Raw genomic sequence first — 72089 nt, forward strand, 5'->3', positions numbered from 1 at the left:
CTCAGTGGTCGCTAATTCACTTGAATTCTTATAAATTGGACGGTTCTCTTACAGCTGGCATCAGAGCAAGATTAAGCATATAACCATCATAGATGTATTTGAAAACAAATGAATTTGGTTTTCTCAAACTAATTTGGCAAATTGGGTTATAAATGGGGTTGTTTTAAAAAGGTTTTGATAACTTATACCATGCCAGTGGTCATGCCCTTTATGCCCATATAAGGACTTCTAGGTGGCTTAATATTACTAACATGGGGGTTTTTCCTTTCGTCGTCCATATGGCGTGTAATTATATGGATACCGCTTACTTAAGTGGTAACGAATGGATCACATACCTCTACGCCATGGTAAGCATTGTTTGTTTTCTTTCGTCGTCCATACGGCGTGAAATTGTATGGATGCCACTTGCTTGAGTGGTAATGTATGGATCTATATGCCTCTACGCTACGGTAAGTGTGAGCTGTGAGAGCATGACTGTCCAACCGTCGGTCTAGGGGAGTGTTAGCTGTGGTTACTGGAATATTTACATGTTTCACACATGTATATATGAAGGTACTTAATTGTGGGTAGTAGGTGCAGCCAGGTATACATATTTGATGTATAGGTGGATGTATCCAAAATGGGTAGCGTGCTGCGGTATATGTTCGGGAATATATATCGGAGTACCTAGCTTGATTGTTGATAATTGGTTTTACATTTCTGCAATTATACTACTGTGGGGCTGGGCTGAAATGAAATCTTCTGCAGGTACACTAACAACGAAACGTGTAGACCGAGTAGTTGCGTATAAAGAGTGCATGTATGTATGCCACCGACTATACCGTTAGAACTTTCTTCTAAGTTTGGAAAGGGCGTATGGAACGTGCATGCATCATGAATCATTCATACATCCTATATGCAATACTTGGGTATTAAATTCTGAAAATACGATTCTTTATCTCTCCTTGTAATTAATCTCCCTTACTCAAAATGTGGTCTTTCTACAGATGGCAGCCCCGCACGTGAGTGAGACTTTCCTGGACATGTTTGGCACTCCTACTTTGTTGTGGAGGGTGCTAAGTTCAGTTGGATATGAGGAACCACCTAAGTACACTTGGACCGAGGCTGAGCATGCAGGGGCCTTACCTTGGGTAGATGTCCAAATTACAGTTCCCCCTTGTCCAAATAACCCACAGTGGCTAGGTTCGTTAGTTGACTGTGATGGCCAAACTCCTTGGGAGGGTGCCCAAGTAGCAGCACTGGAGGTTTTGCTAGAGATTTGCCAAGAGCATGGTGATGAGCTAGTGAATGGCCCAGCGGGATCCGTTCCCAGAGTGAGTGTGACTGACACATTTGTGTCCCAGGTTGGGAATGAGTCTTTAGAAATGAGAGAAACCTTGCTAGGGTATAGTTCTAGCCCTGCCATGAGTGCCATGCTAGCGGTACTTAAGCTGTACTATGTACGCCAGGACACCTACATAGATGCCATGCTAGCGCTTCAACAAGCACAAGTTGGGCAGCGCAAATTGCGCAAGCGCGTGCGCAAGCACCGCAAGGCTTTTATGGATGCACAAGCTGAAATCCAAAACTATCACACCGCCTTGCAAGCCCGCCGCAATCAAGTTGCAAACGCAGTTAGAGAGCACAATGAAGCACAAGCCCGCATGATGCAAATGACTAGAGAGAGAGATGAGGCTATGCGCTTAGCTGAAAATAGAGAAGCTGCTAGAGTTAGAGCCTTGTTCCATGCTGAAATGAGAGAGGAAGAGCTGATTACTAGGATTACTGAGCTGCAGTTGGATGTCCATCGCTTAAATAATATTATAAATCCTATCCCACAACCAGCCCCTTTTAATCATGAAGAAGCTCCTAGTGAGGAAGATCAGGATGATGGCATCATTTCTAATGGAGAATCTGACGAAGATATGTAGCCTAGCAATGATTTTACGATCATGTATCGGTTTCCATCTCTTTATGTAATGGACATGTAATCTGAATTTTAGTTGAGACTCTATGTATTTGGCCAGGGTGCCCCTCCTGTAAACCCTTAAGTTGTGACAATGACTCTATGTAACCCTATGCACTTTTTGTGATGCTCCATGTTTTATGTTGAGCCTAAATAATTCTCTGCAATGTCTTTAATCTTTGTGAAATTGTGGCTGTGATTGACCGCGAGAATAACCAAGTGTCATGGCAGATATTTTCTTATTGTACATGGATTATTGCGGCTTGATTTATGTGAATTTACATCATTAAATTCCGTATGGCAGCAATTGAAGTTCATGACAATTATATCTGTCGCCTGAAACAATCGCTTGGTATGCCTTGTGCAGATGGCTCGCAACACTCGCTCCGGTCACAACGAGGTGCCACCGCCACCACCTCCTCCCCCGCCTACGCCTACTGAGCTATTGGCAGCTCTTGTTGAGGGCCAGCGTATGCTCAATGAGGCTATGCAGACTATGGCGCAGCAGAACCGGGGTGGTCGCCATGTCCGCCAAGGTGGAGAGGCAAATCAGTACAGCAGTTTCAAGGATTTCCAAGACACAAAACCACCGCTGTTCAAAGAGGCTGTTGAACCTCTAGAAGCTGATGAGTGGCTTAACACTCTTGAACAGAAATTCCGTTTGCTAAGGTTAACCGAAGAGCTGAAAGCGGAATATGCAGCCCACCAGTTGGAGGGCAAAGCAGGTGTCTGGTGGAGTCATTACAGGACCAGCTTACCTGCCAATGCTGTTGTGACCTGGGATCAGTTCACAACTGCTTTCAGGAACACTTATATTCCATAAGGCTTAATGACTATCAAGCACATCGAGTTCATGAACTTGACGCAAGGCACTAAAAGCTTGACTGAGTATCTTCATGCTTTTAATAATTTGTCTCGCTATGCTCCTGAGATGGTTGACACCGAAGTCAAGAAGCTCGCTAGTTTCAAGAGAGGGTTGGGACCCAAGTTGTCCAAGAACATGGCTGGTAACAAGAGTACCACCTTTAATGAGTTTGTGAGTGATGCGTTGACTCAAGAGAACTCCAATGCCGTGTATGCCGCATCCAAGAACCGCAAGAGGGCCTATGAGGCAGGCGCTTCGCAGTCCAAGGCTCCAGTGGCAAGCAAGCCGGCCTATCGCCCACCTAATGCTGTGACAAGGTATAGGCCGCCGCAGAAAAAGTCAAATGTGAAGATGGGAGTTCGCAAGTCCTTCACAGTTGCTCTCCCAAGAGGTGCCACGGGTCAAGGAAGTCCCAAGAATCCTCCTGATAACCGTCCCTGCTTCAATTGCAAGCAAGTTGGTCACTGGGCGAGAGATTGCCCTTATCCTAAGAGAAATGCTGCGTCTGGAGGCAATAACCGTATAGGTCGTGTGCACTACACCACTGTTGAAGAAATCCCTGAGGGTGAAGCTGTCACCGCTGGTATGTTCCTTGTAAATCAACACCCTGCAGTTGTCTTATTTGATTCTGGAGCTTCACATTCATTTATGAGTCAAGCATTCGCATCTAAGCATGGGCAACATGTCATTAACCTTGATAGTGGAAAGTTTTGCATTAGTGCTACTGGTAATCAAATTGCTACGAATCAAGTAGTGAGGGAGGTACATATTGCCATAGAAGGGCGTAATTATGCAGCAGATTTAGTAGTATTGCCAGGCTTGGGGATAGATATTATTCTTGGAATGAATTGGATGAGCAAGCATGGGGTGTTAATAGATACCTCCACGAGAGTAGTCATGTTGCGAGAGCCTGATAGCAAGGAAGCCTTCTTAGTCCAGCTTCCCAAGAATGATGACATCCGTCACGTTGCCAATGCCATTCGGCCACTCACTTTAGCAGAGATTCCGGTAGTGTGTGAATTTCCGGACGTATTTCCAGAGAACCTGCCTGGGTTGCCGCCAGACAGAGACATTGAGTTTAAAATTGATCTAATTCCGGGTACCGCACCTATCTCTAGAAGGCCATATCGAATGCCACCCAACGAGTTGGCAGAGTTGAAAAAGCAATTGCAAGAACTGCTTGAGAAAGGCCTTATTCGGCCTAGTTCTTCTCCATGGGGTTGTCCGGCTCTCTTTGTCAAGAAGAAGGACAAGTCTCTACGTATGTGTGTAGACTATCGTCCGCTGAATGCCGTGACTATTAAAAACAAGTACCCATTGCCTCGCATTGATATCCTGTTTGATCAATTAGCCAAGGCTAAAGTATTCTCCAAGATTGATCTGAGATCTGGGTATCATCAAATCAAGATCCGACTTGAAGACATTCCTAAAACGGCTTTCTCTACTAGGTATGGGTTGTATGAGTATTTAGTCATGTCCTTTGGTCTGACTAATGCCCCTGCTCATTTCATGTACCTGATGAATTCGGTGTTCATGCCTGAACTGGATAAGTTTGTGGTGGTGTTCATTGATGATATATTGGTGTATTCTGAAAATGCACAAGAACATGAGAAGCACCTTCGGATTGTACTCACTAGATTGCGAGAACATCAGCTCTATGCCAAGTTCAGCAAGTGTGAGTTTTGGCTGAAGAAAGTGCCTTTCTTAGGCCATATTTTATCCGAAGAGGGTATTTCTGTTGACCCGTCAAAGGTGCAAGAGGTTCTCGACTGGAAGGCCCCGACTTCAGTGCACGAGGTTCGGAGTTTTCTCGGTCTAGCTAGTTATTATCGGCGCTTCATTCCAGACTTTTCCAAAATAGCTAAGCCTATGACCAAGCTACTGCAAAAAGATGTGAAGTTTGTGTGGTCCGAGGAGTGTGAAGTTGCTTTCACCACTCTACGCCATTTGCTGACCACCGCTCCTGTTTTGCCACAACCTGACATTGAAAAGCCATTTGATGTCTTTTGTGGATGCATCTGGCACTGGCCTAGGTTGTGTACTTATGCAAGAAGGCCGAGTTATTGCCTATGCTTCTTGGAAACTGAGGAAACACGAAGCCAACTACCCTACTCATGATCTAGAGTTAGCAGCAGTTGTACATGCATTGAAGCTCTGGAGACATTATCTGTTGGGTAATCTTTGTCACATTTACACTGACCATAAGAGCCTCAAATATGTCTTTACACAACCCGAGCTGAATATGAGACAAAGAAGATGGCTAGAATTGATAAAAGACTACAATTTAGAAGTACACTATCATCCAGGCAAAGCCAATGTTGTAGCCGATGCTCTCAGCCGGAAACAACATGTTAGACCTCTCCTAGAGGAAGGCTTCAATTTATTACATCCTGTGGTCTTACACAACATCATAGTCAGCTGCTCGTTAGAAAGTCAAATCATAGAGCTCCAAAAATCTGATCCTGGTATTTATCATATCAGGAGAAAAATGCAAGAGCAAGACACCAAGCATTTCAGGGTAGATGAGAAAGGTGTACTGTGGTTTGACGATCGACTAGTTGTACCCAAAGACCGTGACCTACGCAACAAGATCTTAGAAGAAGCTCATTCTTCCAAGTTGTCCATTCATACGGGGAGTAGCAAAATGTACCAAGACTTGAGACCTCGTTTCTGGTGGACCAAAATGAAGAAGGAGATAGCAGCTTATGTTGCTAGGTGTGATACGTGCTGCAGGGTAAAGGCAGTTCACCTCAAACCTGCAGGTTTATTGCAACCCTTGTCAATTCCAGGTTGGAAGTGGGAAGAAATCAGCATCGATTTCATTGTTGGACTTCCCCTTACTCAAAAAGGACACAACTCTATATGGGTGATTGTTGACCGTTTAACCAAGTCAGCTCATTTTATTCCTGTACACTCTACATACCGGCCATCCGACTATGCTGAGTTGTACTTCTCTCAGATAATTAAATTGCACGGAGTGCCTCGCACTATTATTTCCGATAGAGGTCCTCAGTTCACTGCTCGCTTTTGGGAGCATCTACATTCACTCCTTGGCACAAAGTTGGTTCGTAGTTCAGCCTATCATCCTCAAACCTCCGGTCAAACCGAGCGTGTGAATCAAATTTTAGAGGATATGTTGAGGGCATGTGTCATATCTTCCAAGGGTGCATGGGGGAAATGGCTACCGTTAGCTGAATTCTCTTACAATAATAGTTATCAAGAGAGTATCCAAATGGCCCCTTTCGAAGCTTTGTATGGCCGTAAATGTAGAACTCCTCTAAATTGGGTCGAACCAGGTGAAAGGAGGTACTACGGAATTGACTTTGTCAAGGAAGCCGAGAAACAAGTTCTCATTATTCAGCAACATATGAGAGCCGCCCAAGCTAGGCAGAAAAGCTATGCTGACCGAAGAAGAAAGCCAATTGAATTCGAAATAGGCGACTTTGTGTACATAAAGGTATCACCCATGAAAGGAGTAAATCGCTTCGGCGTTAAAAGAAAGCTTGCCCCTAGGTATGTGGGTCCCTACCGAATCATTGAGAAGAGTGGCAAGGTAGCTTACAAAGTACAACTACCTCCTGAAATGAGAGCTATTTTCCCTGTATTCCACGTGTCCCAACTCAAGAAGTGTCTTCGTGTGCCCGAAGAGAGAGTTGAAACAAGAGATGTAAGGTTGCAGTCAGACCTATCTTATGAGGAAAAGCCTGTACAAGTTCTTGATGTCAAAGAACGGGTTACACGTGGGAATGTGATCAAACTTTTTAGGGTATTGTGGAACCGTCAAAATGAGAGAGATGCCACTTGGGAAAGGGAAGACTATTTACAAGTAACTTATCCCACATTCTACGAAAAATGGTACGTCTTCCAAATCTCGGGACGAGATTTTTGTAAGGGGGGAGGGCTGTAACACTCCTAGTGTTAGCTTGCATGTTAACCATGAGCATTGCATCAACACAAGCATCATCATGCTCATTCATAAGCATCTATCATGATCACATGTCATCTTATGTATACCATGTATGATTGAATTGCTTGTGTGACTTGAATTGAGTGACTATAAGGGTAACCAATGCAAACAAGTGTACATTGTCTTCTAAAATACTTCAATAATGTTTAGAATATCATTGGGAACAAAGTTCATGTTGAAGGTTTTGGCCAAAAATGCCCCTAGGTTAGGGTTAAACCTAGAATGGCTTATTTTGACTCCTAGACCTCTTTTCAAAGATGTTTTATGAAACTGGTGTTAGAGACCTTGCATGTCTGTGACACCTGAAACAAAGTTGTAGCGAATTTCATAAGCTACAAAAGTTATGTTGATGACTTTTTATGAAAAAGCTTAGAACATATCAAAAAATTGCTCACAAGCTAAAAATCAGGGCTGATTTTATACTTAGCCGAATTTGGCTAAGTGTTGGATCACGCAGTTTCGACCAAGGATTGTTGGGAGCCTTGTAGTTTGAAATCCAGACCGAGTTAGGCTTCGATCTTGTAATCAAAGTTGTAGAACTCGTGTAGCTCTGTCCAAAGGAACAAGTTTGAGCCAAAACCACCGATTGAGCTGAGAGTAAAACGTTGACAAAGTTCGAGTTTCACTCACTGTTGGCGGCGACTGAATCACGCGATTCAGTTTCGTCAGAAACCGCCCGCCGCCGTGTGTCCGGCCAGGTGTCGGCCGTACGCCGTCGACGACCCCGCCTGTCAGCTCCCACGGTGTCTCCAAGTCGCCACGCACCGAGTGGACGCCCCAGAAGCGCTCTCCACTCGCTCATCGCAGCACATTTCGCTCCGCCGTCGCCTCCGTGAGCTCCGCCGCGCTTCGGCGAGCTTCTCCGGTCGTTCCACCGCGTCTCCGGCCGAGCCAGTCCGTCCAGAGCTCCGCCTTGACGTCCTCTACCTCGACGTCCACCCCATTCCCTTAGCCGAGCACCGGTGAGGTCACATTGCCATCTCCGTCGCGAGCTTCACCTCGCCGGAGTTCCCAGAGATCACCGGCAACGTGGCCAGACCTCTCTGGTTCACCTCTGGCCGTGATTCTTCTTCCTATAGCTTCGCCTTGAGCTGCTCTTGCTCGTCCGCAAGCTCTACCGCGTCGCCATTGCCTAGATCCGCCGGCGTATCGCCGCGCAGCGCCGCCGCTCCGCCATTCCCGACGGCGAGCACCCTAGAGTCTAGTAGAGCGCGCGTAATGTAGGTCAACAGAGTCGCCTTGATGAGAGGAACACGTAGGTGCCCTTAGATCCGGCCGAGACCTCGTCGTCGTCGAGCTTCGCCGGCGACGAGCATCTCCCCTGTCCCCGTTTCACTGACGCGTGGGTCCCGGATGTCGGTCTCTCTGTGTCACCCCCTCTGGTTCACTGTTGTGCAGAGCCAAAGCTGTTTTTATAAAATTCATATCTGGAGTTTTAGAGATCCAAATGTGGTGATTCCAATTTTGCTAGGTTCCAGCAGAATTCTAGTTTTTAATAAAAATATGAAACATGCCATGTTTTTGCAAAAATAAATAGATATAAATTAATCTTGGATTTTAAGTGGGTAATTTCATCTTGAGATCTATTGATCTGCTGGCCATGCAAATTTGGGGAGTTGTTACTTATGTTATGAATAGGCTCTGATAAAATTTTCATGATTTTTGGAAGCCTAGTTAAGAAGTTAAAAATAATTCTTGCTTAAATGGGAGTTTCTTATGATATTTTTAGTAATTAAGTTATAACTCCTTTTGTGATGAAACTTGATGAGTGTTGTACTTATGTGTGAACAAATCTAGGAAAAATCTGAAATCTGTTGTTTGGCACTTTTTGATAGGGTTTCACATTTATGCCTTGCATGCTTTTACTAGTTTGTTATTTTTATACCTCACAATGTGTATGTGCAAAGGTTCTGAAAATTTTACAGTGATCTTATGTTAGCATAAGTAACTTGCTGTAATTTTCTTAGGATTTTTGGAACACTTTAAGTATATGTTCATTAAATCACCTTAATAATTAAATAAATGGAAAAGGTGATGATAGAAATAGTTTTAGACCTTGCCATGATGTTTTCTGGTGTTTCTTAGATATGTTCTATCTACTAGTGCAATTGAATTGTTCCTTTGATACATTCTCAATTTGTGCAAAATATTATTTTTGGCTATTTATGCCTTTCCAGAAAGTGCTTACTTGCTTAGTTTGATTAACAGGTGCTTGAGTTATGGCTGAAACTTGTGACTGGTTGGTTTGTCTACTAAACCAGTGGCTGAGTAGGAATAACTAGAATTTGTTTAACTTGTCCAATTAGTCTCTCTACCAGAGAAGAAGTATGCACTGGCTTGTTATTCCATGATTCACTTAATCTTAGAAGTTTGCACTCATGTTATACCTTGTTTTATGTCTATTTGGCTCCTCATCATGACATCATGCATCATATGTGCATTCCCTATATTCATCTCCTTGTCATGCATCCCTAGGTGTACCCAAGGGTGTGACGGTGCTGGAGTTCGAGCTGCCGCAGCCGGAAGGACAGCAAGGGGAGCTACCTCAAGGAGCTGAGGAGGAGGAGGACTTACCGGAGTGCCCTGACCACCGTCCCTCTACTTACGTTGAAGGCAAGCCCCGGAGCATTATAAGCCTCCTACTATTTTATTATCATGTCCGGCTATCAAATGACTATGGTTATATATTGTTGCATTAAGTGGTAGGCGTTGATATGACACCCTTGCTGCATAATGACTACCTTGTCCACCTTAAAACATTACCAAAGTAGGTCCAGGATCGAAGTAATGCTTAGCCATGCTTAGCTCGGTAGAAGCCGGGTGATTTCCTGTCACCTGCGAGAGTTAGGTGGATGATGATTACGGTTGGCTATATTTGCTATCGTGGAAATAACCATGTGCTAATAATGAACTTGAGACCGGGCGGGATGACGATAGTGCAGCAACAAGGCATGGAGGTCTTGGGTGTGAATCTATCCCCGTCTGAGTCGTTTAAGGACCGAATCGCTGTACGTCCCCGTGTCATGTTGAACGCATGCCTATCACTTAGTTGGCCGGATAAGTCGTTCCGACCGCGAAGCCTATGAGTGCAACTCCGGCCGGATACCCCGATCTGGTTCAAGTGCGCACCCCGGTTGGTAGTAAGGATGTGCGGGGAGTCAATGGCGTAAGACCGAGGTGTCAGGTTAGAGTCCTGACCCTGGCAGATTGGCGGTCCCTGGGGCTGCGGCGCCATACGGACCCGCGAATTGGTCCGGAGTTGTGCTAAAGGTGATCGAGCTGCCGTCATGAAGTATGCTTGGGTGAGTGTTAGGAATACCCCTCCAGCTGGATAGGAACCGATTCGAATCGCCGTCTCTCCCGGATAGTGAGAACTTGACTTGGGCAGCGGCAACGTAGAACTCACTAAGCAAACATAATGGTTATGATGAGAATGTTGATAGCAAAGTGATAATCCTGATATGGTTATTATTGAACTGATTAATTACTCAAGTGTATGCTTAGAGCAGGTGCTAATCTAGTGGATAGCTGCTAAGTAATGAACTTGCTGCTGAAATATGAATAAATAAATTACTTATAACAAAGGCTTTTTATGCAAAAAGTGTGTCAAACCAGTCCACTAAGATCAGCCTTGCATACTCCTTGGTGTCACTTTATTTCTGGTTTATGACGGGTAAGTCTAGCTGAGTACATTCTCGTACTCAGGGTTTTATTTACCCCTATTGCAGATGATGTCGTCTATCACGGCTATTGCGCTAACTGTCATCACCCAGCTGCGGATGATGAATAGATCATGGGCGTGATCACTCTTCTACCTTCAGTTATGCTTTTGTGGGGATTGACCATGGAACTGGCATGTATTATGAACTGAGTTGGAGTTGTTTCAAAACTACTTTGTTTCCGCTACTGCTATGGTTTGTAATAACCTCTTTTAAACTCTGATGTGATGTAAAACTATGTTCTGTGTTGAATGTTGTAATCTGTGATGGTGATGCTTGATCATGTACGATCTTGGTTGTATGTTGGTTGAATCGAGGTCTTTTGAGATTTCGTCGGACTACCGGGTTTATATGGGTTCAAGTCCATTGGCTTGACTGCCTCAGTGGTCGCTAATTCACTTGAATTCTTATAAATTGGACGGTTCTGTTACATTTCCTGTCCCAAACCGACCTACAAACTCGAATCCACTATTTTGACCATCAAAAGTTCGATTTGATCCATAGATATTGAACAGACTGGTATACTCTCTCACCTCTTACTTTTTGACGCATTGATTTGACCTATATTAAGTGTATTTTGTAGACTTAGATACACCATTACTAGGTTATTGAAGAGATTAATAATACCTGTATTATGCAATCGTAGGATGCCACGATGTGGAAAAGGTAGCAAACCAAGGTAACCTTTCCACATGTTTCACTAATTTTCATTAATTATTGTTCATCAATTGTTAAACCCTAGTTTTTGGTTGAAACGTTAATTGTGGCATTATTAGAATTAAAATGTTTGAAATGTAGGTACGGCTGGACGACCAGAAGTTCGCACACCCTAAAGCCTCTGCCTAGCGGTGTTGTAGTACCTATATGCTTTTGTGGTGATCCTTGCAAGGTAGATATTTCTGAAGATGAGGAAACCTATCGTTAGAGGTATTAGATGTGTTCCAATTTTGCATGGGAGCCTACACCGCAACAACGTCGTAGTAACTTTATTGTGAGAACATGTGGGCCTTCCCGTTCGTTCCCGTGGCTTCTGGAGTCTTCTAGATGGTAGAAAATTGCGTGGTGCATTAATATCTCTATGTAATCCCGACATGTGGGCCTTTCTTCCTTATTTCCTGATAACCCCCTGCAAAAATAGATAAACAACAAAACTCGTGGAATCCTGTCAGATCAAACCCTAATTCTAGGTGTTGTTTGTATATTGGTCCTTTCCCTTGTTTATTTAATAATTAAAATTCATACTTAAGAACCGTCAACAAATACCCCCATACTTAGGCTTTTACTCGTCCTCGAGAAAAGGATGGTTAAGAAAAATATCTGGGGTTAAAACATTGTAAAACATTCTCTTCATACCTGCAGGGTGTAAAAATCCACTGTGTACCGTAGTCAGGGAAATATATGGTCAAGAGTAAAGGTCCTTTCTTCTCAATCCTGTTACTTGGAGTTTTTGTATACTTTTGAAAAGAAATTTAGCATACCTTTATCCTCATAGGTTCTCTCAGGTCACTCATTATCTTTTGCATATCTCACCGAGGCTGTTTTAATTTGCAAAAATTCTCAAGCATACTTACCTTGTATTTATTGCCTGATCAAAACGGGATCCGAGGAGAGGAATGCCATACTCTTAGATCAAAGACTTTGGAAATTAAAAACTTGTCAACTCTTATTGGCATATTGCTTATTAGAGGGACCATGGGCTATCATTTTCTTCTTTCTCTCTCTTTCTTTTTTTTTGTTTTCAAGTGGATACCGAGGTATCCCTAATTCTACTGCCGGACACTTGTCCATTTTTTTTCTGCGAGGTTGTCGAGCACTTGCTCCTTTTTATTTCCTCAAAATATCCTTATTTTTGCATAGCCCATGCCTCTAACGCAATAATACTTCGGAAGAGTGAATCTTTCTGAATAAATGTCTTGATCTTAGAAGTATGATAAATCTCTCAACAAGGGTCTAACTCATTTTGAACAAACTCAACACATAGTAGATAGCTTTTATAATTATCAATATTTTCAGGTTTAGCAGGCATATAAAACACTAAGGATGGTAGCTAGAATTTTTGAAGATTTAAAATAAATTCTCCGAGCAACAATGATATCAAGAATAAGATACTCATACTCTACCATCTCACATTCCACAATGACCTAAGCAACACAGGGTTTTAAAATGATTTTCAATAGTTGCAAGTTTTCAGGAAATATCACAGAGTGAGATTAATCATGATTAGAGACATTTTAATCTTTTTAATTTATCATGTCAGAGACAAAATTCTACATAATCCAAGATGTATGTGTAAAATGTGCAGAGTATGTACCTGAATCGTGGAGTGGTGTAGTCGAAGTGTGTTTGGCAAGTCGAGGGATCTCCCCCATACTTGTTTTTTGATTTCTTGCATAATAAAGTAGAGACACACACGATATAATAATAATAATAATCTTTATTAATCTTGAGGCATTTATTACAAATGACTAGTAATGAACTGAAGCTAATAATAGATCTAAACCGAATTTAAAGATAAATAATTAAGATGCATTGCCTCAAGATCTAATTTAGATAACTTAGCGGCGCTCTAACTCCCTGATCTTCTTATTGGCACTAGCAAGATTATGCCTAAGGCCTAGTATAATGGTGTTTTGGTTAGAGAGCTGCCTAGTGATAGAGTTAACCAAGGACTGGAGCTCTATGATGACCTTGTCTAGCCTACGAACGTCCTCATCAATATCTACTATAGTCTTGCGACGCTTAGGAGGTGTCTCAAGAGCATTGAGAGTGTGCTTTGGGGCTGCCTTAGGAGGGATGAAACGAACTTTGGCTGCTCTAATCCCCTCAAAGTAAGGCCTCTCCTCCTCCGTAGTGTAGCGGATGCTGCTGATCTCGCCGCTCCGGTTGGTATTGACTCCAACGACCCTCTCATTGGGTCTGGGTGGCAGGATCCTTGTGCCGGTTGGCACCTTGACGGTGGCCTCCTTCTTGGCTAACGGTCCCTTGAGAAGTAGGGGCTGTGGCGGTGCGGTGAGAACTGGTTGAGCATGGTAGGATTGGGCGGAGCTGCGCTGGCATAATGGCATGGCTTCTAGCTATCGCTCTGTGTTGGCCGGGACGAGAGCGTGGGCGTCGGGGTCTTCCTTGGGCTTCTTGTTGAGGTCGTAGGGGACAACTTCCCAATCTTCGTGGAACTCTTCGGCCATTGGAGCAGCGAGGAACTAAGCAAGCTCTAATAGAAGAAGGAGAGAAGGCTTGAATAGATTGGTGTTTGAAAACTGATGTCAGGGGTCTGTTTATATAGGGGTCAAAAAGTGCCTCTAGGGTTTGCTCGGGCTACTCCCGCCGCCGTGCGTGCGAAGCTTTCCATCTGTATGATTATTTGGTTTACCATAAATGTGTTTATCACGATGGAGGAAATCAGGACTGAGAGGGGGCAGGGGCTGGGCGCTCGCCCTCTTCATCAGGGCGCCCGCCCTGTGCCTGGCCCCTCTGTGGGCCCACTTCCTCGAGCGTGCTTCTAGATGCAGACTTTATTCGAAAAATATATAGTGGCCCAAAAACGTCAGATTAAAAAGGTTGGGCTCTAATTCTCCATGGGAAGGTAGAAATGGATCACGTCTATCTCTTCTAATTCTTTTTTGGGCTCTAAAAATAATTTAAGACGTTGACCATTTACCTTGAATAACGTACCTTCGTCATTTTGAAGTGTGATAGCTCCGTGGGATGATGAATTGATTACCTTGAATGGTCCTTACCATTTACTCTAGAGTTTTCCATGCCCGAAAAGCTTCACCCTGGAATTAAAAAGTAATACCTTATCTCCGGGTGCGAACTCCTTCTTCTTGATCCTCTTGTCATGCCACCTTTTTACTCTTTCTTTATAGATATTTGAGTTGTGATATGCTTTCTCTCGCCTTTCTTCCAATTCTAATAGTTGCATTCTTCTATGATCTCCAGCAACATCTAGGTCCATATTCCATCTCCTTATGGCCCAGTGTGCTTTGAATTCTAGTTCAACAGGTAGGTGGCAAGTCTTCTCGTACACCAATTGGTATGGGGACATTCCGATTGGGGTCTTGTATGCTGTCCAGTATGCTCAGAGTGCATTAGGTAACTTGTCCTTCCATGCTGTTCCCATCTCATTAACTATTTTCTGAAGAATATTCTTGATTTGTTTGTTGGAAGTCTCTGCTTGGCCACTTGTCTGAGGATGGTAGGGGGTAGCGACGTTGTGACGGATTCCATATTTTGATAGATATTGCTTGAAGCGTTTGTCGATGAAGTGTGCTCCTCCATCACTTATCACTACTCTGGGAACTCCAAATCTTGGAAATATAACTTCTTCAAACATCCTCTTTGAACTGATGGTGTCGGCATGTTTGCAAGGTAGTGCCTCTACCCACTTGAAGACATAGTCAACTACCACCAAGATGAACTCACACTTCTTTGATGGGGGAAATGGACCCATGTAATCTATTCCCCAGACATCAAAGAGCTCAATCTGAAGGTTGTTGGTGAGTGGCATGACATCTCTTGTGTTTATGTTTCCGTGCCTTTGACATGGCCCATATCTTCTGATATATTACTTCGTGTCTTCATACATTGTAGGCTAGTAGAATCCACACTACTAGATCTTTGAATGTGTACGGAATGCTCCATAATGATCTCCATATGGTGATGAATGACACCTGTCGATGATCTTCCATCCTTCCTCGGTGGTCACATATCTCCTGAGTAAGCCATCAGAGCATACTCGCAAGAGGTATGGCTCGTCCCATATATGTGACCGACTTTCTTGAATAAGCTTCTTCTTGTTTGCTCCTACTGGTACATACCTTGAAACCATAAAATTAACAATATCTGCATACCAGGGGTCAGACCTGTTAATCCCGTAGAGCATGTCGTCCCGGAGTGAATCATTGATGGGGGTTTCCTGTGGATTCTTAAAATACATTCTAGATAAGTGATCACCTATAGAATTTTCTACTCCCTTTTTATCTTTTATTTCTAAGTCAAATTCTTGAAGTAATAATATCCATCTAATCAGGCGAGGTTTAGCATCTTTTTTAGTGAGCAGGTATTTTAGTGCAGCATGATCAGTGTAAACAATTATTTTAGCTCCAACTAAATAAGATCTAAATTTATCAATGGCAAAGACAACAGCCAGAAGCACTTTTTCAGTGGTTGCATAATTAAGTTGAGCTCCTATCAAAGTTTTACTGGCATAAGCAATTGCATGATGCTTCTTATTTTTAGTTTGTCCTAAAACTGCCCCCACAGCATAATCACTAGCATCACACATAATTTCAAAAGGCAACGACCAATCCGGGGGTTGAATGATTGGTGCAGAGATGAGTGCATTCTTTAATAAATTAAAAGATGTTAGGCATGCATCATCAAATTCGAAAGGAGCATCCTTGGCTAGCAAAAGAGTAAGTGGTCTAGCAATAAATGAAAAATCTTTTATGAATCTGCGATAAAAACCAGCATGGCCAAGAAAGCTTTGAAATCCTTTTATATTCACAGGTGGAGGTAGTTGTTCAATTACTTCAATTTTAGCTTTGTCTACCTCAATACCTCTTTCAGACACTAGGTGTCCCAGCACTATTCCTTCCCTAACCATAAAATGACATTTTTCCCAATTAAGGACTAAGTGCTTTTCTTCACATCTTTGCAAAACTTTGTCTAAGTTTTCAAGACAACTATCAAAAGTTTTTCCATATACAGAGAAATCATCCATGAAAACTTCCATAATCTTTTCAATCATATCAGAAAATATCATGCATCTTTGAAAAGAAGCTGGTGCATTACATAACCCAAAAGACATTCTACGGTAAGCATAAGTTCTGTATGGGCATGTAAAAGTGGTTTTGCTTTGATCATCGGGATGGATCGAGATCTGGTGATACCCTGAATATCCATCTAAGAAAAAGAAGATGAAAGGTAAAGGAAAATGATCCTTTCTCGTGGCTTTGTTTAGTTTTCTATAGTCTATGCACATCCGCCACCCTGTGATGGTGCGTTGCGGAATTAGCTCGTTCTTTTCATTCATAACAACGGTCATGCCTCCCTTTTTAGGCACAACTTGAATTGGGCTCACCCACTCACTATGCGGCACATGATATATAATCCCTGCATGCAGCAACTTTATAACTTTCTTTTTAACTACCTCTCTCATCGCGTTGTTAAGTCTACGTTGAGGCTCTCGAGAAGGTGAAATAGAAGGATCTGTCGGAATACGATGGGTACAAATCATAGGACTGATTTCTATAAGATCTTGGAGTGAGTAGCCGAAAACTGAGTGATGTTTCTCAAGAATGGTCATCAATCGCAGAGTTTGCTCCTGAGTGAGTTTATCACTAATGATCACAGGGAACTCTGGATTATTATTTAGGAAAGCATATATAAGACCGGGTGGTAAAGTTTTAAGCTCTATGGGAGGTCTAGGCGTTTCTGCAAACTCATCTAAGGGTTTAGGTTCAGAAGGTTCGGCCTCTTCTTCTGTGAAGAAAGGAGCTTCATCTTCTAAGTCTGGTTCAATTGAAAGCTCTAGAGATGCAGCCTTTACCTCCTCCATAGGATCAGGCAAAAGATATGACTCGGCCTTATTATTTAAGGAGTGTGAAATTGTTATGGGAAATTTAAAAGTTTTCCAAAATAAATGTGTAGCTTTCCAGTATGACCTTCATAAAGGAGTCTTCTAAAAGGTTGTCCTATCAACAGGTCGAAGTCCCATGTATCAAAGATATAGAAGTTCAAATGAACCATGGAGCCTTCTACCAATAAGGGTAGGACATTAATAATTCCAAGACTGGGGACTAATCGTCCTGAAGATTCCTTTATGACCTTTGTTGTGGGGGTTAAGACCAAATTTTTAAATAATTTAAGTGCAAAAGATTCAGACATGATGTTGATCCCCACAACAGGATTATAGAGAGCATCAAAGTGATCAGAATCATAAGCACAGCGTATAGTTATAGGAGGTGTGTCCAAACGGATCACATCAAAGGAAAGCTCTGACTCCTCCAACCATTCGCTACTCATGACCGTGATAAGCTCTCTCAATTGATGTTCAGTTGGCAAAGAAATGCTAAAATGGCCGTTTTGGGGTCTGTCAATAGAATAGTAGTTTGAAATGTTTCCAAAATCGGCAAAAAGATCAGATTCTATATCCAGCATGAAATCAGGTGGTGGAATTTCTTCCTTTTGTGGCTCAGAACTTGGGATAGCTAAAGTAGATAGAGAATTTGGTAGAGTGTCTACTTCGGCTTCGTGGGTTTCATCATGAAGGGTATTATCCATCTCAGCTTGTAGGATTCTATCTAGGATCACTCTAGCATCATCAGTAGAGATACGAAAGAAAGAACCTCTAGACATTGTATGTAGCATTTGTTTATGATCTTTCTGAAGACCTCAAAAAAAGTGAAAGAAAAGAACAGGGTCTTCAAGATTAAGGTTTGGACCAGATTCTAAAAGATCAGAAAAATGTTTCTAGGATTTTCCCAAAGTTTCATTATCTTTTTGTTTAAAAGATTGGACTTCGAGTCTAAGGTCCCTGATACGGTCGAGGGAATAAAAATCTAGGCAAAAGTTGGCTCGTAAAACTCCCCATTCACCTCGTTGTTGACTTACCTTCTGATTATACCATTGTCTAGCTTCTCCCCTTAAAGAAAAAGGAAAAAGCTTCCAACATAAAGTTTTATCAGAAATGCCTTCAATGCGAAGACAATCACATGTTTGCTCAAAATCTCTAATGTGAAGGTAAGAGTTTTCGTCTTCCTTTCCTGAAATAGATAGGTTTTGAATCATAGCAATCAACCTAGAACTTAACCTATAGTGGGATGTTTGGATAAGCTATGATGACTCCCATGGTAAAAGGTCAGTTTCCGAAGGTGTTGCAAATTGATAGATTGATTCAGAATCTTGGTTTTCCATAAGGTAAGAGTAAAGAAAATAAAGAATATAAAAAGATAAGAATAGATAAAAGTATAGATACAAGCTAGTAGTAAGACTCAAGGTTATCTCAGCAAACCGTCTTTCTCCCCAGCAACGGCGCCAGAAATGCTTGTTGATATTTGGTAACGCAATAAGGAATTGATCCGCAAGCGCACGGATATCGGTGAGCACTTCACCCGAGATGTTATCCAGAGTATCGTATTTATATTTTTACCACTAGGAGAAAGAGTGCATCTGACTAACCCGGTCTATTACTACTAACCTTTAGGCTACAAAGAATGTTTCTCGATGTGAGTGATGTGTAGAGAAGACTACAACCGTAGTCTCGTTCTAACCTTGGTAAGGATGATCTACTGTTCTATTGGGGAAGCTCACGGAATCTAGACACCACAGAGGATGTTCAACCCGCACCTATAAACCCTATCGATCCTACTAACGGGATATGGGCTGCAAAGATAACTCGGAAATGTCACGTTCCTCGCTACTACCATGGTCCAGCTAGTCAGGGGATATCTATGAGTATGCTAGCCCAAACACCACGTTTACACCAGAGATGATTACTCTAAACTCTACGCGAAGAGATCAAAGTAAACTCATAAACCAAAGAACAATAAAACAAGAAATTACTAGAATTTAGAAGTCGAAATACTGAAGAATCCTAGGAGCAAGCCTCGGGTTAGGAGAACTTGATCCCGCAGGTACAACCTCCGAGTAGACACCGACAGGCTAGGCTTCCTCTGATCTACACCTCCACTCTATCTCTCTCAATCTAGTAGATCGAGTCTACTCTCACATTGGATGCTAAGCCCTAAGTCTATTTAGAGGAAAGGTTATCCTTCGAGGGCACCTCTCAACTCTATGATGAACTTCCTCTCCTCCAGGGGCTAGGGTGTCTGCTTATATAGTCCCCTCAGGTGAACGTGGGCCGTCGGATCAAACCGACATTGATTGAACGGTTATCCTTGATCCTTTAGGTCGTTGGAGCATGATCCGCGAAGTTGGCTCTGATTGGTGGAGACACCAGGGCAGGCGCCCTAGGGGGGAGGGCGGGCGCCCTGCCCCCGGGCCCGATCGCCTTCCCGTTCGTTCCCGTGGCTTCTGGAGTCTTCTAGATGGTAGAAAATTGCGTGGTGCGTTAATATCTCTATGTAATCCCGACATGTGGGCCTTTCTTCCTTATTTCCTAATAACCCCCTGCAGAAACAGATAAACAACAAAACTCGTGGAATTTTGTCAGATCAAACCCTAATTCTAGGTGTTGTTTGTATATTGGTCCTTTCCCTTGTTTATTTAATAATTAAAATTGATACTTAAGAACCGTCAACAGCTACTATGAATATGACTTTAATCTATTTGACTATATCGGAATTGACTTTATTCTATTTGCTTATGTTCTCAATTATATTGTTCTTAGTCTACTTTGGTTATACGCATTAGGCCGATGGGTAAGTGATAGATATTGTGTAGGCGAGGTTCCTAGACCATATTTATCTGTGATTACCCCTTATAGTCTGGAGCTTGAGGTAGATCACGAGAGTGACAGTCCTGTTGAGTCCTTTGTATTCCTTCTCCCGATTATAAGGATTGTAGAGCACCATTATTATAGGGAAGTCATCGCTCTGTTCATGATCTTTCTTGCTAATATCACTATGCATAGATATAACCTTTTCTAGTGATGATGCTAGGTGTACTTGCACTAATCAATGTATGCTTTGACAGTATAGTTAGAATACTTAGGATTTATTCTTGTAGACTGTCCTGATACCGTGCTAGTGCTATAGACTTAGAGTACTCTAATTGAGATGATTATCATGTTTATCTTATGGCTATGAATTTTTATTTATTATCTGTCACTTATTATTCATATTCATATATTTATCTTATGTGACACTTACCCTGCATGAGAGATAGATAAAGACATGGTTAAGGTCTCCCTTGATTACATGCAGTGCTCATTGCTCATTATCCATTGCAAGTCCCTTTCTAGTGGTAAAAATATAAATAACGATACCTGGAATAGTCCTGGTTAAAATGCTACATCGGTATTATTTATGCGCTTGCAGATCTTTATTTATTTATTTATTCATTCCTAGAAAAGCATATAGATTTAATACCAACACTTCTACATCATGTTAGGGATGACAACCTAGCTTAAGTGATGTTAAGTAATTTTGACGCCGTTGCTAGGGGTAGGTTTAAAAGTCTATTTTAATAATTGTGTTAAGAAGTGTCAACAAGCATTTTTGGCGTCGTTGCCGGGGAAGGTGAAAGAATCAAAGGATAATGAGCATCACTGCATCCACTCATGGTGAAAGGCCAAGTTTGGTTTTGGTAATTAATGACACCAAGTTGCTAATGCCTTGTGTTTAAGTGATTTGAGTTAGGCATAGCAACACATGTGATGAAGGAACAAGGTCGCATGGAAAGGTGGCCACATATTTATAGAGAAATGAAGCATGAAGTGGAGATCATGGTGATAGACAAGGAGTGGAGTGATCAAGGCAAAGGCATAAACATATTTGCTTTTGTCGGTCTAAGTTGAGTAGGGAAGTGATTAACCGGGCCTAGGATAGATAGCTCACTATCAAGAGGGGAAATCACGGTCATCTCTCGAATCAAGTGCTATTAGGTCCATATCTTGAGCATATGCATTAGGATCTAGTAAAGTGCTAACCTAACTCCTTTGGGAAAATGTTTGTGAAAAGCTAACACACATGCACTTTGGTGATGGACACTTGTTGGTGTTAGCACATTTACAAAGGAGGTGTTAGCACATTTACATGTTGATTAGCGTCGGCACTTTTGAGATAATTAAGTGTATAATTTCTATTGCGCCGGTGTGAAATTTGGAGAAGTCGCGGGAGAAACACTCACCGAACATAGTGCGCAAAGGCACTAGACGCTGGCCTGAGCGTCCGGTGTGCTGTCAGTTCCTGGCCCGGTTAGGGTTAAGCACCGGATGCACTGCACCGGACGCAGGGTATTCCCTGTTCACACGTCCGGTGTGGCCTGTCTTCAGCAGAGATTTTCTAACAAGGCACCAGACGCATCGGAGTGAGTTCGGTGCTCAGCGTCTAGTGTTAGTGAGTTCTGCAGACCTCTCTGCGCATGATTCTGGTGGTGCTCCGAGTCCGGTGAGATATGAGTTTTACAAACTCTCTACGTACGAGACCGGTGAGTACCGGACGCGGCCGATGCTCACTTAGTCGCGTCCGGTGGTCCGCTGGTGACCGTTGGAGATCAACGTGTGAGATTCAAAGTATGACACATGGCCAACACCAGAGCACTGGACGTAGGGGGTCGAGCGTCCGGTGGCTCCCTATGGTGAGTCCGGTGCTCCCGATTTCAGCCCAGTGAAAGTGGCCAACGACTCTTTTGGTGAGGGGCTTATAAATAGGAGGTGGCTGGTTAGGAGGTTCTCTCTTGCACATTTGATTACTTGAGACATACATTGAGCTAGAGAACACTCCCTCCACTCATCTCCTTCCTTGATTGCTAATGTTAGTGAGTTTGAGTGAGATTCAAGTGCATTGTATTGAGAGTTGCATCTAGTGGCACTTGATCCTTGAGTTTTCTAAGGATTTCTTATTACTCTTGGGTGTTTCCCGACACCCTAGATGGCTTGGAGCAACGGAGGTGTTGAGCTCGTGATTGGAGATTGTTTTGAGCTTCACCAAGTGATTTGTGAGGGGTTCTTGAGCCTTCCCTATGGGATATCGCAAATTGGTTACTCTAGTGGATTGCTTGTGTCTTGGAGGATCCCCATCTTGTGAGTGGATGTGCGGCACCCGCTGAGGGTTTGGCTTTGGATTGACAATTAGCTCGTGATCCATCAAGTGGTTGTATCGCCACAATGAGGACTAGCTTGTCGAGAAGCAAGTGAACCTCGGTAAAAAATCTTGTGTCATCTCTTGCTGAGGTCTCTCTTGTGATTGTGTATATGATTGATTGGATACATCTCAACTCTACAATGTCGGTATAACAACCACTCACCACTCCTTTACTTAATTGTATACCTTGCTAGTTGTTTAGCTTGTTTAGTATAGTCTTCTTGTTTAGGAGTGTAGCTAGACTTCTATTGTTGTTGTACTTTAGTGTTTAGCCTTGTACTAGTTTTGTATAGGTGGCTTCCATAGCTTAGTTGAGCTAGTGCTAGAATTACTTCACCATTTGTATTACTAACTCACTTGCTTAGTGAAGTTTGTAGAAATTTTAAATAGACTATGCACCCCCCTAGCCATTTGGACCTTTCACATGGTTTGAGCACCTTCCACCCATCTCACTCATGCAGCTTTACCCTTGTCTTTTTGTCTATTTTCATCATATGCAGGGTAATGTATGAATAGGTTTGATCTCATAGATAACTTCGTTGATAATCTAGAGACATTCATTAGGAAGATGAAGGCTAAGTTGAGAAGGAATCAATCAATATCATCAACATCTCAGCTTGTCGATCCTCCTCAGTTAGAAGATCAACCTACTCAAAGTTTGACACTAGAGATTGACGTCATGGCTGACAAGTCACTTCGTGAGTTCTCAGCTCCCACTACGGCCAACATCCGTATTAGGCCAGCTGTGGACATTAATGGATCATTTGAGCTCAAGCCAGTGCTAATCAACATGGTGCAAGCAAGCTAGTTCTGCGGGAAGGCCCATGAATCGCCTTTTCCCATTCTCACTCTTGGGGAAAGTGAAGCAGTGGTTCTATGCCAACAAGGAGAAGAATACTACGTGGGCACTATGTTCCACCAATTTTCTGGCAAAGTTCTTTCCCACAGGCAAGACCAATGCTCTGTGTGGGAAGATATCGAGCTTTCAGCAACAACATGATGAGATCGTCCTAGAAGCTTGGGAGCGCTTTCAAGATTACATACTCAAGTGTCCTCATCATGGGATGGAAAATTGGCTGCTCATGCAGACATTCTATCACAGGCTCAGCAACAACACTCGTGAAACCATGGATGCTACCACTGGAGGAGCATTCTTATCACTTACTATCTCTCAAGCCACTGCTCTTGTGAAAAAGATGGCCTCCAATCAAGGTTGGAGTGAAGAAAGAACTCAAACCCTCAAGAGAGGTGGAGGAATGCACCAGCTCAAGGAGGCAGACATGCTAGCTGCCAAGATGGACCTGCTAATGAAGAGGCTTGAGAAAAGAGCCACTGAGAAGAAGGAAGTCATGCACATTCATGATTCAGGCATGACTTGTGGAGAGTGTGGAGAAACTAGGCATACATGTACCAACTGCCCAGAGCTGAGGGAGGACATGAATTACATCAACAACAACTACTACCGTCCTTAGCAAAATCAAGGCTGGAACCAGCAACAACGGCCTAACTACTTAGGTAATTACCAAGGTAATAATTCTTACAATATCACTGATCAACCACCTTTAAGAGAGTTTGTGCTTGATCAAGGTAAGCTAATGGATAGCCTATCTAAGAAGTTAGCATCTAATGATAAAACTTTAGAATCAATTAATATTAGAATGGAAAGTTTTTCAAATGCTATCAAGAATCAGCTTAGCTTCAATAAGATGCTAGAATCTTAGTTACAATAGCTTGCTCCTTTTGCTGCCTCCAATGATCATGGTAAGATTCCTGACAACCAGGAGAATTAGAAACTGCAAATCTTGTAGACATCTTTAATGTAGGAAGTTACTGGAGTGACCCTCCAAGAGGAACATGGTTAGACTCATCTCTACCAACCATGAAAGGTGATCTAGGGAGACCGGTTATCCTGATCTCCATTGGAAGTGCAAACTTTGATGAGGCAATTTGTGACTTCGGTGCAAGCATCAACATCATGCCTAAGGTGATATACGAGAAACTTTTCAATTATCCTTTATCACGCACAACCATGTGTTAGCAGGTTGCAGATCAGTCACTCTGCTACCCCATGGGAATCATGGAAGAGATATGCGTACGAGTAGGCAATTAATACGTACATGTAGACTTCACAGTGGTTAACACATGCACCAATGAGAGGTCGCCTATCATTTTGGGATGACCATTCTTGAACACTACCGGAGCTATCATCTACACTAGCAATGCCAAGATCACTTTCAACATTAAGGGCAACAAGGAAGCCTTTTCTTTCAAGAACAAGACATTGTCAACCCTTGCTCAGAAGGAGACAGTCGGCAGTAGAAACAAGAGTAACACCTAGAATAAGGCCAAGACCAAGAACAAGGGAAAACAGAAGGCCCAGAAGACTGAGACAACACAAATGGTCACTCCAATCCATATGAAGTATGACCACCTGCTCAAGTCTCCACAGTGATCAAGAAGGACGATCCAGGTGTCCCGACCATTCTATGCTCCATCAACAGATGCTACTTCTACAACACTGTCTATGACACGGGATTAGGTGTCAACATCATGGCCAAGGTAACATATGAATTCCTATATGGTACTATGCCTATGGACCCTACCTATGCGTAGCTACAATTGGCGGACCAGTCTTTTCGCTTCGTGGATGGGATAGCCAAAAACGTCCCTATCCAGATTGAAGACCACTACGTCCTCACTGACTTCTTGGTCATTGACATGGGAGAAGATTAAATTGATCCACCCATTGATATTTTCTAAAATTGATTTGAGAAGTGGTTACCATCAAATTCGAATGAAAATTGGAGATGAATGGAAAACTTCTTCAAAACAAAGTTTGGGTTGTATGAATGGTTAGTTATGCCTTTCGGTTTGACTAATGCACCTAGCATGTTTATGAGATTAATGAACCATGTCTTGCGTGCCTTTCTTGGAAAATTTGTTGTTGTTTACTTTGATGATATAGTAATTTATAGAAAGACATTGGAGGAAGATGCTGCTCATATTCGGCAAGTTTTGGACATGCTTAGAAAAGGAAAATTATTTGCTAACATGGAGAAGTGCACATTTTGTATAGAAGAGGTTGTGTTTCTTGGTTTTGTTGTTTCAGATTCAGGAATTCAGGTTGATGAATCAAAGGTGCAAGCAATAAAGGATTAGCCACTCTTGAAAATGTAAGCCAGGTGAGAAGTTTTCATGGACTTGCTGGTTTTTACAGGAGATTTGTTAGAGATTTCAGCATCATAGCTGCTCCATTGAACGAGTTAATGAAGAAAGGTGTTGCCTTCCAATGGAGTGAACCACAAGAGAAAGCTTTCTAAGAAATTAAGAAAAGATTATCCAAAGCCCCCTTGCTTGTGTTGCCAGATTTCACTAAAACCTTTGAGGTTGAATGTGATGCAAGTGGGATTGGTATTGGAGGCGTTCTCATGCAAAATGGACAGCCTGTTGCATATTTTAGTGAGAAGTTGGGAGGAGCACAACTATACTATTCGGTGTATGACAAAGAGTTGTATGCTTTGTATTTGAAGGGCCAATCAAAACTGAACCGTAAACATACCAAATGGGTTAAATTCATTGAAACTATTTCATATGTTGTGAAATACAAGAAAGGTAAGGAAAACATTGTTGTTGATGCTTTATCCCGTAAAAATGTTTTAGTTAATCAACTTGAAGTAAAAGTGCCTGGGATCGAAAGCATAAAAGAATTATACCCTGTTGATCATGAATTTTCAAAACCATATGCAAAATGTACAGCTAGAAAAGGATGGGAAAAATATCATATACATGGTGGATTTTTATTTAGAACTAACAAATTGTGTGTTCCACATTGCTCTGTTAGACTCTTGTTACAGGAAACACATGCAGGTGGACTGATGGATCACTTTGGATGGAGAAAGACCTATGAGATGCTAACTGATCACTTCTACTAGCCAAAAATGAGAAGAGACGTTCAACAACTTGTGCAAAGATGTGTCAACTGTCACAAAGCTAAGTCAAAATTGAACCCCCATGGTTTATATACTCCCTTGCCTATTCCTAGCGTTCCTTGGGAAGATATTAGCATGGATTTTGTTTTGGGTTTACCTAGAACAAAGAGGGGGATGGACTCAATTTTTGTTGTTGTTGATCAATTCTCTAAAATGGCACGTTTTATACCTTGTCATAAAAGCGATGATGCTTCCCACATAGCTCTACTTTTCAAGGATATTGTAAGGTTGCATGGCATGCCCAAGATGATTGTTTCAGACCGTGACACCAAGTTTTTGAGCTACTTTTGGAAGACGTTATGGGCAAAGCTTGGAACCAAGCTGCTGTTTTCCACCACTTGCCACCCTCAAACAGATGGGCAAACTGAAGTTGTGAATAGAACAATCTCTATGCTCCTGCGAGCCTTGATAAAGAAGAACTTGAAGGAATGGGAAGAGTGCTTGCCACATGTGGAATTCGCTTACAACAGGGCAGTACACTCTACAACTAATATATGTCCATTTAAAGTTGTATATGGTTTCAAACCACTTGCTCCGATCGATCTATTTCCTCTACCATTGCAAGAAAGAAGTAACCTGGAAGCGTCCAAGCGTGCATCCTTTGTCAAGAAGATTCATGAGAAGACCAAAGAAGCAATTGAGAAGAGATCCAAGTACTATGCTGCATGGGCAAACAAGCATCACAAGAAGGTGACATTTGAGCCAGGAGATCTAGTTTGGATACTCCTTCATAAAGACCGCTTTCCACAGAAGCGCAAATCCAAGTTGATGCCATGAGCAGATGGCCCATTCAGAGTGCTAGCCAAGATCAATGATAATGCTTACAAGATTGAACTTCCTGAAGAGTATGGTGTGAGCACAACCTTCAATGTTGCTGACTTAACACCATTCTTTGGACTAGAAGATTCAGAGTCGTCGAGGTCGACTCTTTTTCAAGAGGGGGAGGATGATGAGGACATCCCAACCATGCATGATCTTTCTCATGTCAATCATCCACCATCCAACCTAAAAGATACAATTCAAGGGCCACTTACAAGAAGTCATGCCAGTGAATTCATTCCTAATTGATTTCAATTACAATATTTCTGAGAATGTTATACTACCTAAGTGCTCTAAATTGATTGTAATCAGGAATACATATGAAAAAAAATGAATAAACGGACCATGAGGACCGGCCCAATAAGGAGGAATCGAACCAGCATGTTCAGACGTACGATCAGATCAGTGCTGATGGTTTAGACGTCCGAACCAACCACTCTAAAGAACATATCATAACTTTCGATTCCCGAAAGCTAGAAGGTGAATGAGGACATTTTGGAAATAAGAAGTCTACTTTTCAATGCAAGAAGTTCCATATATTTTGGATACCGTATGCTCGAGATATAGTTAGTTTGGTGAAGACTGCTCTGGAAGTCGCGTCCAAGTTTGTCACGTCAGTAAATTGGTACAAATCTTTGTGCAAAACTGTACCAATCTACAATGTGTCATGGTGCATGGCCTATATGGTTCGAAATATCATCAAGTTAACTTTCCAAAGCATCCAACGGTGCATCATTTGGACTTCTCAAGGCGGAGTTATTGCCAAAATACTAAAAGTTGTTCGAGAAGACCAACAGCCTCGCGTTCCCAATTTAGAAGCCATTTCGTGGAGGCCTTTTCACATCCTTTGTCTTTTCATTTCTATCTCGAGTTTACACCTATCTAGCAGGGCTGTTGCTAGTATAAATATCCCCTAAGACTTATTGCAAACCAAGATTTTTGATAATTAGAATACATACCACTTTGTTCAGCTGTGTGTTAACAAATCCCCAGAGAGATTCTCTACCCCTTTGCTCTTGTGTTTTCCCTTGTGGAGATTATAGAAGCGGCCGCATCATTGGCACCCAATTCATGCTCCTGATCTTCGTATTCAGGTTGCGTAGGTTGGTTCTTTGGGCTGCTGTAGAGAGACGGTGGTTGGCTCCTTGTGTGTGTCGTTAGGTTGCACTAGTTATCGAACAACCTCATCAAGAACACTCCACAATCAAATGGTCTTGTTGAGAGGAAGAATAGAACCTTAATTGATATGGCAAGATTAATATTGATTGAGTACAATGAGAGTCTTTTCTTTTGGGCTGAAGCTATCGACACGGCTTGCTACTATAGTAACTGCCTTTATTGTCATCCTGTGATGGAGAAGACTTCGTATGAGCTCTTAAAAGGAAGAAAGCCCAATTTTTGGGTTTTTGGTTGCAAATGCTATATATTGAAGAAAGGCACTAGATTGAGTAAGTTTGAAAAGAAATGTGATGAAGGTTTCTTGCTTGGTTACTCCACAACTAGCAAAGCTTATAGAGTTTGGAATTTGGCTAGTGGTACTCTTGAAGAGGTGCATAATGTTGAGTTTGATGAAACCAATGGCTCTCAAGAGGAAGATGAAAATCTAGATGATGTGAGAGGCACTCAATTGGCCAATGCAATGAAGAATATGGATATTGGTTACTTAAGGCCTAAAGAGGTGATAGATGTTGAAGATGAAAAAGATCAAGTGCTTCCTACCTCTAATGTGCAAGCTAGTGGTTCTCATGATATATCTCAAGCTAGTACAAGTGGTACTCGGGAGCAAGATCAACAAGCTAGTACATCATCTCATGATCAACCAAGTGCAAGCAATCAAGTGCAAATACTCCAACCAATAAATATTGCAAGATATCATCTATTAGATCATATTATTGGTGATATTCCAAGAGGAGTGCAAACTAGATCAAGACTAGCATCATTTTGTGAGCATTTCTCTTTTCTGTCTCACATCGAGCCAAAGTGATGAAGCTTTGAGAGATGTTGATTGGATTAATGCTATGCATGAAGAGCTTAACAACATCAAAAGAAATCAAGTATGAGAATTAGTTGAGAGACCTAGTGATCGTAATGTCATTGGTACTAGATGGGTCTTTCGCAACAAAAAAGATCAATATGGGATAGTTGTAAGGTACAAAGCAAGATTGGAAGCACAAGGCAATACTCAAGTTGAAGGTCTTGACTTTGGTGAAACATATGCTCTAGTTGCAAGATTGGAAGTAATTAGGATCTCGTTGGCCTATGCTTGTGCACATAATATCAAGCTATAACAAATGGATGTGAAAAGTGCATTTCTCAATGGCTACATGAAAGGTCCAAATGGCTAGAGGGGGGTGAATAGCCTATTTAAAATTTCTACAAAGTCAACTAGACAAGTTGATTAGTAAAACAAATAGCAAAGCTATTCTAGCACTAGCTCAACTAAGCTATGCAAGACACCTAATGTCTAGTACAAGGCTAAACACTAAGTCGCAACAACAAAGCACAACTAAAGCTAACAACACTCCCAAACAAGCTACACAACTAGCAAGGTATGCAAGTAAGTAAAGGAGTGAAGAGTGATTGTTATACCAATGTTGTAGAGTAGAAATATATCCAATCAATCACTCATAATCACAAGAGATTCCTCGGCAAGAGATGACACAAGATTTTTTACCGAGGTTCACTTGCTTCTCGACAAGCTAGTCCTCATTGTGGCGATACACCCACTTGATGGATCACAAGCCAATTGGCAATTCAAAGCCAAACCCTCAGTGGGATCTGCACATCCACTCACAAGATGGGGATCCTCCAAGACACGAGCAATCCACTAGAGTAGCCAATTGCAATATCCCGTGGGGAAGGCTCAAGAACCCCTCACAAATCACTTAGTGAGGCTCGAAACAATCTCCAATCACGAGCTCAACACCTCCGCTGCTCCAAGCCATCTAGGGCGCCAGGAAACAAGAGTGCGTTCGGTGAGTGTTTCTCAGAAAAAATACACTTCATTTTCTTGAAAGCGCCAAATCCCACCTCGCAAGCTCAGCGGGAGGGAGAGAGGAACCCAAACCCCTCTCTACCCTAGGAACTCCACCTCCTTTGCAAATGTGCTAACACCACCAAGTGTCCAACACCAAAGTGCATGTGTGTTTGCTTTTCACAAACATTTTACCCGAAGGAGTTAGGTTAGCACTTTACTAGATCCTAATGCATATGCTCAAGATATGGACCTAGTAGCACTTAATTCGAGAGATGACCATGATTTTCCCTCCTGATAGTCGGCTAACTATCCTAAATCCGGTCAATCACTTCTCTACTCAACTTAGACCATCAAAAGTAAAACCCTATGTTTATACCTTTGCCTTGATCACTCTACTCCTTGTCTATCATCATGATCTCCACTTCATGCTTCATCTCTTTGTAATCATGTGGCCACCTTTCCATGACACCTTGCGCCTTCATCACATGTCTTGCTATGCTTAGCTCAAACCACTTAAACAAAAGGCATTAGCAACTTGGTGTCATTAATTACCAAAACCAAACTTGGGCTTTCAATCTCCCCCTTTTTGGTAATTGATGACAACCATCACAAAGATATGAAATGAAATCATAATGAACTTTAATTGCTTGTCCAAAGCATTTTGATCATGAAACAAGATTGGACAAACACTTCAATTTCGGTTTTGGTAGTACTAGCTCCCCCTACATATGTGCTTCAATGAGTTTGGTTCAAGCTTGCACATATGCATGGATTGGAATTTTGAGAGATTTATTACTACCAAAATGATGCTAAGGTATATAGAATGGACCTTTCAAGCGTGATACCAATTGGAGTAGCCAATATACCATCCTTAGCACCAATGTAGCTAGACATAAATCAAAAACTCAAGATACCTCGTGAGATCACATTATATGTCTATATACCACATGTAAATAATACTCTATGCTAGAATTCAAAACATCATTTAAGTTCTATTTCTAGCAAGCACCAATCAAACAAGGGTAGTGAATTTAAACTTACAATGCAACACCTCATTATGTTGGTGCACATACAAATGCAACAAATGGCTCATGAGCTTGCTCCCCCTACTTGTGTGCTCAAGTTTTAATTTATTCCTTTCAATAGTGGTACCATACATACATCAAATCCTTTTTTATTTTCATGAATGAGCCTATTATCATGCAAACATGTCTATATGTTCTAAACATTTCCTTAATAAAGTACGAATGCTATGTCAACCAATCTTTACCTTGCTTTGTTGGAGGAGAGGCATGTCATATAGAAATGTGGGGGTGCACTCCTCTCAAGTTGGAGAAGTCAAGTATGTTCAATTCATTTCTCAACTTGCAAAATCTCTTCTCATCAAGTGGCTTTGTGAAGATGTCGGCTAGTTGACTTCGGTGCCAATGCTTTCAATGCTAATATCACCCTTTTGTTGATGATCTCTTATGAAATGGTGCGTTATGTCAATGTGCTTAGTTCTTGAATGTTGAACCGGATTTTGTGTTATCTTGATTGCACTCTCATTGTCACATAGCAAAGGCACATTCTTGAATTTGATTCCAAAGTCATTCAAGGTAGCTCTCATCCAAAACAATTGTGCACATCAACTACTGGCACTAATGTATTCGGCCTCGGCGGTTGATAGTGCAACACTATTTTGTTTCTTTGATGACCATGAAACATGAGAACTTCCTAGCAATTTACAAGTGCCACTTGTGCTCATTCTATCAATTTTGCATCCACCATAGTTGGAGTTCGAATATCCAATCAACTCAAAGTTAGACCCCTTGGGATACCATAATCCAACATCATGAGTGCCCTTGAGGATACCTCAAGATCCTTTTGGTTGCCTTCAAGTGACTTTCTCTAGGTGAAGCTTGGTATCTTGCACATTTGCACACACTAAACATCACATCCGGCCTTGATGCGGTGACATAGAGCAAACTTCCAATCATAGACCGGTATAGCTTTTGATCTACCATGTTGCCACTTGCATCACTTCCTAGTTGATCATTTGTGCCCATAGGTGGGTTCATTGGTTTAGCTTCTTGCAACCCAAACTTCTTGATCATGTCCTTGATGTACTTTACTTGACTCACAAAAGTGTCATTCTTCATTTGCTTGATTTGAAGACCAAGGAAGTAACTAAGCTCTCCTATTATGGACATCTCAAAATCATTTGTCATCATTTTTCCAAACTCTTTACAAAAGTCTTGATTGGTTGATCCAAAGATGATATCATCAACATAGATTTGCAACACAAACAAGTCATTGCCTAGTTTCTTGGTGAAGAGGGTAGTGCCAACATTTCCCATCTTGAACCCTTTAGAGAGAAGGAAATCTCTCAATCTCTCATGCCATGCTCTAGGTGCTTGCTTCAAACCATACAATGCCTTCTTGAACTTGTAAACATGGTTGGGTTTCTTGTCATCTTCAAAACTGGGAGGTTGTTCAACATAAACTAACTCATTGATGTATCCATTGAGAAATGCACTCTTCACATCCATTTGATAGAGCTTGATGTTTTGGGCACAAGCATAGGCTAATAATATTCTAATTGCCTCCAATCTTGCAACCGGTGCATAAGTTTCTCCAAAGTCAAGACCTTCAACTTGAGTCACTACAACACAAACCCCGCTTTGCTAACGCATACATAGCAACGGATTCTCCTTCCGTAGCAGATGGACCGATTTTTTAAGTCCCTCTAATCCATCCCATTATCCCAACACCACACGACCCATTCTCAAAAAACACACACCACACAACCCTAGAGAATCCCGCATCATTCTACAGGCGGCGGCTGTACATCCCATCCCTCCTTTGCGATGGGGATGTCAGCCCCTGCAACCTACAGATCATGGCACATCTCGTGCGGTTCTGCCGCTGTTGGAGGTGTGCCAGGCAGCGGCGGTGGATTTCTAGCACCGTCGACCTGGCGAGTTTGGTGACGGTTGCTGCGCGGAACACTCGCAACATTGATCTGGAGAGCCCACCAGCGGTGGTACACTACGGCATCGTCGACCTAGCGAGTCTAGCGCCAGTTGCTGTGGAATAATCGCATCAACGATCTGGAGAGCGAGCCCTGCGCCGGCGGCTTGTGGTCGAATCGATCTGAAGTACGGCCATGTTAACTATAGCAGAGGAGGAGGCCACTGACCAGCTGCGTATTAGCATTCAGCACCAAGGATTCTCCGTCGTCATCGCTTGCAGTTGCAGAGTTGCAGTCGAGGCCCATCCTGCCACAGATCTCTGTCCCTCGTAAGTTCGTTACTTTCTCATCTCCTTTGTTTGTTCACCACAGAATACTCTTATAGTTGATCTTGCTCGTTCTAGGAAATATAGGGTAGCGTGCCTGGTATTATACATTTGTGTCATCAGCTTTATACACCAAACCTTTGTTCAAATGACATGTACCTTGCTCAGTAAGTACACATTTTGTAGATCGTGACTGAATCTATGGCAGGATATATCCAAACGAGAATCATAACTTTTGGTTCTATTTCCTCTGAACTACACAGCGTCAAATTAAAGATAGAGAAATACAATATTTTAATTTCCAATTTAAATATATATAGATGTCAGTATGAATATTGATGATGTACTACTAGATCATCAAAATAACGTCAGGAGCTACATATTTTAAATTCCAAGAGCAATCTTTAAATACACTGATGACTACTTCTTTCTTGTATACAGTATCATCTTGTACTGATGGCAACACCTTATTTCTTGTACTTTTGCATGGCAACAAACACCTTATTTCTTTTCTTCGATTGTTGTGGTAATGATGCTTAATCACAGCTACAACAGGTAAAATGTTTCTCAGTAAGGCTTGTTTACTTGATAACATCACAGTTAGACCACTAGTTTTATATAATAACAGCTGATTGAATTTAGACATATTTGAGCACAATGATCGATAGAAAAAACATACTTGAGTACAAGTTGTCTGATTTTTTTCTCATATAATAGGCAGGAGAGAGCTGCTACCAATACCATATCATTAAAGAAGAAAAACTCTATGTGGGTTGACCAATTGAGAAGAGTAATTCATGAGTTCTGAATGATAGACAGGTAAACACTAAATTATATTGATTGAAATATGAACTTATGTCCCCATTTAAATCTCTTTGTCTGTCTAGTTATTTTTTGACTTGTTTCTTATCTCCTACAACTAAAAAGACTAAAATAGGGACATTTTTTTGGTGCGCTTTTGGTTTCGTCAGCTAACCGGTCGTGCGTCCGCTGCGGGGTTAACTTGGAAACCCCCCATCCCCTCCGTGATCCCCTCCCCCTTTCCTATCTTGACCGTGAGCACCAGAGACCCCCGATCCCCTTCTCCTTTCCAACGTGCGCAGAGACCAGACCCCCGATCTCCTTCCCGCATCATCGCCTCGCCTAGCAGGGACTCGGAGAAGCTGCGGCACCCTCCGTGATCCGCATCGACTCGCCTCCGTGATCTGCAAGTCCCTCGTCGCCGGTGGCGTCGCGGGAGGAGTGTGAGTCCCCGTCCCTTCACTCGCCTTCTCCCCTGCTCCGATCCTGTCCGCGAGGAAGCTCGCACGCGTCCCGATCTCGGTTTTCCACGTGGGCGCCGTGGGGCTGGGCGCCAGCGGCCGCGTCTATGTCGGCGTTAGCGTCGAGTTCCACGGCGTCCCGCTGTGCCACTCCGTCCACGCGGAGCAGTTCCTCGTGGCCAACGCCGCCGCCGCGGGGGAGTCCGCGCTGCGCGCCGTCGCCGTCTTCCACATGCCCTGCGGCCACTGCCGCCAGTTCCTCCAGGAGATCCGCGGCGCGACGGGCATCCAGATCCTCGTCACCAGCCATGCCGAGCAGGGCCTCGCGCCCGAGTGGCGCATGGTGGCGTCCCACCTCCTCCGTCCCTTCGAGGCGCACGACAACGCCCTGGGCGATCCCGTCGTCGCCGCGGCCGCCAATGGCTTCGCCCCCGGTGACCTGGACGCGCGCCTCAGGGAGGCTGCGGAGGCGGCCGCGCGGGCGGCGCACGCGCCGTACAGCCAGTGATGGTCGGGCTTCGCGGTGGCAGACGGTGACGGGAGGATCTACGCCGGGGGCTGCCTGGAGTCCGCTTCCCTTCACTCGCTTTCTCCCCTGCTCCGATCCTGCGTCATCATCGTCCTCCTTCTCCTCCGGTTCTCCTGGGCTTGGATTTATCCTCACGTGCGTGTGCCATTCGGTTGTTCTAGGTGTGGGTTTCCATGATTGGGTTCGGCTCTGGGATTTCAAGTATGCTTTGACAGCTTCTGAAGTTTGCATTCATGCATGTATCTGTAACCTGTTTGCAGATTTGGATGTGTTAAAACTTAATAAAGCTCACATCTTATATATAGCATATCTCAGGAACTGGCTATGCTGCAGTGCAATTCATGTAACTTCTGCTGCCATTCAGGAATTGGTTATAGTAACTTTTCGGTCTTTGTTGTGCAATTGGCCCTGCAGTTTGTTGATACTGAAGAGTTTCAGAGGTGACTTGAGTTTAGTTAATTACCTCTTCTCATTTATCTATTCAGCTTCTTTATGGCCTAATCATGATTTTTGATTTCAACATATCATGCTATTTAGGTTGCGCGACTTGAAACAACTAGGTGAGTTCAGTTTCTCTCTCAATATGTGGAATCTTTGACAAATTTTGAAAACTAAATGGAGTTCCATTGCTTGTTTTTTGCTGTTTGGCATTCCAGTTAAGATGTATTTGTCATTCTAGCAGACAAAAACTTTTTTATGAACAAAATCAAGCAGACAAAACTGATGAGGGTTATATGTTCAAGATTCATGATTTGTTCCTTATGCAGTGATTGAAATAGATAGCTTTACTCTTTTTAATCATTTATATGGATGATTATGTTAAGTTTTTCAAAATAACTTATGAGAATGCTTACTTTTATTTGTAAAATCCAATTGAGGTGGACTTTATACTGTCAACTGTGTTTGATGTTGTAATATCATATTTTTTCATGGTTTTCAGGTCTTACATATCTCGTCTATCCTGGAGCGGTTCACACACGCTTTGAACACTCATTAGGTGTCTATTCATTGGCGGGAAAGGCTATAAATAATCTTAAGACATATCAGGTGTGTGTGGCATCAATCTGAACTCTGAAGCTTACTGAAATGCTGGAAAGCTAAATTGTTAAGGTTAAGGAATTTTTTTCTTTTGACAGGGAGAAGAGTTTGGCATTGGGCTATTAGACTGTAAAGCTTGCAGGTTGGTCGACACATCCAGGGCACATTAATTATCAAACATCTTTGTGATCCCGGACCTGTGTTAGGCAAGCTCTTGGAGGTAATATACCTTCTCTTTGATCCAATGCATGAGATTTCTTGTTGGTTATTTGTTTTCTCTCGTGATTGTTCTATTTCTAGTATTGACAGGAATATTGTACTTATGCCTATGGTTTTTCCTACTTCAGTATTTGTAAAATCTTAACATCCCAAATGAGTAAAGTCCAACCCAAGTCCATTGAAATTTATATTAACACTTCACTCACAATTTTCATGCTGATGCACTAGCTATTTTTACCAACCCAAGTCCATTTGCGGCCTACAAGATCCTATAATAGGAGCTGTACTGAAATCCATGTGCCTACAACTTACTATGGCTTATGCAGAAATGTAGAATACAATTTTTTGCAGGAACAAGTATTACTTTGCCATTATAGAACTCTCATCTAATGATAGTTAAGTCACTGTCATCTCAGATTCTTGATAAGCACGAAAAGAAAGAAACACCTCGAAATGACAAATACCATGCTGATTCTGTTCAACTTTTCATAGTTTCCAACAAATTTAACATACCAGCATCGAATTCGGTAGCTGACAGATGACTTTGAAAATGTCAAACACAAACCTCCCAATCCCAATCATCCTCGGTTTCCTTCATGGCCGTTATTCATGACCCAGTTGCCATAATGGTCCTCTTTTGGACCTTAAATCCCAGTAGTTTGTTGCTAGGGATGCGTCCAGTGCTCTACAGAGTTTGCTCATCTGGGGATGGATTTGTTTTTTTAAAAGGAAATAGTAAAACTGTGTTCTAGATAGACATAGCGAGCTGTCTTCCTGGTTTGGTCAGTGTTCACCGTTCAGCTTTAATAGTCTTCCGTTGTTACTTTGTTAGGACTAGCCAAATTATGCTTTAATAGTCATCTGAAGTCAGAGCCTAAACTATTTCTCTACTTAATTCGTTTCGGTCATTTTCAAATGATGCATACTGAAAACACAGATGGGAACTAGGAATATCTTAATGATATGTTGATGAAATGGTCTTTGCTCATTGATGTGCTTCATTTTGGCTTGTAAATTAAACAAACTATTGGCCTGGAATCTGGATAACTATTAGTGTCCCTGCATGCTCTAAATTACTTCATTTGTGTTTTGCACAGGTCACGTACTGCTGTTGGTCCACTCGAACGATTGAAAATCTTGCTTCAGGTTTGAATTTTCCTAGGTTCTTATTAACGTTTCAAATCAACAGTGTATTCCTTTATATAACAAGTTAACAACCTGTTATGTGCAATCTCTCCGTAAATCAGGATCACATTGAATGGTTTAAGATCTTGGGTTGTGAGTTGTATAAAATTGTATAACATAGGTAGTGACAGGTTGACCGTGTTAATGCATATCTAATTTGCTCTATCTATTCTAATGCAAGACATGTCTTACTTCTTCTATAATTAACGTAAGTAAAATAGCCTTGGGTGCACATAGATTGCTCTTGTTTGAAATGTGAAACAATATTTCCTGTGAGATATAGTGTTGGGTTAAAACTTAAAAAGATATCATCTGTTGCTCAACCCTACTTCAACAATTGGTAGTGCTTCCCATATTGTCGCTTGTGTGTTGGGGAGGGGGGGGAGGGGGCTCTAAATTATGCGGACAAAATCTCTCACTTAATTTGCATTGCTTGCTCAGGTTCAAAATCCACACAGCATTAAGTACAACGGTACTCTTTTAACCTGAAATTGGTTAGAAGCATTTCCTTTTTTACTCTTCTTTTCTTTGTTCTCAGTGTCATGCAAAGCAATAATTTATTGTCGTCGCCTTTATCTATTTGTTTTTATAGGGGAATTCTATGGACTTACCGTCAACAGACTGGGGAAGGTACTCCATCGATCTGGTCTGTGCCTGATGTTGATATGCAATGCCGCTGTGTCTATGCTGCTGCTGTGTGCGATGCTGTTGTGTGCATGCTGCCGTTGTGCGCCTCCTGCCGCTGTGTGCTTGTTATGTGCTTTTGTTTCTTTGCTTGTGTAATTCAGAGATAGGGCTATAAAAACATGTAATTATTTTTGAATCCAAAGAATAATTAAACAATATTCCTATAGCTACTGCCCTGCAATTTGTTGTCCAAAGCTCCACCTTTTGTGTATTATGTCTTTGGTGTACATCTTTGTTGTACATGTATTATGCCTACTAATTTTGCTCACTTTTAGAGAATAATTTGATCATAATGAAAGATATGCAAAATAATGAAGGTCGTACACCTTTTGAAGACTTGACAAACACCATCAATTGTGGTAATTGTTTTATACTGATGTCCATAGATGCTTTGAACTTATTTGTGGTGGTTAAGTTATTTTCAACTAATTTTGAAACAGGTGGCCAGTCAACATCAAATTCACGAGAACAAATTGATGAACGTGTGCAACGTAAATGGGAAAGAGAAAAAGCACGAAGTGCATCAATGACTCAAGAACAAAGGGAAGATAAAAATAAAAAACTTAGGGAAAAGTATCATCAAGAAAAGTCTGAAAAAGTGCAATACGTCGTGAACGATATCATCAGAAAAAACATGTAAACCTTGGTTTATGAATTCAATGTTGTCATTTTTTTTGTTTATTTAATATATACTGATGTATATGTTGACTAGTTGGAGTTGAATCAACCATGAAAAACTATGATGGCGATGAAGATAGTGATTGGCTACATCGAGACACCTCACTCATGCATATTGATAAAGATAACACATGTATCGATTTGGGCTTTTTTCCTTGTACTAATTTTATTTTCTTATGCTTGTATGATGTCGAGGACAAGGTTAATACAATTTTATTATATATATGTAGACGATTACTCCAATATATGTATAGATCAAAGCGGCATGATTGACATTACGGATGCATCACCTGATCTAAAGCCAGCCAGGTACAATGTAGTTTCATTAATGTTAATTGTTTGAAAAGGAAACGTGAGCTGCGCAATCCAATTGTTGTTCATTTTGTATTATATTTAGGTCCTATAAATGCATCCATTTCCATCAACAATGTTGTCACGTGTCCAAAAGAGCGTAAGCGTGAGGTAGAAAGAGCACAAAGGGCTGCAATGTCTCCTGAACAAAAGGCGTTATTAAATAAGAGACGACGTGACTTGTATGCACAGAAAAATACTGCAAGAAAACTGCAGATGACTCCACAAGAAAAGGAGGTGAAACGAAAAGAGAGCAAGAAAAAATACAATACGATGGTGAGGGAAAACCGAGCCAACAATTTGCATCCGGACTCAATTGCTATGGAGAGCCCTCACTTCAACCCTTAAATTATTTTCCCTGCTTCACCTCAATCGTCTGAAGCTCCTTTAGATGATATGGAAATACCTGAATTTGGTGGCACGCCTGTCCACATTGCAACAACTGTAGTTCAAAATCCAGAAGTCTAGACCCCTGAATTGGTTGCGGCACAGACCATACATAGACATCGAGTGACCAATGGCGAGAGAAATGCCCTTCTATCCCGTCGCAATCGGGTTTTTGAAGAAAACATTGGAGGAAGGGCTAGAGGTTGTGCGGATGGAAAATGCAACGATTCGAACGGACTGACTCAATCGAGTGTTGTTTACAACGGTAATTAACATTCATCACCATATATTGGGAAGATTTTTTACCTTCGCTCTCATATTACAAAAACTCATACTTCCTCTTACTACAGATGGTGTCACCCAACAAACTCCAATTCAAGCACCTAATAATTGTATAGGCACACAAACACAACCGTCTGTAGCTAACGGTACCTCTTCAATGCCTCCATATAGTGCACAAGATAATACATCAGACTCTATGGTCGAGGATGGTATTTTCTTTATTACATTTTATCTCTTTCTGGTGTTTATATGCCATAATATTTCTTTCAACATATATGTGGCCATGTTAAATAGACTATGACGAAGATGTCATATTTGAGGAGGACGAGGAAGAGGATGAGGCATACTTTTTCGCCGGTCAAGGTACATTGTGTAATAGTAAAAAGTTTAATTCATAAATTTTGTTTCAACACGTAACACGTGAACTTTTTCTTAGAAGACGAGGAGGAGGGAACCGATGTCGACACATATGAGCAAGAGAATAGTGAGCCTGATGTCCCAGATCCATATGACCGGGTCTATGCTAATGTTCCGTCAGAGTCGCACATGTTACCCTTGGTGCCGAACTGCAAGCACTGTAACGCAAAGAAAGAAATTCGATGGCGAACCCCCCGATTCTATTGTAGGGGTGGAAAGATTCATCTTTCAAGTCCCGAGACACCACCAGAGCTCATGAGGTTGTGGTCAAGCTCGGACGCTGATGCTAGGCACTTTCGTGCAAACATCAGATACTTCAACGGCCACTTCTCTTTCACATCTTTATACTGCCATCTAGATCATATCACCAATAACATGCAAATCTGTGGTGTCTACACATTTCGTGCCCATGGTCAGATTTACCATAACATACGATCATTTGGTAAAGAGGAAGGTGTTGAAAAAAGACACCTCGAACTTTATTTTTATGATGACGACCCGTCCCTCGAGCATCGCATGAGCAAGTGTCGTGAGCAATGTGCTCAAAAAGATAGAGAAGTTATACAACAATTGGTAGGGATCCTTAAAGGGAATCCCTACTCTCAGCAACTAAGAAGTATGGTTCATGTTGAAAACCTCGAGGATTACCGAGTTGAGCTGAACCTTGACCAACGCCTTAATCAAAGAACATATAATGTGTCATTGACATCAGAGGTGGCTGCCGTATGGGTTGAGGGTAGTGAGCGTCACAGCCAATTTGAGCATAGTGTTCTCCTCCAAGGGAAGGATCGGTCTATACATGGCATCTGCTCATATAATGCATGCTACGACTCACTATCATACCCGTTGTTCTTTCCAAAGGGTGAGCTCGGGTGGCACAATTGCATTCCAAAAGTGGGTGTAACTATGGCTCAAATTGATCGAGCTCGAGCAACCCGTAAAAGGCGTGCTGAGAATGGTGACGACGATGGAGGTAAATTGATCTTTTTTTAATTATGCAAAGTAAACTCTTTTTGCAAACTCATGATACTAATTCAAACAATGTCTCTCTATAGAACCTGTTTCAAATACATGTGTCTCAGTGCGTGACTACTATTGCTACAAGTTTCAGATGCGGCCAGGGATATTTAATCCAATACTCTATGGCCGACGCCTTTTCGAGCAGTTTGCTGTCGACACCTACATCAAGATTGAAAGCTCACGTTTAGACTACATGAGGAACAATCAGGATACATTGATGGCTAACCTATACCAAGGCCTCGTGGATAGCATGCATTCGGGTGAAGGGTCTGCTGAGAATGTTGGACGGCGTACTGTGTTGTCTTCGTCATTCATCGGAGGACCCCGTGACATGAGGCGTCGATACATGGATGCAATGGCTCTGGTTCGAAAGTATGGTAAACCTGATATCTTCCTCACAATGACATGCAACCCTAATTGGGATGATATATCAAGAATGAACTTTACCCAGGCTAGACACCACATGACCGCCCAGATCTCGTCACACGGGTCTTCAGAGCAAAGTTGGATGCAATGAGAAAAATGTTGATGGAGAAAGACATACTTGGTAAGGTGAAGGCCTACGTATATGTAGTAGAGTTCCAAAAGAGGGGATTGCCGCATGCACACTTCTTGCTAATAATGGAACGAAAGTACAAGCTCACATGTCCAGAGCAATATGACTTGATCATTAGTGCAGAGCTACCAAATAAGAAAAAATACCCTGAGCTATACAAGATGGTCACGAAACATATGATGCATGGTCCTTGTGGGACGCTTAATCCATCCTGTCCATGCACGGTAGGCCGTGGGTCATGCAAGAACCGTTACCCACGGCCATTCTATGAGGCAACATCACACGGAAAGGATTCATACCCCATCTATCAGCGACGCAATGATGGTCGCATGCTAAAAGTTCAAGGCCACTACTTGGACAATCAATGGGTTGTGCCTTACAACCCTTGCTTGCTTCGTACCTTCAACTGCCATATAAACGTTGAGGCTTGTGGGAGCATTAAATCAGTAAAGTATTTGTTCAAGTACATATACAAGGGACATGATAGGGCATCAGTTGTGATGAGGGAGATCGACAAAGAGGACGGGAAAGGAAACATTGATGAGATCAAATAGTATAGAGACGCCCGTTGGGTGACGCCTCCAGAAGCACTATGGAGGATATATGGCTTCGACTTGAGCAAGAACCATCCGCCAGTCCAGCAGCTGCAACTTCATCTACCCGACATGCACATGGTGGCATTTCATAAACGGGACAAGGTCGAAAAGATCGTTAATAGGCCAGGTGTAGAAGAGTCAATGTTGACAGCATACTTCGATGCAAACAGGCATGATGAGGAAGCTCGCAAAATCTTATATCGAGACTTCCCAGAGTATTTTACCTGGCAGTCTGATGGTAAATTCTAGCAAAAAAGGAAAAACTCTGTTTTCCAAATTGGTAGAGTCATCTCGGCCCATCCTGCCGAGGGTGAACGCTACTTTCTTCGTGTTCTCTTGAACAATGTTGCTGGTGCTACCTCATATGAACACCTCAGGACAGTTGATGGGGTGCTACTACCTTTGTTTTGTGAAGCTGCAGAAAGGAGGGGTCTAATCGAAGAGGATAATACCCTAGATGAATGTCTAACGGAAGCTACTTTATTCGAGATGCCTAGCTCTCTAAGAAGGCTATTTGCAACAATATTGGTATTCTGCGAACCGCATGATGTGATGGGGTTGTGGACAAAACACTACGATGCAATGTCAGAGGACTATAGCCGCAATAATCCATCCTCAGATCTCGTGCAACAAATGGTTTTGATAGACATTAGAAACATGTTGCAGTCTATGGGAAAGGACATAAGGTCATTTCCTCTTCTAGATATTGATCACTCATATGATGATGCTAGCCATATACCTCGTGAGATATTTGAGGAAGCTAGCGTTGAGCAGAATCCTCAAGATGTGCTATTGTGTGACTCACTCAACGCCGAGCAAAAGTCTGCCTACAATGAGATAATGGCAGCTGTCTACAGCAAACAAGGCGGGCTATTCTTTGTGGATGGACCTGGTGGGACAGGAAAGACATTTTTGTATAGGGCACTTCTCGCAAAACTATGTAGCTAGGATAAGCTTGTCGTTGCCACAGCTACATCTGGGGTCGCAGCGGCCATAATGATAGGTGGGAGGACGGCCCACTCGCGTTTCAAGATACCCCTAACTCTTCAAGAGGGCGGTTGTTGTAGCTTCACGAAACAGAGTGGTACTGCCAAGTTGTTGCAGCAAGCAGCTCTCATAATTTGGGACGAGGCATCTATGACAAAGAGGCAAAATTTGAAAGCACTAGACAACAGCCTACGTGATATCATGGGTCGGTCACACCTACCCTTTGGTGGGAAGACTGTTGTCCTTGGTGGGGATTTCAGACAAGTCCTCCCTGTTGTGTGAAAAGGATCTAGGGCTCAAATAGTCGGTGCTTCTCTAAGAAGGTCGTATCTTTGGGAATCCATGCACCACCTAAAGCTTGTTCGCAACATGAGGGCTCAGAGTGATCTGTGGTTTGCAGATTATTTGTTGCGCATCGGTGGTGGAACGGAAGAGGTTAACGGAGATGGCAATGTTCGTATTCCAGATGAGATCTGTATCCCGTACTCTGGTGATGCCGAGAAAGATCTTCATAGTCTGATTGACAGCATCTTTCCAAATCTAAATGCAAACATGGCAGACAAAGACTACATCACCACCAGAGCGATTTTATCTACACGCAATGATTGGGTGGACATGATCAATATGAAAATGATTGATATGTTCCGAGGTGGTGAGACGGTGTATCACAGTTTTGACACCGCGGTAGATTATCCACATAACTACTATCCATCGGAGTTTCTTAATAGCCTGACCCCCAACGTGCTGCCACCACATATCTTGAAGCTCAAGCTCGGGTGTCCTGTCATATTGCTTAGGAATATTGACCCCGCCAATGGGTTATGCACTGGTACAAGGTTGGTGGTACGGGGGTTGTGAAGAAATACAATCGACGCTGAAATCGTTGTCGGGCAGCATGCTAGGAAGCGGGTATTTCTTCCTCGAATACCGCTATGCCCATCTGATGATGAAATGTTCCCTTTCCAGTTTAAGAGGAAGCAGTTTCCTATCAGGCTGAGCTTTGCCATGACGGTCAACAAGTCACAGGGCCAAACTATCCCAAATGTGGGTGTGTACCTGCCCGCACCGGTCTTCTCTCACGGCCAGTTGTACGTTGCGATGTCCAGAGCCACATCAAGAACGAATATTAAGATCCTTGCTCTACCACCTGATGCGGAGGCACAAGAGGAGGATGCCAAAAAGATGGAGAAAAAATATGCTAAAAAGAATTCAATGGGGAAAAAACCTAAGAATGCGTTAAATAAAAAAGATCGGGATAAGAAGACCCCAACAACAGATGGAACTTTCACAAAAAATATTGTATATAAGGAGGTCCTAACGCCATAGATGAGGTAATATTACTTTATTGATTCATAATAGCATTATTTATTCAGAATTTTCTGCACAAATAATATATAATTTTCTCCATATTTGTTGTTGTTCTTACGGATTTTAAATTGGCTTATCAAACTCTACAGGGAGATGCTCTATACATACTTATGTGATGTTATAATTACCTAGAGTGTTTTATTGTAAATAAGTTCTTATCTTTTTTTATTTTGCCATGTATCATGTATAGATCAACTATTGAAGAACTATTATTATTTTTTAAAAAAAATGGTGTAACATCTTATATTGCTTATCTACTTTTTCAGCATAATTTAGCTTTTTTGTCTTAATTTGTGTGACTGTAGTATGTCATTACGGTGCGACTTGATTTTCTCTTTAGAATTCACCCCACCTATAATTTTTTCTGTCTCCGTTATTGGTTGGCCAGGATGAGGATTGAGTTGCCTCTCGGAGGGGGCTGAAATCACTTGAAGTTTCCTTTTGAAGATCGCAACGGGTGGAAATATTGATCACGAAAAAAGTGGAAACAAATAGCACCTTAGCTCATTCCTTTTGAATATCGCAAGGGACGCGTGGGAGAGAGGCTGCGAGAATGCAGCAGGATTATTTACGCACATTAAAATATTACACCAAAAAGGAAGGAATTACACCTTACATGCTTAGTCGATGTAAAAAGGAAGGAGAACTGGTGTTAAAAGGAAAGAAAACCTATTGTACGTGCACATCAGGAAGGCAAAAATCTCAGTGTCATGCAAATCAGGAAGGCAAAATTAATCTGGAGCAAATCTACAAAGCAAATCATGATCACTGCACGATCACCCCACGCCACCAATCTCGCACATCCTCACACAACGCAACCGCGCCCTCACCTATAAGTTCCTAGGCCTCGCATAGCACCGCACGCAAACTCACTGCTCGTCCCCTCTGGTCGTCACACACTAGGCTTTAAACTCCTTGCCTGCAGGTGTTGTAAGTCTCCTCTTCTTTTATATATATATATATATATATATATATATATATATATATATATATATATATATATATATATATATATATATATATATATATATATATATATATATAAAATTCGTCACCAGATCAGTCTACTCCTGTCCCTCCTCGGCAAAGATTCCTGGCACCAATTACAACACAGGTATGGTTTAAGGTTTGCAAGTCAACACTCCTTTAGAATTGTAAATATATATATGCCAAATTAACTTTTGACTCATTAGTGTATCACGTTCTAATACATTTCATGTTGCGAAGTTATCATGACAAAAGAAACCACAAACACCACCTTTTCATAAGGTTCACTGTGATAAATTATTTTCAGATGAGAATATTATTATTAGATGTAATCATGTGATAACTACAACATCAAATATATTATTACATCAAATATCATGCTGGTGAATCTCTCTACAGAAACTAGGCAATAAGATAAAAATTTAAGAATGACGCCCGTTCAGGATTTTATGTGCAGCGACCATTATAAATTTTAGTGTCATATATATATCTGGCAAAATGATGTTGAACTTTGTACATTTCATCTAGGACTTGCAGCACTGGCAACTTAGATTTCACTGGTATAACTAAGTAATCAGGGTTGAAGTTAGTGGTTATTTAAATCTGGAAACATGTAATGCCTACAAGACATATATAAGTCCCGCAATTCCACTGTAAAATATATGAACCAACAGAAAAAAGGAATATTACCTAGACAAGAACCAGTGAACTGCTTTTCTGATTTTCAGTAAGAAGAATCTATGTCCTAGCCCCCAGGCTACCTCACACATTGCCTCCTCTCAATATTATCTCTGTCACCACTTTGATTGAAGTAGCATCTGAAGCAACATCCAACAAAATAATATGCCAACAAATAGATATATCAAACAGATTTCCAGATTTAAATAATATGCAATATTGAATAATGATTAGTGTGTCCAGGCAAAGTTTAGATAATATGCTGTAGATTATATTGATTCGCAGTCCAAATATTACCTGATGCCTCTCACTCTAACTCAGACATAAATGTGTGATTAGTGGTCACTGTAACTCAGACAAACACTTGGTGGTTCCATTGGACTGTCTCCACTCTCCAATGTAGTGGCTGCTGGGACAGGAGCAATGTAGGATCTACAAGATTAGATAATAGCCTACAGAATATATAATAATGTCTAGATATATATTCACAGTACAACTTTACAGTACAAATTCTATCTTGGTATACTACAGCTGTATTTATTTTTTTCTTTATGATAATTAATACAACTTTATAGCTTTAGACATACTTTCATAAACAGGACAGTTCCAGGTGACATATACCGAGATGGATTCCACCATTGTGTCGCTTAACAGAAAGAGGGTGTCTGCTAACCCGGTTCCAGCAATGATACCCACCAACAGGTACAGACATTTTTATTCATATGGATGGGAATGAACACATATTCTTGTAATTGGTTGGTGAGACGGTCATTTTGTGCGTTCATTGGTTTACTCATGTAATTTTTTTCATTCAAACTTATATGGACGGTATTGTAGATGGGTTCAATTCCATGAAGTGGGATTTGAACACATATTCTCGACATGGGCATTAAGTGCTCAGGTATTTTGGAAAGGCAACGTGCGGCATCACCGTGGTAGAAGCTATTTGCGTGTAATTCTCAAGGACGAGGAGGTACATTAAGTAAATTTATAAGTCAAGTATGAAAATTTAATATGCAAGCACATGGCAAAACCTATATTTTGTCTAACATTTTTTCAGGGAACCAAAATGGAAGCAGTCGCCTACGACGATCAAACCATGAGGTTTGACAGTTTGCTCATTCAAGGCCAAGAATATGTATTCTTTAGCATTGGCTTCGTGCCTACATGGGAAGATGACATGCGCTACATGTTCCGTTTGCATTCCGACTACTATGTGTATCTATCTACACACTACGGTAAATGCACAATCGAGTATTCTTGGGATTCCCCAGTTTCCTCGTACCTTTTATGGCATTCCAGGATGTTTATAATTTGGATGAGTTCATATTTGCAGGTATATATCTCATATGCCTATATTTAAGATCACATAGTTAACTAGTTATGTTCTTATTATTCAATCAACACTTGTCATTTGGGTTTGTAGATATCATTGGTATTATTGTATATGTGTCTAATACACAAGGAAGGGATGACCCGATAAATCTATACAGACATGTGGTGCTGATGGACGAAAGGTACTTATTTAGTTGTTGGACACTATAATATAATAATGAAACTTATATAATTATTCACCTATAATCCAAACTCGTAGGAACAACTTCATCATAACTCTATACATGAATTCTAGGAGAGGTACTACATTACTGATGTCCTCATATCTATTGTCTAATAATAATTTCAGTTATTAACTTTTACTCATGCATCATAGGTGGTGTGACCACTAATGATTTCAGCGAAATTGTATTATCTCCTATTTGTGTAAGCAGATGCATTTCAAGGTGAGATCCTTTTGGGGTAATTCATTTATCTAATTTCTTGTATATAGCATTGATCCAAAAGTTATTTCTGGTTTATAGGCCTACGCAATCGCCTGTTTGATAATGCATCCGAACGTCAACGAGTCCAACGGTTTGCCCATGACACTGTATCGTGTCTAATTGAGCGCAACCATTGTGTTGGCGCTCCCAGTCACGGATGTCATCGTAGAAGACCCCAACGATTGCCCCACCATCTCCCTTACATTGGTCGCGTGCATGGTTATGGTCGCTGAGTGCCTCATCGGCCATCCCACACATCGCCATTACATGGATGCGGTGCACGGTTAGGCACCGCCGGCAGCAGAGCTGGCTAGCAGTGATGGATGGATAAACAGACCAGGGTGGGTTAAATAATATAGACCTAGAAGTCAGCAGCACAAGTACGAGTACTGCAAATAGCTTATAGGCCATCTTTTTCTATGCTCACTAGCTATGTAATCCTATTCAGATGATACTTAATGATCTCAAAAACAAAAGGCAACTATTATATGACAAAGCATTACTGAGATCAGCATAATATAATTACTGAGTCTATTCATAAGTGACGCTACACTGTTTTATAAGATGCCCGGTTTAGATAAATTTTATATACATGGGTAATGAATTTGTACCTCATCCAGCAAAGAAGAAATATTGTCACATAGCCTGCGCCACCCAGTGAGTAATGAATTTGACGTGGTGCAGCCATCTGCTTCGTGGGGGCTCCGCTGTCGGAACACAAATTGATGAAAAATGATAGTACTCATAATATTAATATAAAAATAGGGTTAACTAAAACATCACCTATTCACTCTACGCAAAAGTGATAGTACGGTGTTCCATTTCATTTTTTTGTTTGGTAATCTTACAGTTATAAGTCATATCGAAGATCAGGAAACCTAAAAATTATTTAATATTTTTGAAATCTCAAGAAAGTAGTAATTTACCTTGGTGCCTGTTCAGCAGTCTTTAGGATATTGTAAGAGCTGAATGTCCATTTTGATGGCTGAAACAAAATTTAAACATGCCAATATGTCACCATAAACTTGAAAACTGTTAATCACCAATGAATGCACCACAGAAGATCAAAAAAGCGCTAGAGTAGAGGTTTTAGTTGTAATGTAGCACAGTTTGGTGAAAGATTGAACAACTCTAAACAGTTTCATTTGAGAAATTTGTTAGCACACAGTGTTGTACATTAAATCAATAAGCATTTAACCGTGCTTCAGTCAAAATTAACTAATCAACGTCAACTGTGTAATAATTAACCCATTTTAGCAATCTAATCTGCAGAGCCAAAACAAATCACAGTTGGTATTCATTCAAAATTGAATTATTTCATCAAAGTAATTTTCAAACAATGAATTGCTCCCTCTCTCCTCTCTCTCTTGAATTATTTCACCAACCTAATTTTAAAACAATGATCTGTACCCTCTCCCTCCATCCATCCGATTGCAGGCCAATCCATATTGTGAACATTACTAATTTCAGGATATTCAAATGTCAAAAGGCTACAAGTTATCAGGATCCTTCTATCAATCATTAATTCCTTTGAACACATATAAATCATAATTTAAATCCTGAAAGAAATTAACCAATTTCATTGGCCTAGGATATTGGCATCCACCAACAGAGCTATATTTGACTGCCAAAATATTTACACCATCCTGCAAATAAGGCAATAGCAAAGTATAATGTGAGACGCAACACCAAGGAAACTTCTAACAGTATTCTATAAAGCTAATGGAATGCAATTCTCCAAAATGGCTGCAGTACGAAAAAATAACATTTTTTCCATGCAGCTACTTGGAATCGATTACAAGGATAGAGAAAATGTTTACAAACTCAGGTAATCGGCATAGTATGTTACCAAAATGGCAGCAGCATTTTGTGGAAAATTATGGTGCCTATATGTTTGCACCCAAACTGAAGTTTCCAAATTAATGAGGACTGAAACGTCATTCAGATATCTATCAGACAGAATGACAGGTTCAGATGTTTTTCTTTGGGCAAGAAAGAAAGCACTAGCAGCAAGGTAACTTTCAAAGGTAACATACCGCGCCATAAAAGGAAGCAGAAATCAATCACATAAATCGACCGCGACATAAAAGGAAGCAGAAATCAATCACATAAATCGACCGCGCCATAAAAGGAAGCAGGAATCAATCACATAAATCGACCGCGCCATAAAAGGAAGAAGAAATCAATCACATAAAGAAGTTATACAAACTTTCCTACAAAGAGCTCGGTCGACCTTGAGTATATAAGAAAGATAGGGAGTCCATCCTCCGGCTACTCTCTAACCTAAGGATAGCAGTAGGGTATACCGGTCAGGATTGCTTGGCAGTGTCCCTTAATTCCTACCGACCGCTGGCCATTCCAGTGCTGGCGTCCGACGTCCACTACCCTCTACGCCATTCGTACACGTCTGCATCGAGCAGGCGAGGGTCTTCGCTAGGATCTAGAAGGTAAATAAGAAGGGGAATCACATCAATTTTGATTTCTAAGTTCCTGTACTTCAAGAACATCCCAAATCCTCCTCGCCTGCTTAGATCTATTCATGACCCTGTTAAGTGCTAGATAAATTGACATGCCTCTGTTCATGTTAGATTTATTTTTTGTTTATGTCAGATTAGATGCAAATCAGTCACTGCTAAGTTGTTGATGCATGTCTACATGTCAAATATCGAGATTAGATTTATTTTACTAAGTAAGATTAAGGTTTTAATTAGATCTGCTTTAAATTAATGATGTGATTATCAATCTGATTAGGGTTAGGGTTTCACTATTAATCACAGTTAGTCTTAATTAATCTCGCTTTATTTAAATCTCAGAAATCAGTATGTTTTCATACAACTCAGTGTGAATTAAGAAGATGATTAGGCAAAACCCAAGAAAAGTCCTAAAATTACAAATCTCAGATACCTAATCTTCAGCTCTAAGATTAAGATGACCTCACCCAGACGGTTCGTACCCGGATCTGGCCGGGTCACCGCTGCAGGAGCGTTTTTGGCTCGTACCCGGGCTGGTCGGGCCTCCACTGCAAGTGGCTCGTACACGGCGATCAGGCCGAGTCGCCACTGCTGCCGAGGCCGGGAGGTCGCGGACTCGCTCCACGTCGGGGCTCACGCCGGTGCCTTGGGACCCGCGCCTGGGCCGCTGGTTGAGACTGAGACACGCGGCCGCGGGTAGCTGGCCAAGGCCACACCGCGCGCCCGCCCGAGCCGAACCAGGGACGCGAGCTCTATCCGAGGCAATCGCGCTGAGTGATGCTACTGCATTGATCCGAGTGCCCTTCAGGGCCGAGCAGCTCGCGCCGGTCGCAGCATCGGGGTGGGGCGATCTGGGGCAAAATCGAGAAAAGTCAACGATGCCGGCCGAGCGCAGCAGTGGTGAGCGAACCGCAGGCGCGCTCACCTCGCAGGCCGCCACGCGTGCTTCGGGCCAGCTGCCCGCTGGGGCCAAGCCGCGACGTCAGCACACCGGTGGCCGTGGTTGTGCCTACGCCGCCGTGAGCCCGCTACCCGAGCGCTGCGCAGTTGGCCGCGCCCCGTCCGCCGCGAGCCGCGCTGGTGGCCGCGCCCAGCCCGCCAGTGCCCGCGGCGTGCCCCGCCCACCGCGAGCCGCGCCGACGCCGCAGCGAGGCCGGTGACGCCTAGGGCCGCTGGCCTCCACACTCTGCACGCGCGAGCGCGCTTGAGCAGGTGCGCTCGCCGACCAGCCGCTGGCGTCCATCTTGTCTCTCTCAGTTAGGGTCGGCTGAAGCAGGGAAAGGGAAATGAGAAGAGTGAGGAAGATTTAGGGTTTCAATCCCTTTTATATGAGATATTTCTGTCCTAACGAATCGTGGCCGTCGATTTTGTTTGGATGGCTTAGATCAATTCCTGCATTAGGGTTTCTTACTGGGCCAATCTTGGGCTTCTGGGGAGCTGACTGGGAAAATCTCGGTACCGGGCTTTAGCTGGGCTGGCGAGGGAGAAGTGTCTGGGCTGAGGTTGTGGTACATATGACCTGTGTGACTAAGCTATGGGCTCCTGCAGGCCAAAACTGAATGTGTCGAATAAATTTTTTTTGTGGAGGAAAAACCAATCAATTTTGTTTTTTAATTCTTGCATTGTTTAAGAGTAAGAATAAGCATTAAGCAAATAATTATTAGCCAGTTCCTGTTGGCAAAATTTAAGCATAATGATAGTTAGACATATTATTATAAATAAAATGTAAATCTAAGTCTAAATTAATTAAAAAAATTATCTAAGTCCATGCATAGCCTTTTCTTTCATAAGTATATAAATAATAAGTTTTATTTACACCATATGTTTATTTTTTAGGTCACCATGGATACGCCAGATGCGAAGATTTCTAAAGATATTGTACAATCCGAAAAATCCAATAATTCTATAGATGATTCTGAATGGTTATTACGACAGAAAATGGGTATAGAAGTTTCACCCGAAGTTCTACCACATGACCAAGGCTTAAGCATTGATACTACCCATGAAGAAAAAACCCTATCAACTTCTCTTGTAGATACAGTGGGAGAAAATGAACTTTCGGAAACCAAGATAATACAAAATAAACCCAAAAAATCTATGTCCTCACCGGTTGGCGCGGAAGGTATTCATATTTTCTCTTTGATGGATTAACTTACAGAATCTAACTATCGTTGTATACTTTATTCCTATATAATTATGTTGTCTTTTTCAGATTATGTTTGTACTAAAACCGATAGAGAAATAATTGAATATGTTAGAAAAATTCCACCAAATCCTGGGAAGGAGGAGCTTGTGCTCATAGATGACATTCCAGTGTCGAGAAATCACATGGAATGTCTTTTTCAACCACATGAATACTTGTCCGATGAGGTAATAGATGAGAGTCATAATTCTAAATCAAACATTGGCAACTTCAATGTCCTTTCTCTTTAATGCCTCAATGTTTGCAGGCCATAGATGCTTATGTTAATTTGTTGAAGGCCGAGGATGGTTTGAAAAAGAGGCAAGGAGGTACGGTCTATCTTGAAACTGCATGTTTAACTGCATGTATGAAGCGTGTTGGAGAAAATAATGAGACCATGGATGACATTTACCCTAAGCGCGGCCATCGTCCTGCTTTAGTTCAAAGAGTGCAAACTTACTTGGACCATGATATGGTATTAATTTTGTGAACCAACTATTGTTCTTTTATTCTCATTTTGTTATGGATGGTAAAATGTTTATTATTTGATTTTTATAGGTGTTCCTTCCAATAAATGTTACGCATACACATTGGTACCTTGCAGTTATAAACACTGATAAACATGAGGTCCAGGTGCTAGACTCTTTAGGAGATATGTTCGGACGTGATGACTTGAATAAAGTTGTAGGAGTCCTAGAACATAGCTATTTGTACATATTTTTGATTTAGAAATATTGATTGATACTTCTTTTATGAACAAATAGCTAATTGGATTGAGGAGACAAATAGAATTCGTTTTCAATGAGGAGAAAGACATGAAAGAGCATAAATGGCGTGATGTTAAAGTTGATGATTGGCTGGTGAAGGAGATTTTTCGTGACAAATTCTTATAAAAAGATGGGTATATTGAAATAATGGTGTCATATATTTTGTAACTTTGCCATTTTATCTATTGTGTATATAAATCTCTGTTCATATTGTATGTAGTTTTCCATGCGGATTATTCTTAATAAATTTTATGGAATATTGGACGGGGAATGAATTATCAGACAATTTCAATCAGGTAATCTAGCACCCTAGCTGTGGGTTTGTAATTAATATTTAACTAGGTTCATACTATGTAATATGCAGGATGATATGAAAGCGTTTAGACTAAAGCTTGCGGCGATTTTATTATCGTCGGACTTAAATAAACGAAAGGGTTGTCCATATCTTGATAGCGATGAAAATATTGGAAGTCCAAGTGACTGTACCATAATAGAAAACCCAAAGATGGCTGATCAAGCATCTACGACAAAGAGAAAACATTCTAAGGAAGTCGAATGCTCAGTGGTTCAAACGGACACCCAACATTTACAGACACACAACATATCCTCACAAGTAGATGTCCTCCAAGAAGATGATGAGTTTTGGGCATTTGAGGTCATGAAAGATATGCCAATGAGTAAGGAAGAGATGACTGAGTTACTATGTGATTATGTCATGGCAATTCAGGATGAAGCGATTTTGAAGTAAGCTACTTGCTTATTTTAATTACTTCATTTACTAATGATAGTATGCTCTCTTATATGACGTAAATAATCATCTATGTCTAATGCTTTGTAGGAAGCCTTGGGTTAAAGGTTTTCATCCCTCTATGATTGCTCTAATTGTCCAGGATTCTGCAAGAGTTGTTAATGAACAATCGAGACATCCCTGAGAACTGTTTCGAAATAGGAGTTCGTTTTCAGGCGGCTCAAGAGTATAATATAATAAAAAATTATAATAATATTACGAAGCATCACATAGACTTAAGATTTTGTGTAAGTATATTTTTACATGGAGTCGAACTTCAATAGGATAAATTAGGTGATATATTATATTGTCTTATTTTTTTCAAGTCATTCTAATACTGACTCTCGTTATCCTTTGCTTTCAGAGAATGTGTGCTTTAACAAAGATGCCAGAATATCGTAAAAAATACAAAACAACAGAAATGGCTCCTGTGATTGGTATATGTGAGGATATGAAGTACAACTTAGCACAATGCAGATACGTAAGTCTTTTGCTCAACATTTTATTGATTGTTTCCTATAAACTATTCTAATCAAAGCGTGTTTGCAGTTTCTTTTACCATGGCTATCCTTTTGAAAATATATGCTTTATGTTTCGACATGCGGGAAAAAATGCTCATCATGATTGACCCTAGACCTCTTGAAGAGTGGTGTAAAGACACACCAGCGCTTATGTATGCCAAATACACTCTTGGATTTAGCTACAACTACACGGTCGCAGTTAATAAACATATTTCTAGATGGGATGAGGATGTTTTCAAATGGAAATTTAAACGGGCAGAAAACATTGCAGATGATGTAGATGGGTAACTAACTCAAAATTATCGTCATTTGCAATAACAAATACCTATGATTTAACTATTTCTATATATAGCTGATCATGAATCTTGCTACAGGTACTTAAGTGGATTTCTCATCCTATAATATATGTCTACATGGAATAGACCAAAAGCCACGCATATTTATAGTGAGTATAACACTTTGTCTAAGTTTTTGTAAAAGTTTTTTTTAACAAAATGTAGTATTACCCATGCAACACACTAATTTTTACATATATACTTGAATGTGTGACAGGATGGTACGGAGATGCGGCGAAATTTATTTGTGGATTTACTGGCACACGAAAGAAATGGATATCGGAGATATCTTCCTGTCGATATTAAACATTATCTTAGCCGTATCACGGAAAGATCTATAAAGTAGAGTTTGTGAGCCTATAACGTCGTGCTCTTCGTAACTATGTTTGATTTCACTATAAAGTTTTTTTAAGTCAAATGTAACTTTATAGTTGGTATTTAAGTTTTATTATAATATTATTATCTTATTGTACGATCCGTGAATTTTAAATAAAAAATGTTAGTTATCCCGTAGCAACGCACGGGCACGCTACCTAGTGACTAGTAAGATGGATATACAGAAGATCGATATCAGACATGATAGAAATACGGGTGGATCTTATTCTTATGTAATTTCCATATACAAATGTTTATGCAATATAACTTGATACGTCCTCAATGCTATGATATGAATAATATAAGTAAATGCTATGACATGAATAATATAAGTTTATACAATGCTAAAGTTCTTTGATGTTCTTGATATGATATATAATGTACATACCCAAAGGAAGAACTTTACTTGTGTTTTTCATGTCTGAATAACCAGGAAGCATTGCTAGTCCCTGATCTTGGCAGAAAGCTTCGTTTTATTATTGTTAGAGAAGAGATTGGTTACTTGCTGGTAATGAATTATTTTTAGCATGGCTTACGTGCTAATTCTGTTGAACTGCTTTTATGGCAGGGTTCTGGCTGAAGAATATGAATGAATCTTTAGTTCCGTGAGACTTGCCTAGGAACAGGTATCTACATATTGGCTCTGTGTTTTCCATTACATTCATTGGAAAAAATAGCACACATTTTCTAAATGTACATGTTCTTACAAATGCACTCTATATTTTCACAGAGGACAAGTACATAATATTTTGGGATGTTCACATGATTGAAGGACGAAGAACAAAATTTTTCTCGTGGGGCCATTTTTTAGATACAGTGTGTATTTTGTTTTGAGTGAACTTTGTAATTAGTCAACCAATGTACACAATTACATTTCATGCTATTTTTGTCTGTGTACATATGTACAAAATGGGTTATTTAATGAAATATTCAATATTATCTGGTTTTGTCTCAAGACCTGTAGTTTATATATAGATGTGGTTGATTATTGTCTGGAGTATTATAAAAGTTTTAAGTCGCCAAACCATTTCGCAAAATAGAATTATTATTTCTCAGCATATTTACAATCGTAATAACAGTACTGAAGCATAGGCGTAGTTTTTCAGCAACACATATATGTGTTGGTAAAACATAGGCACATTTGTTGCTAGGTTGCAACACTTATACACCTCCCTTACCAACGCATATATATGTGATGCAATAGAATCTTGCAACGCCACTTATAGCAACACAAATAACTTGCGTTGGTATAGACCTTAGCAATACTTATTTGGGCTTTTAGCAACGAATATATGCGTTGCTAAAGGGGTGTTTCTCTTGTAGTGAGTGTAGCGTTGTGCTACTAATCTTGCTTTGTTTCTCACAACTACACCATCTTGATCTTGCTTGTTTCTAAAGACCCACTTGGTACCAATCGCATTGTAGTTCTTTGGCCTCTCAACAAGCTCCCACACTTATTTCTTGTGAAGTTGTTCAATTCTTCATGCATGGCATTTACCCAATCAGAATCCTTCAATGCATCTTCTATTCTCTTTGGTTCTTCAAATGAGACAAATGAATAGTGCTCACAAAAGGATGCTAGCCTTGATCTTGTTTGTACACCACTTTGATTAACACCAATGACTTGATCCAATGGATGATCCCTTGCTATGCTTGTGGGTTGGAGTATTGGGAGTTGATTGCTTCCACTTGCTTGACTTTGATTTTGATCATCATCATGAGAGCCACTAGTACTAGCTTCATTTGTGTTAATTTGCACTTCTTGATTGATCATATGAATGTCATTATCATCATCAACTTGCCTCGGCCTTATGTCACCTACATCCATGTTCTTCATTGCATTTACCAATTGATCTCCTCTCACATCATCAAGATTTTGAGCTTCACTTTGAGACCCTTTAGTTTCATCAAACTCAACATCATGAACTTCTTCCAAGGTGCCACTTGCCAAGTTCCAAACACTATATGCCTTGCTTGTGGTGGAATAACCAAGTAAGAACCCTTCATCACATTTCTTCTCAAACTTGCTCAATCTAGAGCCTTTCTTGGGAATGTAGAATTTGCACCCAAACACTCTAAAGTATGCAATGTTGGGCTTTCTTCCATTCATTAGCTCATATGGTGTCTTCCCAAGCTTCCCATGGCAATGGAGACGGTTGCTACAATAGCACATCGTGTTGATAGCTTCACTCCAAAAAGAATGGCTAACATTGTATTCACTAAGCATTGATCTAGCTATATCAATCAAGGTTCTATTCTTTCTTCAACTACACAATTGGATTAAGGAGTGTATGTTGGAGAGAATTTATGTCCAATGCCAAGATCATCACACAAATCCTCAATTCTTGTATTCTTGAACTCACTACCATTGTCACTTCTAATATTATTAATAGTGGTCTCAAACTCATTTTGCACTCTCTTGACAAAAGACTCAAATAGATCACAAACATCACTCTTGTCATAGAGAAAGAACACCCAAGTGTATCTAGTGTAGTCATCAACTATCATAAAGCCATACTTGTTGCCACCAATGCTAGTGTATGTTGTTGGCCCAAATAAATCCATATGCAATAGCTCAAATGCCTTTGATGTCCTCATTTCACTTTTCTTAGGATGTGCATTTCCAACTTGCTTTTCGGCTAGACAAGCACTACATGGTTTGTCCTTCTCAAAAGTGACATCCTTCAAGCCTCTAAGTCATGTCTCAATAGTTTGTTCAATTGTTTCATTCCAACATAACCAAGCCTTCTATGCCACAACCAACTCAAACATGATTTGCTAATTAGGCAAGATGTCAATTGGGTGTCACTATCGTTGAAATCAACCAAGTATAAGCTACCATGCCTAAATCCTTTGAATATCAAGTTTGATCCATCAACACTAACCACCTCAACATCATCACTACCAAAGATGCACTTGAAACCAAGGTCACAAAGTTGTGCAATTGACAAGAGATTGAAATCTAGGCTCTCAACTAGCAACACATTTGATATGCTCATGTCATTTGAGATAGCAATTTTACCAAGCCCTTTGATCTTGCCTTTCTTGTTGACGAAGGTGATAGAATCAAAGCCACCGTTTTGGTTTGTATCAATTGATTTGAACATACAAGACTCTCCGGTCATATATTGGGTGCACCCACTATCAAGCACCCAATGCCTTCCTCCAGCTTTGTAATTGACCTACAAGACAAGATCAATTCCTTTTAGGTACCCAAACTTGATTGTGTCCTCCAACGTTAGCTACTAAGCTATTTGGTACCCAAATGGCTTTCTTCTTTGAGCCTATCCATGGTGCACCAATGAACTTAGCATGAACACCTTTTGTATCCTTGGTAAGTACATAGAAAGAATTAAGCTTAATTGCGGATACATTAGCTTTGGGTTTCTTGTTCATGCATTGTTACTCTAGGTGACCAACTTGCTTGCAAGCTTTGCAATACCAGCCATTGTTCTTCACAAAACTAGTCTTGTGAGGAGCAAAGGCAGCCTTGCCTTTCTTGGGGTTATAGCCCAATCCCTCTTTATAGAGAGAAGCTCTTTGGCTACCCAAGCACATAAGCAAGCGGTCCTCACCACCATAAGCCTTGGCTAAGGTGTGACTGAGCTCTTTCACTTCCTTCTTGAGAATTTCATTCTCAACCATTAGTGTGGAGTCACAAGTGAAACCATCACTACTAGATGAGGATGATGTAGATGTGCTACATGAAGGGTTAGTGGAAGCAATAACAATAGGCTTACTCAAGATATCACATGTTATTCCTATGTTGCAAGTATGAGCTTTTTCAATTTTAGTTGGCTCATTTTTCACATTTGTTAACTAGAGAGGAATGAGCTTCTTCAATCTTAGAGTGCAATTTTTGAAGCTTCTCATGGTCTACCTTTAGACTCTCATAAGATGCTCTAAGCTCATCAAGTTCTTGCTCAAGGGTTTTCTTATCCTTAAGCAAGGTCTTGCACTACTTTCTAGTTTCTTTATAGTGATGAGTGCAATCTTCTAGCATAGTGATTAGTTCATCTTTAGTTGGTTCATCATCATCACTATCACTATCACTAGCATGGTCACTCTCATCATCGGATGATACCTTAGTGGCCTTAGCCATGAAGCATGATGGAGTGTCGAAGATGGAGCTCTTCTCTTGAATAGCAATGCTAGCATGCCCCATCTTCTTGGTGCTCTCATCATCAGAGGAGTCATCACTATCCCAAGTTGCAACATGGACATCACCCTTCTTGCTTGAGCCTTCCTTCTTTTATTGCTTCTTCTTTTGCTTCTTTCTTTCCTTCTTTATAGCATCTTCATCATCATTATCATAAGGACACTTGGCGATAAGATGATCCTTGCTATGGCATCTAAAGCATCTCATGGCATGATCATTCTTCTTGGAAGAGCTCTTCTTCCTTCTTGCCCGATAGCCCTTCTTCTTCATGAACTTGCCAAATCTCTTGACAAGAAGAGCCATCTCCTCATCTTCATCACTATTACAAGAGCTTGCTTCTTCTTCACTTGATGATTCTATCTTGGCTTTGCCCTTAGATGAGGAGGCCATGAATGCCACACTTTTCTTCTTCTCATCATCCTTCTTCTCACCATCCTTCTTCTTCTTCTTGACCAACTCATCCTTCTAATCATCTTCTCTATAAGCATCATCGGTCATCATTTCTTGGAACATTTATTGGGGAGTTGATTCTCTAAGTGTTGTCTTGACTAGCATGGTGACCAATGTATCAAACTCTTGGGCAAACTTCTCAAGAACTTCATAGAGAATTGACTATCCTTTACTTACTCCCCAAGTGCCTTGAGCTCATTTACAATGACTTTCAACCGATGGAACATTTCTAGCACACTTTCATCCTCTTTCATCTTGAAGCTTGAGAACTTTTTTTGGAGGATGTATGCCTCGGTGGTCTTGGTACCTTTAGTGCCCTAAAATGTTTCTTCTAGCTTTGCCCATGCATCATGAGCAATCTTAATATTCTTGATTTGCTCAAAGGTCTTGCCATCAAGAGCTTCATGAAGAGCACTAATGGCAATATCATTGCATTGTAGCTTTTTCTCTTCAACCGGTGTTGGTGCATTCTCATTTGCAACCTCAAACTTTGTTTCGGTCACCTTCCAAACCTCTCTATTTATTGACTTAAGATGTGCGGTCATCTTGACTTTCCAATAGGCATAATTGGTGCCATCAAAGTAAGGTGCCTTCTTCCTGTTGTTGATATGCAAACTAAGAGCCATTTCTTCACCGAAGGTTGTTAAGCCTCAAATAACCGATGCCTCGGCTCCGATACCAGTTGAAAGGTCCAAATGGCTAGACGAGGGGTGAATAGTGAAGAGTCGAGATGGCGGACTAGAGGGGGGGTGAATAGTCCTTTCTAAAAAATTATTACGCCGGCTAACCGAAACAAATGCGGAATTAAAACTATCGGTCTAGCCAAGACTACACCCCTCTATCTAAGTTCTCTAGCACCTTGTAAAAGATCCTAAACAAGCAAACAAGGTGCTACCTTAGCAAGAGCTCACCTAATCAATTCTAGGAGCAAGGTCACACAAACCTATGCAACTAGTACTTTGCAAACCGGGGAGCTCCTACACAACTAGTAAGCAAAAGCACAAAGCTCCTAAGCTCACTAGCAAGCTCAATAACAAGGCAACTAATGCCAAATTAGAAAGCGCAACTTACTTAGCTACACAAACTAAGCAAAGTGACTAACAAGGTTACACAAACCAAATTAGTCACGCAAGGGAACTACTTCCAGCTACACAAGCAAGAAGGTAACTAGCAAGCTACACAAGCTAACTAATTACAAGAGCAACTACACAAGCACAAGTAAACGCATGTAAATACAAGCTTGTGTTAGGGACTTGCAAACCAACGGGAAGAACAAAGTTGACACGATGATTTTCTCCCGAGGTTCACTTGGTTGCCACCAAGCTACGTCCCCGTTGAGACAAGCTCCAAGGTTGTCGCCGGTCCTCTTGCTAGTGGTTGTTGACGGTCCTTAAGTATCAAATTTAATTATCAAATAAACAAAGAAAAGGATCCAAATGAAATCAACATCTAGACTTAGGGTTTTATCTGACAGAATTCCACGAGTTTTGGTGTTTGTTTATTTCTGCAGGGGATTATCAGGAAATACGAAAGAAAGGCCCACATGTCGGGATTACATAGAGATATCAACGCACCGCGCAATTTTCTATCATCTAGAAGACTTCAGAAGCCACGGGAACGAACGATAAGGCAAACGGGCCCGGGGGCAGGGCGCCCGCCCACCCCCCTTGGGCGCCCACCTAGGTGTTTCCACCAATCACAGAATGGAGTCCACCATTGCAAAGATCTCGTCGAGATGATCGAAATGCATATATTATTTGCTATATTTGGAGTTCGGAATCAAGAGATATTAATAAAAGAAGGACTCCACATAAAAGAGCTGCGGGATTAATTGGGCCCAAATCAGATTTTGGTCCATTAAGGCCTATGTGCATTTTAATGAGATAGGGTGCAAAGTTTAGTACCACATTGCCTGCTGAACCAAAAACGCACAGAGGAGGAGGACTATATAAGTAAGGCCCCTGGCCCCTGGAGGAGAACAAGAAATTATCATAGAGATTGAGGGGTGCCCTCGAAGAAAAACCTCTTCTCTAATTAATATTTCTTTTTAGGCTTAGCAATCAATGTAAGGTAGAAATAGATCTTCTAGTTTCTACTAGATTGAGAGAGATAGAGTGGAGGTGTAGATTGGAGGAAGCCCGGCCTGTCGGTGTCTACTCCAAGCTTGTACCTGCGGGATCAAGTTCTCCTAACCCGAAGCTTGCTCCTAGGATTCTTCAGTATTTCGACTTCTAAATTCTAGTAAGTTCTTGTTTTATTGTTCTTATGGTTTATGAGTTCACTTTAATCTCTTCGCGTAGAGTTTAGAGTAATCATTACTGGCGTAAACGTGGTGTTTAGGCTGGGGTACTCATAGATATTCCCTGACTAGCTAGACCGTGGTAGTAGTGAGGAACGTGACAATTCCGAGTTACCTTTGCAGATCACATCTCGTTAGCAGGAAGGATAGGGTTTATAGGTGCGGGTTGAACATCCTTTGTGGTGTCTAGATTCCGTTAGCCTCCCCATTAGAACAGTAGATTATCCTTACCAAGGTTAGAAGGAGACTACGGTTGCAGTCTTCTCTATTTATCACTCACATCGAAAGACATTCTTTGTGCCTAAAGGGATAGTAGCAATAGATTTGGTTAGTCAGATGCACCCTTTCTCCCAGTGGTAAAAATATAAATACGATAACTCTGGATAATCTCCCGGGTGAAATGCTCACCGATATCCGTGCGCTTGCGGATCATTTCCTTATTGCGTTACCAAATATCAACAAGCATTTCTGGCGCCGTTGCCGAGGAAAAAGACAGTTTGCTGAGATAACTTTGAGTCTTGCTATTATCTTGTATTATACTTTTATACTTTTATTCTTTTATCTTTTTATTTTTATCTTTATGGATAACTCAAATGCCATACCTATTATTAAATTCTTTGCACCTTCAGAGACCAGCCACAGACCATGGGAGTCAACACGTCCTGCCCCTAATTATGATCTGTGTCCGGAGTTGATTGCAATAGGTCAAAACCAACCCTTTTCTATAGCTGAGGTCCTATCTTTTAATCAAAAAGATAATGCACTTTTAGCTACACCTAGGGAATCTTTTAATTTTTCTATAAATTCTGGTTTAGACCTAGCCCTACAAGACCATGTTTTTCCTAGATATTTTTACATTGGTCTTAATCATATAACCTTTGGTAGAGTCTTTCTTTCTTTATCTATTAGTAAAGGAAGGTATGTCTTCATTCGTAGACATCCTTCTTGCACTAGTCTTCATAGAAAAATCTTAGAGATAGAGAAGGAATCATCTCCCATACAAGGAGAGGAAGTTTCAATAGCCGATTTCCAAACATTTCAATCCCATAATTCGGCTATCCAACCCATCCTTGAGCTTAATAATTTCTACTATGCTTTTTCTCTTGAACCTCCCGATAATCCTATGAATCTCTCTAGACATCCCATGCGTAAGAAGGAGGATCGAGAAGAGCAACATCAATGGCTAGAGGGCATTAAAAATCCATGTGCTATCACCATTGAATGGATAGATAAAAGAAACTTGAGAGACAATCCTAGAGGAATTTTATGCATTCATGAAGAATCATCCTTGGAGTTTAAGAATGAGAGAAACAACAGTGAGCATGGAAGTTATTTCATAAATACCTCACCCAGTCCTTGCTCATATAAAACATCTCTCCAATCAAATTGTCTCTCCATCCTTACCACATTTGAGATCTCCAACCCCCTCTTTCTCTTCATTTATAAAAACTTTAAAAGGGCGGTTGTCGATGCATATATCTATAATAAATATTGCAGATCTCGTTGAGTTGATCTTGATATAGGTAGGTGTTGGAGGGGAAACCACTTCACCAACATAACTTGATGGTTTCCCAAGGACAAGCTTAGTGTCCTAAAACAAACACTTATCAGATCATAACATGAACTTCTAATTATTTGCAACATTGCCTTGTGTATTGAGCATATAAAGATAATTGTAGAAATATTCCTTCGGGTATTCTTGTCACTAATCTTTCTAGGATTGGAGCAAGAAGATCAGATGAATGACAAGCACAGGGTATGTCCAACCAACCATCACACAACATTGAATTAAATTCTTCCAAACTTGAATTTTGTAAAATTCAAGCTTGGGGGAGTACTTCACATAAAAACATCTTTTGCCATGTTGCTACGTTGGTTGTCTTTACCTTTGAGACATGCTCAATTTGTTAAATACTAATTACACTACTTCATCTCCACTTAAGTAGATCTCTATAAATGCTCTCATGCTACCTTTATTTGCTTTAGTATATGTCTAGGTTTGGAATAGTTTCATTTATCTCTTAATTAAGCATGGTGCTTAGTTTAGGAATGATGATCTTACTTCCAAGGGATTTTAAATTAAGCATGGTGCTTAGGTTAAAATGCCCTTCTAAATCAAATTAGACATGGTGTCTAGGTTGATTTTTAAGCCGATAGTATGCTATAGTAGATATGGGATATTTTGTTGGACTAACCCCTGCAGGAAAACTTTCAATATCAACCTGGGAAGTCCTGAGATAAACTCGCATTGGAGATGAAGAAGGTGACACATGAAGTTTAACAATTTGCACAAGAAAGACGTGGCTCGTAAGAGATGATTCATGGAGGGTGCCACAAACACGATGCACAACCGCTAAGAAAGGAAAGCTTCCACAAGGTGATACTGTACTGTCACTCTTCAAGTAAGGTAACACCTTAAGGTACTTGACTATCGCTTTTATAAGCTTCTCCTTGGTTCTAGCATTCACATAAATAAAGAGACAAACATGTATGATTTATAACTCCAGATTAACCAACTCAATTAATTCAATATGTTTAGTCCTTTAATCATTGTTCTTAGTACTACCTTCGTGATCCCACGCTCCTAAACATATAAGCTAATATGTTGCACATTCAATATTTGAAAGATATAAACAAAACATAAATATAGGTAGATTATCTTTCCATTAGGTTGAGCCATCTGATCTGACAAATGTTTCAAAGACTACACTCATGATCTTATTATCCATCAACTTTGTCTTGCTCACTATGCTTAAAGTTAGAGAAGAACAAATACACTTTTGGTTCTGTTGGTGTTTTCCACCAACAGAGCCCATGCACTTGATCTCTGCCTTGTCTCTATGAACAGGTACACTTCAAGCAAAACATGGAGGAGTTTTATAACTCCAAGACTCCACCAAGTGAAGGACCTGGATCTATGAGCACAAACACACTGAGGAGGATATTGCCAACACCATACTTCGAACTACTGGGCAAAGAAGAACATGGGTAACACCGTATCAAGAGGTGCAGACGTCAAGGTCCACACCTAATCAAATGATGCACCTAAAGGATGAAGATGGTGGAAAGTCTTGTCCAGAAGACTTAAAACATTGGATCCTTGTCGGGAGAGGTCAACATTGTCGACTCAAGTCACCTTTCTTGATCAAGAAGGACGACCCTAGTGTTCCAAGCATCGAGTGTGCAATCAATGGATACTCTTTTCAGAAGACACTCTACGACACCGAATCTGACGACAACATAATGGCCGCAGTCATTTATCAGCTCCTGCATGAAACCATGCCCCTACAACCAATATATTCAGCTCCAGATGATTTTCAGGTCATTGACATGGGAGAAGACGAATATGATCCACCCACCATCCTTGGAAGACCGTTCCTCAACACTATCAAAGCAATCATCTACATTGGAACCGGAGAAGTCCACATGTACTTCCCCTCTGAGAAGGTACGCAACTATTTTACTGACCATAACTATATAGTTGAAGATTCTAAGCAGGTCAGGACAAGAAGACGACGCAACCGCAACCAGAGGAGGCAAATCATCAAGAACGGATGGGTAGACTACGAAGGAAAAGTGATAAGGACTGAAGACATACAGCTTGAACAGAACTGTCCTGAGGAGACCGTAGCACCGAGTCAGGTGTGGAGGGAGAAGATAGTTATACACGAAGAGAGGCGCCGCCGGAATCACCGACTACGCCACCTAGCGAATCCCAGGACGACTGAGAAAACAGAGAGTCCCGTTCGGAGGACATAAAAATACCGAACGCCTTGCCAAGAGGTAAACTTGGTAGTTACCCTTTCCTTTCAATTATTCAATTATAATTTGCTTAGTTAATCAGGTTCATGCTATCTTGAAAAGAAAATAAAAATGTTAAAAAAATAGTAAGCCCCATGTGAGTATGCTCATGGCATAAAACCCATAAGTACATTCACTGTGGTGGCATAAAAATAAAATAAATAAGTTTTCATCTTACAATATATATATATATATATATATATATATATATATATATATATATATATATATATAATAACTGTATGATCCTGCTAAATAAATAACATTTATTAAGGAAGCTCAACATGGTGAAGGCTAGATATTTATGCTAACACTTAATTAGTTCCACAAGCTTTGTTGTCTATTTGAGCTCCACAGAATTTAAGAATCAAGAAGACTAGCAGATGGAGGACATTCTAATCGCTGTCAGAATGCTGCTGACTTTCAAATACACCTCTGCCACCTGCTAGCTACATCAAGAGAAATTACGGCAAAATTCAGCTTGGGGGAGAGCACCCCCATTTATCTCGCTAAGTATTTCTACCTATCTTTATACTTATATTATGTTAGAATATTAAAATACATAAACTATGAAAAACCAAATAAAGATTTTGTGCTTATATATATCTTTTGCTTAGTATGTTTAATAAATAAATAAAGTGGCTATGCTAATCTGAATCTTAATAATAAAACTCTAGCATGGATATGATGAACTGCCTAATCTGCAATTTTGAAGTTCTCTCTCAAGTTTAGACACAACTGTTATAATTTAAAGCTTGCTCTAGATCTAAACTTGTGGGATGAAAACTTGATCTGAAATCTAAGTTGTCAATGGATATGATATGGGAAGGTTGAGCTGCTGTTTATCTGTTCCTAGAGATGCTAGAATTCTGGAAAATTTTATTTTGAAAAATCTTTAAAATATTGCATGATGAGTTCCTGTATGATGAGAGTTTAAATTCCTACCACAGCCATATATACATGCTTGCTAGACTTTGAGCCACACATTTACTATTTACTGCTTATGAGCATTGAGTGTGGTCAAGCGGTGTAGACCCTTAGGAGCTTGTCATATGGTTAAATCAAGATTCACTTGCACGTTCACTCATATATGCTACTTCTACTCCGAAAGTACCATCCACATATATCCATCCATTTCTATCTCCAGAATCACCCAAAAATATTCTACTCGTAATCCGGGAGAGAATAGTCAAAAACATTTTTCCTATCCCTATTATTCCCTGTGAAATAAATGCTCCAAATATTTTGGTTACTATCACTTGCTATATTATCTCAAGAGATGAGTGCTCTGAAAAAAAAAGAAAGAAAAGAGAAGAAAAAAAATATAAACGAGGAAATAAAAAGGGGCAAGTGCCCGGAACCTCAAAAGAAAGAAAAAGTGAGACGAGAGGTAAAAATGGACAAGTGTCCGACAGTAGAATTAGGGGTACAAGATACCCACCTGAGAGAAAAGAAAAAGAAGAGCATCTCATTCTCCTCATAAAGTTTCAAAAAGCAAGGAAGGTATGTATCCCCTCAAAAGAGCAAAAGTAGAATTAGACTTTCACCATTGTTATTACCATCATCACCATACACCATTCATTCGCCACACATGCACATCTTGATTTGGCTTATTGATTTGTTTATCTGGATCCATGGTTTGACTATGCAATAAATGTCTTATAAGTATGTATTAACTGTCTCCCACCTATGAGCTCCAGATATCAAAACCTAGGGTGAGAGAGAAGGTAATATCACTATGCATTATACCAAAAATACCACATACTTTGAGAGAAGGCATATACCATTACTGCCTTGGTAAGGATCCAGAAATACCATAAAAGAGAGACTAGAGAGAGTCATACAAGGAATCTCTGAGTTTTATTTGAAAATCTACAAAAAAAAACCAGAGCTATAGCTGATCAAGAATAAGAGACATGGCACTTGGCTAAACTGTTCTATCTTTTAACCTCTCAAGACAGAAGTGACGGTTACAAGTCCCATGGTGAAAGGTAAAGTAAGTAAGTTTTAAGTCTTGACAGTTTACTCTAACTCAGAGATGAGATCTTATTTAAAAAGCATGTGTACCGTCAATTTTTAAAGATATTGCAACAACTTCTAATCCATTGCTGAGTCTATCCTTGCTCAGGGACAAGCAAGAGGTAAGCTTGGGGGAGCTTGTTGACGGTCCTTAAGTATCAAATTTAATTATCAAATAAATAAAGAAAAGGATCCAAATGAAATCAACATCTAGACTTAGGGTTTTATCTGACAGAATTCCACGAGTTTTGGTGTTTGTTTATTTCTGCAGAGGTTATCAGGAAATACGGAAGAAAGGCCCACATGTCGGGATTACATAGAGATATCAACGCACCGCGCAATTTTCTATCATCTAGAAGACTTCAGAAGCCACGGGAACGAACGATAAGGCAAACGGGCCCGGGGGCAGGGCGCCCGCCCACCCCCCTTGGGCGCCCACCTAGGTGTTTCCACCAATCACAGAATGGAGTCCACCATTGCAAAGATCTCGTCGAGATGATCGAAGTGCATATATTATTTGCTATATTTGGAGTTCGGAATCAAGAGATATTAATAAAAGAAGGACTCCACATAAAAGAGCTGCGGGATTAATTGGGCCCAAATCAGATTTTGGTCCATTAAGGCCTATGTGCATTTTAATGAGATAGGGTGCAAAGTTTAGTACCACATCGCCTGCTGAACCAAAAACGCACAGAGGAGGAGGACTATATAAGTAAGGCCCCTGGCCCCTGGAGGAGAACAAGAAATTATCATAGAGATTGAGGGGTGCCCTCGAAGGAAAACCTCTTCTCTAATTAATATTTCTTTTTAGGCTTAGCAATCAATGTAAGGTAGAAATAGATCTTCTAGTTTCTACTAGATTGAGAGAGATAGAGTGGAGGTGTAGATTGGAGGAAGCCCGGCCTGTCGGTGTCTACTCCAAGCTTGTACCTGCGGGATCAAGTTCTCCTAACCCGAAGCTTGCTCCTAGGATTCTTCAGTATTTCGACTTCTAAATTCTAGTAAGTTCTTGTTTTATTGTTCTTATGGTTTATGAGTTCACTTTAATCTCTTCGCGTAGAGTTTAGAGTAATCATTACTGGCGTAAACGTGGTGTTTAGGCTGGGGTACTCATAGATATTCCCTGACTAGCTAGACCGTGGTAGTAGTGAGGAACGTGACAATTCCGAGTTACCTTTGCAGATCACATCTCGTTAGCAGGAAGGATAGGGTTTATAGGTGCGGGTTGAACATCCTTTGTGGTGTCTAGATTCCGTTAGCCTCCCCATTAGAACAGTAGATTATCCTTACCAAGGTTAGAAGGAGACTACGGTTGCAGTCTTCTCTATTTATCACTCACATCGAAAGACATTCTTTGTGCCTAAAGGGATAGTAGCAGTAGATTTGGTTAGTCAGATGCACCCTTTCTCCCAGTGGTAAAAATATAAATACGATAACTCTGGATAATCTCTCGGGTGAAATGCTCACCGATATCCGTGCGCTTGCGAATCATTTCCTTATTGCGTTACCAAATATCAACAGTGGTGACCCGCAAGTCACACTCTCCCACGTGGAGTGCTTACCACAAGCTCTAGCACTTGACCCAGCCGGACCACTTGTCGCTCTTCATGTCTCGCTCAACTATAGTTGCTCTTCACGATCCCCGCGGGGTGAGCACCGTACCCCTCACAATCTCTTCTTCGGAGCACCGCACAATCTCCTTGCGTGCTTCGACGGAGTCACAAGCCACCAAGCCGTCTAGGAGGTGGCAACCTCCAAGAGTAACAAGCACCACCGGCTTGCAACACGAACACCTAGTGCCACTCGATGCAATCTCTCAATGCAACGCACTAGAATCACTCACTCGCTATTGATTCGCACTCTTGCAAGCACAAGTGAGTTAGAGGCTTTCCTAGCACTCCCCAAGCATGGACACTAAGTCCCAAGGGTGCTCAGCGCCAGCCAAGGCTGGCCACAACTTCTATTTATAGCCCCAAGGGCTAAACTAGCCGTTGCCCCTTCACTGGGCAAAACACGTGGGCACCGGACGCTCAAGGGAGCCACCGGACACTCCACACCTAGCGTCCGGTGCTCAGCTGACTGCCACGTGTCACTAGCCGTTTGAACTCGACCGTTGCCGCCAACGGCTACTGCACACGCGCACCTGCACAGCACCATCGGACGCTCTGCAAGTCCACACCGGACGGTCCGGTGCTCACCGGACTCGTGCGCAGAAAGGTTTGCAAAACCTCCTCACACAGGACGCACACCACCGGACGCTCCAAGCTGCGTCCGGTGCTTAACCCTAGCAGGGTCAAGTACACCGGACGCTAAGGCCAGCATCCGGTGCCTCCGCACTCAGCGTCTGGTGAGTGTTTCTCAGAGAGAAAACACTCCCGCGACTTCTCCAAAATTCCCACCGGCGCAATAGAAAATATGCACTTAATTTTCTCAAAAGCGCCGAATCCCGCCTCGCAAGCTCGGCGGGAGGGAGAGAGGAACCCACACCCCTCTCAACCCTAGGAACTCCACCTCCTTTGCAAATGTGCCAACACCACCAAGTGTTCACCACCTTGTGCAAGTGTGTTAGCTTTTTCACAAACTTTTTTCCAAAGGAGTTAGCCTCTCAACTTGTCACGCCACTCGATCCTAACACGTATGCAAAGTTAGATCGCTCAAGTGGCACTAGATGACCGATATGCAAACAAGTTTGCCCCTCTTGATAGTACGGCCATCTATCCTAAATCCAGTCATAAACTTCTCTACACACCTATGACCGGTGAAATAGAAATGCCCTAGGTTATACCTTTGCCTTGCGCTTTCCATTCCATCTCCTCCAATGTTGATGCAACACATGCACCAACCAATCATCAAATGATATGATCCACTTCATATCATCACGTGACCTTATTGGTTCATCGATCTTGACCTCACTTGCTCTTCACCGTTGCCTCGGTCCATCGGCGCCAAGTCTTGCTCAAGCTTCACCGTCACACGCGGTCTCTCGCTTCAAAGCCTCCGACTTGCCCTTCACTCTTGCAACCGGTCCATCAAGCCAAGCCTCATCTTGATCTTCTCCACCTTGGTCACATAACTCCATGTCATGTCTCATATGCAATGAGCTCCTTCATCATCACATCATCACCTGTGGACTAATCTCCTGTGTATCTCACATAAACACTATTAGTCCAACTAAGTTGTCACTCAATTACCAAAACCAAACAAGGACCTTTCAAATAGCCTATTTAAAATTTCTACAAACTCAACTAGACAAGTTGATTAGTAAACAAATAGCAAAGCTATTCTAGCACTAGCTCAACTAAGTTATGCAAGCCACCTAAAGTCTAGTACAAGGCTAAACACTAAGTCATAACAACAAAGCACAACTAAAGCTAACTACACTCCTAAACAAGCTACACAGCTAGCAAGGTATGCAAGTAAGTAAAGGAGTGGAGAGTGATTGTTATACCAACGTTGTAGAGTAGAAATATATCCAATCTATCACTCATAATCACAAGAGATGACACAAGATTTTTTACCAAGGTTCACTTGCTTCCCAGCAAGCTAGT

General features: G+C 41.2%; 1 protein-coding gene across 11 annotated transcripts; it reads left to right on the plus strand.

Annotated features, from left to right (window-relative positions):
- Positions 32809-39201, plus strand: LOC110437687 (mucin-5AC-like). Of its 11 annotated transcripts, none has more exons than XR_002455604.1 (12): positions 32809-33331; positions 33770-33883; positions 34046-34147; positions 35425-35559; positions 35657-35679; positions 36060-36166; positions 36256-36377; positions 37474-37522; positions 38003-38055; positions 38154-38191; positions 38524-38607; positions 38689-39201. XR_002455604.1 is itself a non-coding variant. In XM_021466250.1 (9 exons), exon 1 carries the CDS (start codon positions 34698-34700, stop codon positions 35631-35633), a length of 936 nt encoding a protein of 311 aa, XP_021321925.1. In that variant the 5' UTR covers positions 34154-34697; the 3' UTR covers positions 35634-35679; positions 36060-36166; positions 36256-36377; positions 37474-37522; positions 38003-38055; positions 38154-38191; positions 38524-38607; positions 38689-38884; positions 38961-39201. The 11 variants fall into 11 exon arrangements, 5 of the variants coding, with proteins under 5 accessions (XP_021321925.1, XP_021321924.1, XP_021321926.1 ...); XR_002455606.1 differs by having other exon boundaries at positions 35435-35559; XR_002455607.1 differs by having other exon boundaries at positions 32810-33331; positions 35484-35559.

Source organism: Sorghum bicolor, chromosome 8 (genome assembly GCF_000003195.3).
Source record: "Sorghum bicolor cultivar BTx623 chromosome 8, Sorghum_bicolor_NCBIv3, whole genome shotgun sequence".
Classification (NCBI taxonomy): Eukaryota; Viridiplantae; Streptophyta; class Magnoliopsida; order Poales; family Poaceae; genus Sorghum; species Sorghum bicolor.

What these genes read in the sequence shown, in the direction of transcription:
- LOC110437687 (XM_021466249.1), top strand. Translation starts at nt 34,698, where the DNA reads ATGTCGGCGTTAGCGTCGAGTTCCACGGCGTCCCGCTGTGCCACTCCG.